At 49.5% G+C, this 72,089-nt stretch overlaps 1 protein-coding gene across 2 annotated transcripts; it reads right to left on the bottom strand.

Moving 5' to 3' along the window:
* Positions 1-26,318: 26,318 nt before the first annotated feature.
* Positions 26,319-70,445, bottom strand: LOC140421223 (cytokine receptor common subunit gamma-like). 2 transcript variants are annotated; one of them, XM_072505774.1, is made up of 8 exons: positions 70,330-70,445; positions 64,689-64,776; positions 61,935-62,116; positions 52,966-53,108; positions 47,952-48,111; positions 44,090-44,186; positions 33,123-33,162; positions 26,319-26,931 (listed from the first exon to the last, which is right to left on the bottom strand). In XM_072505774.1, exons 1-7 carry the CDS (start codon positions 70,430-70,432, stop codon positions 33,153-33,155), a joined length of 783 nt encoding a protein of 260 aa, XP_072361875.1. In that variant the 5' UTR covers positions 70,433-70,445; the 3' UTR covers positions 26,319-26,931; positions 33,123-33,152. The 2 variants fall into 2 exon arrangements, with proteins under 2 accessions (XP_072361875.1, XP_072361876.1); XM_072505775.1 differs by lacking the exon at positions 70,330-70,445 and adding an exon at positions 69,777-69,885.
* Positions 70,446-72,089: the final 1,644 nt, after the last annotated feature.

The raw sequence follows: 72,089 nt of genomic DNA, 5'->3' as shown, positions 1-72,089 counted from the left end.
GAAATGAGGGACGAGGGGGAGATCATGGTGGATGAGCTGAAGGGGAAATGGGAAGAAGAGCTGGGGGAAGAGATTGAGGAGGGATTGTGGGCTGATGCCCTATGTAGGGTAAACTCTTCGTCCTCGTGCACCAGGCTAAGCCTGATACAATTCAAGGTTTTACACAGGGCGCATATGACCGGAGCAAGGCTCAGTAAATTTTTCGGGGTAGAGGATAGGTGTGGGAGATGCTCGAGAAGCCCAGCAAACCACACCCACATGTTTTGGTCATGCCCGGCACTGCAGGGGTTCTGGGTGGGGGTGGCAAAGGTGCTTTCGAAGGTCGTGGGGGTCCGGGTCGAGCCAGGCTGGGGGTTGGCTATATTTGGGGTTGCAGAAGAGCCGGGAGTGCAGGAGGCGAGAGAGGCTGATGTTTTGGCCTTTGCGTCCCTAGTAGCCCGGCGAAGGATATTGCTTATGTGGAAGGAAGCCAAACACCCGGGCATGGAGACCTGGATAAATGACTTGGCAGGGTTTATAAAACTAGAACGGATAAAGTTCGCACTAAGGGGTTCGGCTCAAGGGTTCACCAGGCGGTGGCAACCGTTCATTGACTACCTCGCAGAACGATAAAAGAAATGGGAAGGTAGCAGCAGCAACCCAGGGGGGAGGGGGGGGGGCAGGAGGGCCCGGGCGGGTCCTCAGGGATGTTTGTGTATAGATATTTGTACCAGGTTATGTATATTGGATTGCTTGATTTTATTTTTGGAGAGTTATTATTTTTGATATGGCAGTTGCCATTTAGTTTATATATTTATTTATTTGTTAAAACGGCCACTGTTATTTATACTGTTTTATTGTTGACAAAAGGAAAACTTTTGTATTGTTTTGTTTGGCCAAAAAATTTTGAATAAAATATATTTTTAAAAAAATAAGTGCATCAGGTTTAGGAGCTGATCTTTCCTACCCAATATTTAGGCACCATTTGGCTGTTCTCACATTCACTGAGTTAAAAATTGGATTTTCCTGCTTTTTCAGATGTGGAGATTACTATTCACAATCTGCTCGAGTCACACTCGCTCCTCCTCCCCACCCCTCACACACACAGTCTCCTCTCCTCCCCACCCCTCACACACACAGTCTCCTCTCCTCCCCACCCCTCACACACACAGTCTCCTCTCCTCCCCACCCCTCACACACACAGTCTCCTCTCCTCCCCACCCCTCACACACACAGTCTCCTCTCCTCCTCACCCCTCACACACACAGTCTCCTCTCCTCCCCACCCCTCACACACACAGTCTCCTCTCCTCCCCACCCCGCACACACACAGTCTCCTCTCCTCCTCACCCCTCACACACACAGTCTCCTCTCCTCCCCACCCCTCACACACACAGTCTCCTCTTCTCCCCACCCCTCACACACACACTCGCTCCTCCTCCCCACCCCTCACACACACACACTCCTCTCCACCCCTCACACACACTCTTCCCCATCCCTCACACACACACTCTCCTTTCCTCCCCACTCCTCACACACAATCTCCTCCCCACCCCTCACACACACCGTCTCCGCTCCTCCCACCCCTCAGACACTCTCCTTTCGCCCCCACCCCTCACACACACTCTCCTCTCCTCCCCACCCCTCACTCACACAGTCTCCTTTCCTCCCCACCCCTCACACACACTCACTCTCCTCCCCACTCCTCACACACACTCTCCTCCCCACCCCTCACACATACTCTCCTCCCCACCCCTCACATGCACTCTCCTTTCGCCCCCACCACTCACACACACTCACTCTCCTCTCCACCCCTCACACACACTCTCCTCCCCACCCCTCACACACACTCTCCTCCCCACCCTTCACACACACTCTCCTCCCCACCCCTCACACACACTCTCCTCCCCACCCCTCACACACACAGTCTCCTTTCCTCCCCACCCCTCACACACACTCACTCTCCTCCCCACCCCTCAGACACACTCTCCTTCCCACCCCTCACACACACTTTCCTCCCCATCCCTCACACACACAGTCTCCTTTCCTCCCCACCCCTCACACACACTCACTCTCCTCCCCACCCCTCACACACACTCTCCTCCCCACCCCTCACACACACTCTCCACCCCACCCTTCACACACACTCTCCTCCCCACCCCTCACACACACTCTCCTCCCCACTCCTCACACACACTCTCCTCCCCACCCCTCACACACACTCTCCTCCCCACCCCTCACACACACTCTCGCCTCCTCCCCGCCCCTCACACACTGTGATGAACGGTTACGGTATTACTGTACCCTTATCATCATGTAAGGTGATGTCCCCTTTAAGACCGGGCTTGGAACCCTGGGGGACTCCGCCTCCGGCTCTGCCCACCTGGGAGTCGTATATAAGGGGCCACCTTGTGGGCTGTACCCAGTTAGCACCTGCCTTGGCACCAGGCTAGTTCTTAGCTGATTAAAGCCTTCTTTACCGTTTACTGTCTAAGCGTCGTTATTGAGGGTACAACAATTTAATAAGCTAAACTACATCAGGATGGACGCAGGCCTAAAACCAGAGAAGCTCAATCTGGAAGCACGGACACTGGAGGCAAAAGAAATTTTAAAATACTGGCTCCAATGTTTCGAGGCCTACCTGGACTCCTCAGAGACTCCCATCCTGGGGCCATGCAAGCTGCGCCTACTCCACGCCCGGGTGAGTCACAGAAGTTCCGCCACGCTCGAAAAGGCGACTACCTATGAAGAGGCGGTCGAGTTACTATGCAAGCAGTTCGTCAAACCCATCACCAAGGTACATGCCCGGCACCTGCTCTCTACCTGCCGGAAGCGCTCGGGGGAATCGCGAGACAAATTTGTAGAAAAACTCACCGCGCTTGCCAGGGAATGTGACCATCAGGATGTGACAGGGGAAACCCATATGAACCTGCACATCAGAGACGTGTTTGTGTCCGGCATCCGTTCGACCTAAATCCAGCAGCGGCTACTCGAAAATGGGGCAAACGACCTCCAGGACGCGCTAACGCTCGCCTCCTCTCTGGAGGTGGGCCGACATAATTTGGGCACGTACCCCGCGGAGTCTGCGAGGCCCCCTCGGACTTCCTCAGGCTCGGCCACGTTACGGGCCTGCGCCACGCGGTGACCCGCTCAGACTGGGGGCACGCTGTGCTACTTCTGCGGGCAGGGCCAGCATCCACGCCCACGCTGCCCAGACCGCTCCGCCATCTGCAGCGACTGTGGGAAGAAGGGGCATTTTGCTAGGGTCTGCCTGGCCAGGCCCAGGGGCCAGAAACACAAAGAACAGCAGGCCCGAAAATCAGGCTCACAGGCCTCGCAATGTGGCTGCGCATCGACCCGACACGCCCCCTTCTGACGCGTCATCTGCCACGTGCGAATCATGGGGCGGCCATCTTGTCGGCGGCCACCTTCTCGGCACGTGCGACCGACGGCGGCAGCCATTTTACGAATCCGACTCGGCTGAGGACTCGGACTACCCGCGATTGGGAGCGATCACCCTCGATCAAACACGTCCAAAACATCTGCAGAACTCGATGATGAAGGTACAGGTCAACGGGCGCGACACTTCATGCCTCTTCGACTCCGGGAGCACGGACAGCTTTATTCATCCAGAAATGGTAAGGCGTGCACCCATCCTGCATTTCAAACCATAGCCCTCGCATCCGGGACCCACTCGGTACAAATCAAGGGGTATTGTATCGCGGATCTTTTGATCCAGGGCGCCAAATACACCTGTTTCAAACTTTATATCCTCCCTCACCTCTGCGCCCCCCTGCTGCTCGGACTGGATTTACAGTGCAGCCACCGAAGCCTGACACTGATGTTCGGCGGACCCTTGCCCCCCCCCCCTCACGGTATGCAGTCTTGCGACACTGAAAGTCACCCCCCTCTCTATTCGCGAACCTCACTCACGACTGTAAGCCCGTCGCCACCAGGAGCCGACGGTACAGTGCCCAGGACATGACTTTTATCAAGTCAGAGGTCCAGCGTTTACTGGGAGAGGGGGTCATCGAGGTTAGCAACAGCCCCTGGAGAGCACAAGTGGTGGTAGTCCGGTCCGGGGAAAAGAAACGGATGGTCGTGGATTATAGCCAGACCATAAACCGCTTCACGCAGCTCAATGCGTACCCCCATCCTCCCATAGCAGAAATGGTAAATCGGATCACCCAATACCGAGTATTTTCCACGGTCGACCTCAAATCCGCCTACCACCAGCTCCCCATCCGACCGAAAGACCGCCCCTATACTGCCTTCAAAGCAGCCAGCCGGCTCTTCCACTTCCTCAGGGTCCGTTTCGGCATCACAAATGGGGTCTCGGTCTTCCAAAGGGCAATGGGCCAAATGGTGGACCAGTACGGTTTGCGGGCTACATACCCGTACTTGGACAATGTCACCATCTGCGGCCATGACCAGCAGGATCATGACGCGAACCTCGAAAAGTTCCTCTAGACCACCCGAGCCCTCAACTTGACCTATAACAAGGAAAAATGCGTTTTTCACACAACCCGGCTAGCCATCCTCGGCTATGTCGTGGAAAAGGGGTCCTAGGTCCCGACCGCATGCACCCCCTAAAGGAACTCCCCCTCCCCCGCAGCCTCAAGGCCCTCAAACGGTGCTTGGGGCTCTTCTCCTATTACGCCCAGTGTGTTTCCAAATATGCGGACAAAGCCCGCCCACTCATAAAGACCATGATATTTCCCCCGTTGGCTGAGGCTCGATTGGCCTTCAACCGCATCAAGGCCGATATCACCAAGGCCTCTATGCGCGCGGTGGACGAAACTGCTGGGCGGAATATAAGAGCCCGTGCAGCCCCAGCAGCCCTCATTCTGTACCTGAGCTGCTGCGGGAAAGATCTAGCTTATTAAAGCCTTCAGTTGGACTACACCCTTGCTTTAGTGGTCATTGATCGTGCATCACACACACTCTCTCTTATCCCCACCCCTTGCACACACTCTCAAAAATGGCTAACCAAGCTCAAGGAGCTGAATGGCATACTCTGAACAGCATGCTACATTTTTCAAAGGACCTATGTGGCTTTTCTGGACACAAACATAACTTATAAAGCTTTACCATGGGAATGCCACCTGATCAGATATTTATTTCCAATACATTTCCAGCATTCAATTGTGGCTTTAGTTCATTTCATTTGATACCTACACAGAGGCTGGCATGGTGGCGCAGTGGTTAGCACTATTACCTACGGAGCTGAGGACCCGGGATCGATCCTGGCCCCCGGCAACCGTCTGTGTGAAGTTTGCGCATTCTCCCCGTGTTTGTGTCAGTTTCACCTCCATAACCCAAAGATGTGCAGGTTAGGTGGATCGGCCACATTAAATTGCCCCTTAATTAGTTAAAAATAATTGGGTACTCTAAACTTATTTTTTTAAAATTGATACTGTTATAGGCCAGGGCTTAAAAACTCCAAAGGGTATTACGAAGTTCACCTGACCTCCAACTTCTATGTCGAATTTGGCTAGGATGAGCACAAACGTCTTCCTTGCAGGTGGAATTCACCAGACTTCCTGGTGAATCAAAACACGGTTTATTCTAAGAATGTGGTTAACATATACATATAAACACAACAAGAATTTTTAACAAATACAAACATAAAGACACCACACAGCTACAGTAATCTATGTATATAACACTTAATGAAATCCCCCTTAGCTGTTCCAATTCAATAACAAAATCCAATTAAACCAAAACCCCCTTTCAAGGGCATGGCCCAGCACACTGTATTCTCACTCGAATGGGACTGGTCCTTTCCCTGAGATTCTGATCCAGTTCCAACCTGCAGCTTCAAACCCCTTCTGGGAAGCAACTATATCTTTAAAGTTACCCAGGCAGTTATCCACAACCAATGTGCTTTTTACTGGAACAGCTTTTAAAATGAAAAGAGAGAAAAACAAGGAAAACATTTCTTTCTCCTTCCGCAGTCCAAAGCAGTCAAACTGAAACTGAAACCTACAAAAAAACTCTGTCATCTGACAGCCACAGCCCAATGTGCTAAAAGTCTCATAAGAGACGAAACCTTTCTCAAAGGGACACTCACATGACAATACCTATACATTAAATCTTGCCAGTATTTTCTACTTTGTGCACTATTTATTTTTGTGGCGGCTTTCTGACTATTTATGTCAACAACCTCATTCTTCTTCTCTATGATGTATTTCCATCAACTAGCACACCCCAATCTCCATTTTTGAAACCGTTCCTTATACCTGAAAATTGAACCCAATCTTACAGCAGGAACCCGGTTTTCTGCAGCAATAACTTTCTCAACCAATTGAAACATGATGATTCAATGACTATTGATATGAATTGAGGGGTTGTTACGACATGAAATGTTCCCACCTGAAAGGTTGGCAGGAATAGACTCCACCATACGTATCATACCTGAAATTAAAGAAGCAAAGTGTGGGAAATAGGATGACATGAATAGTTCATTCTGAGAGCTGTGCAGTGACAATGATGGGCCAAATAGCTCCCAACTGTGCTGTGAAATGCTAAGGTTCCCCACGTGGAAATCGCATATCATCAGAGTAGCACTGCTACTGATTAAATCCGTTGCATCCCAACATGTTGAGTAAGATAGGTCATTCTTGCCTGAACCCGCAACTATCTTTCCCTGCCATACTTCCTATTGAATAAGGTAGCACACCCTAATTTCTGCCCAATTATCACTGTTTCATAACATGCTTAGCTAATTTTAAGTTGTGTGGTTATGCTTCAATTAGGATAAATTAAGTGATTGGCGAAACTTCTGGGGTCTAAAGAAACCTCTATAAGACCATAATGTGTCGGAGCATAAGTAGGCCATTCAGCCCATTGCCTCTGCTCCGCCATTCAATGAGATCGTGGCCGATATGATAATTCTCAACTCCACTTTCCTACCTCATCTTCAGAAGCCTTGACTCGCCTGTTGATTGAAAATCTGTCTAACTCAGCCTTGAACATATTTAATAATCTAGCCTCTACTGCTCTCTAATTCCACAGATCCACGACTCCTTGAGAGAAGAAATTCCTTCTCTGTCTGAAATGGGAGATCCCTTATTCTAAGATTATGGGCGGGATTCTCCAATCCCGCGGCAGAGTGTCCACGCCGTCGTAAACGCCGTCACGTTTTACGACGGCGTGAACGGGCCGATGCCAGGACTAATTTTGGCCCCTACGGTCCCGGCGTGAACTGTGTGCCATGGGATCCGCCCATGTGCAGTGGCACCGGCGCCAACGAGCACAGGCGCAGTGGCCTCCTTCAACGCGCCGGAACCGGCGCAACATGGCGCAGGGCTACAGGGGCCGGCGCATAGGAAAGGAGGCCCCCAGCCAGAGAGGCCGTCCCGCTGATCGGTGGGCCTTGATCGTGGGCCAGGCCACATCAGAGGGCACCCCCCCTTTCCCCCACCCACCCCCCCCCCCAGAGGCCGCCGCCCGACCCTTCAACGCTGAGGTCCCGCCGGCTCAGAGAAGGTTAGAACGGCGCCGGCGGGACTCGTTTTTTTTTTTATGGCCGCTCAGCCCATCCGGGCCAGAGAATTGGCCGGCCGGCCGCGCAGAGTGGCCCGCGACCGGCGCCGCGTCAACCACGTCGGCACCAATGGCTCCGATTCTCCACTCTGCGGAGAATCGCGTGCCGACGTCGGGGCGGCGCGGCCCGGTTGCGGGGATTTTCCGACCCGGTCCAGGGCTGGGAAAACCCTGCCCTATGTGCTCAGATTCTAGACTCTCCCACGAGGGGGAACAACCTCTCAGCATCTACCCTGTCAAACCTCCTGGGAATCCTATATGTCTCAATAAGGCCGCCTCTCAGTCTTCTAAACTCCAATGAGCATAGGCCCAACCTAATCAACCTCTCCTCATAAGAAAATCCCTCCACACCCTGGATCAACCAATAAACCTTCTCTGGACTGCCTCCAATGCCAGTATATTTTTCCTTAGAGTTTTTATAGTTTCAGCAAGTCTTCCCTATATTTATTTTCCATTCCCTTTGAAATAAAGGTAAACATTCTATTCACCTTCCCTTTCACCTGCTGAACTTTCCGCTAGTATTTTGTGATTGGTGGGGTACCACAGGGATCAATGCTGGAAACCCAGCTATTGACAATATATATTAATGATTTAGATGAGGGAACTAAATGTAATATCTCTAAATTTGCAGACGACTCAAAGCTGGATGAGAGGGTGAGCTATGAGAAGGATGCAGAGATGCTTCTGTGTGATGTGGACAAGCTGAGTGAGTGAGCAAATGCATGGCAGGTGCAGTATAATGTGGATAAATTTGAGGTTAACCACTTTGGTAGTAAAAACAGGAAGGCAGGTTATTATCTGAGTGACTATAAATTGAAAGAGGGGAAGGTATAATGAGACCTGGGTGTCCTTGTATGGATCTAATCAGTAGCAGTGCTACTCTGATGATATGCGATATGGTGTCCTTATACACCAGTCGCTGGAGGTAAGCATGTTGGTGCAGCAGGCGGTAAAGAAATCAAATGTTATGTTGGTCATCATAGTGAGAGGATTCAAGTACAGGAGCAGGGATAACTTGCTGTAATTATACAAGGCCCTGGTGAGACTATTCCTTATCTGAGGAAGGTTGTTCTTGCTGTAGAGGGAGTGCACCAAAATTCTACCAGACTGATCCCTGGAATGGTGGGACTGACATAGGAGAAGATATTAAGTTGGTTAAGTTTATATTTGCACCTGATACCACACAACCTATCTATATCCCTCTGTAGACTCTTTGTGTCATCTTCGCCACTTACCTTCCCACCTATTTTTGTGTCATCTGCAAACTTGGCAATAGTTCATTCACTTCCCTCATCCAAGTCATTAATATATATGGGGCAGAATTCTCTGTTCCTTCACGCTGACGGGATTCTCTGGCTGTGTGCCAAAATCTCTGTTCTCACTAGCAGCAGTAGCGGGGTGCACTGGGATCGGAGAATCCCAGCCATTGTAACTAACTGTGACCCTAGCACTGATCCCTGTAGCATTCCACTACTTGCAGCTTGACATCATGAAAAGGTCCCTCTTTTCCCAACTCCCTGTCTTCTACTCGTTAGCTAATCCTCTATCCATGCTAATATACCAGCCCCAACACCATGGGTTCTCACCTTATTAAGCAGCCTTTTGTGCGGTACCTTATTGAATGCTTTTTGGAAATCCAAGTGTATTACATCTATTGGTTCTCCTTCATCTATCTTGCTTGTTACCACCTCAAAGAATTCTGATAAGTTTGTCAGGCATGATTTTCCCTTCGTAAAGTCATGCCAACTCTGCTTGATTATATTATGTATTTCTAAATGCTCTGCTATGACCTCCTTTATAATGGGCTCTTAACATCTTTCCAATGACAGGTGTTAAGCTAACTGGCCTATTGTTACCTGTTTTCTTGTCTCCTTCCCTTTCTGAATAAGGCAGTTTGATAATCCTCTGGGGCTTTTCCAGTATTTAAGGATTCTTGGAAGATTACTACCAGTGCATCCGCTATTTCTCTAGCTAATTCTGTTAGAATCCTAGGATGCAACCCATCAGATCCAGTTCACTTATCGACTTTTAGCCCCATTAGTTTCATTACTACTTTTTTGCTTGTGATCGTTATTGGGCGGGATTCTCTGTCCCGCCACACCCGTTTTCATAGATATCATAGATATCATAGAATTTACAGTGCAGAAGGAGGCCATTCGGCCCATCGAGTCTGCACCGGCTCTTGGAAAGAGCACCCCACCCAAGGTCAACACCTCCACCCTATCCCCATAACCCAGCAACCCCACCCAACACTAAGGGCAATTTTGGACACTAAGGGCAATTTATCATGGCCAATCCACCTAACCTGCACATCTTTGGACTGTGGGAGGAAACCGGAGCACCCGGAGGAAACCCACGCACACACGGGGAGGATGTGCAGACTCCGCACAGACAGTGACCCAAGCCGGAATCGAACCTGGGACCCTGGAGCTGTGAAGCAATTGTGCTATCCACAATGCTACCGTGCTGCCCTATCCTTTTCTGGTGCAGCGGAATCCTCCGTCCCGGCAGCCGACCAATGGGGTTTCCCATTGTGGGCACCCCACGAAGTCGGGAAATCCGTGGGTGTGAGTGAGCTGCAGGCGAAGCGGAGGATCCCGCTGATGGAAAATCCAGCTCTTTGAATTTATTTCCTCTTCCCATTTTGCCCCGTGATTATTTAATATTTTTTGAAGGCTATTAGTGGCTGCTGCCATGGACTGATGCTGCGGGAACCGGACAAGTCTGGTGGAGGAATTCTAAAAGGACCTGCAACGGTGGGACACTCACACTCTCGCTGGCAGGGCAGCACGGTAGCATTGTGGATAGCACAATTGCTTCACAGCTCCAGGGTCCCAGGTTCGATTCCGGCTTGGGTCACTGTCTGTGCGGAGTCTGCACATCCTCCCCGTGTGTGCGTGGGTTTCCTCCGGGTGCTCCGGTTTCCTCCCACAGTCCAAAGATGTGCAGGTTAGGTGGATTGGCCATGATAAATTGCCCTTCGTGTCCAAAATTGCCCTTAGTGTTGGGTGAGGTTACTGGGTTATGGGGATAGGGTGGAGGTGTTGACCTTGGGTAGGGTGCTCTTTCCAAGAGCAGGTGCAGACTCGATGGGCCGAATGGCCTCCTTCTGCACTGTAAATTCTATGATAATCTATGATAATCAGGGACAATGCAGGCAATCAAAATGAACGTACTGCCCAGGTTCATCTTCTTGTTCAGATCCCTCCCAATCTACATCCCCAAGGCCTTCTTTTATATGGTGGACAAACTAATAATGCCGTTTGTGTGGGGGAGTAAGCATCCCAGGATCCAGAAAAGGGTCCCACAAAGGAAAAGAAGTACGGGAGGTCTGGCAGAAAGAGTAAGGGGATGGATGAAGGAGCTGGAGGCGGAATGGGTGATGATGGAGGAGAGTTCCTGCATAGGGAGCTCCCTCTGAGTACTAGTCATGATCGCACTCCCATCCCCTCCAACCAAATACTCAAGGAGCCCAGTGTTAGTGGCCACACTCCAAACGTGGTATCAAATGAGACAGCACTTCGACCTAATGTCAGCTAGAGCCCCTATCTGTAACAACTGCAGATTCCCGCCCACAACAATGGATACCACCTTCAAAAGGTGGAGACAGGACGAAGGGACACTGACAGTTGGCGACATGTACTCAGATGGCAGGCTGGCGACCCTGGAGGAGCTCACTGAAAAGTTCCAACTACTGAAAGGGAACGAGATAGGATACATACAAGTCTGGAACTTCCACCTCAGGGAAACGGCGGCCTAGCCCCCAGAAGTTGAGACACTTACTGGTTGAAGAACTGTTGGACGCGGGACACCTAGGAGGGGGAATTCTGGGGACTTGTATCGGCGACTGCAGGAGGGGCTAAGCTTCCCCCTGGATGAGACGAGGGAGAACTGGGCACAGAAGTAGGGGGAAACTCTGGATTGAAGCACTACATAAGGCCAATTCCACCTCCATTTGCGCAGGGCTGAGCCTGATGCAGCTAAAGGTGGTGCATAGAGTTTACCTAATCAGAACCTGAATGAACAGGTTCTTCCTGGAGGAGGTCAAATGCGAATGATACCATGGAGGCCCGGCCAACCACACCCACATGTGGGCTTGTTCTGGACTGGTGGGGTTCTGGACAATCTTTTTTGAGGCAATGTCCAAGGTGGTGGGGGTGAGCATGGAGCCATGCCCAAAAGTGGCAGTCTTCGAGTTTTCAGACCAGCCAGAACTCTTTATGGGGAGGGAGCAGCGCCCTAGCCTTTACCTCACTAATCACTCCGCCGAAGAAACCTGCTGAGTTGGTGATTGGCGTCACCACCCAAAGCTGCAAACTGGCTGGCTGACCTGTGGGAATTTCTCCAACTGGAGAAGATAAAATTCACCATCCGTGGGTTAAAGGAGGGCATCCACAAGACATGGAAGCTGTTCACCAACTTGTTCCAAGACCTGTTCGCAGCTAGCAACCAGTAGAGCAGAGAGGGGAAGGGGAGTAAGGGGGGAAAAGGCACAGTAGAGACATAGAGCATTAAAGGAGGGGGAAGGGGGTGGGGGAACAAAGGCCCGGAGAAGAAGAACAACCATAGGCACAAGCACAGTGGATGGGGCCCATGGGCAAGTGGAGAGCCATGGGGAACAGCAACACATGAAACAACTCACTCTAGGGGGCCTACGGCCAGGGAAAGGGGAGGAATAAGTAGTTGTAAATACGTACCGTGATCCGTGTTTGTTTGTATGTTCTCTCATTGTACTTTAATCTACATTTGTCGTGTAATGTCAGTCTTTCCTTAGCTGCCTTGCCAAACACTATGTGTAACTATGAAACCTGTAAACTAATCGTGCAAACTTAAATATGTAACATAAAAGTTGTGAAAAACAATAAAAACATTTATAAAAAGATTTATAAAAAGCTGCATATTTATTTCACTCCTCTTCCATTTCCTAGTTCCCCATTATTATTCCCCTGTCTCATTCTCTCGGGGGCCTATGTCCATTTTGGCCTCTCCCTTCCTTTTTACTTTTTCTGAATTACAAAGCCAGGGCTCAGAGCGTGGACAGGGACGAACCCCTAATCCAGCTCCTTGCCTGCTCCAAAAACCAATTCAAATTGAATCCAATTCATGGCCCCACAAGAGAGACATCCCAGATCTGAGCCAAAAGGCAGAGCAGATACTACACTTGATATATATACAGAATTTCTTACTGTCTGTTTTTATTTGCTTGCTAGTTTGCCCTCATAGTCCAGCTTCTCACTTTTACTTTTTGGTCATCTTTTGTTGGGTTTTTAAAACCTTCCCTATCTTCTGGCTTACCACCGATCTTTTCCATGTTGTATGTTTTTCCTTTCAGTCTAATGCCGTTCTTGACTTCCTTGGTTAACCAGGGTTGATTTACCTCCTTCCTAGTACTCTTCTTCCTCGCTGAGATATATCTTTGTTGAGAGTCATTAATTATTTTCATAAATATCTGCCATTGCTGATCAAGTGTCTTTTCCGCTCAACTCCTTTTCCAGCACACACAAGCCAACTCTGTCCTCATTCCTTTGTAATTATCTTTAGTTAAATTTGGAACAGTTGTTTCTGACTCAGGTTTTTCACTCTGAAATCGTACCATATTATGGCCATTGTTGTTTCACAGCGGGTATTTTACTCTGAGATAGTTTATCAAACCTACCTTCGTACAGATTAACAGATCCAAAATGGTCGAATCCCCAGTTGGATCCACGACATTTTGTTCCAGGAACTGACCCGAATACACTCTAGGAATTCTTCATCAAGGCTAACTCTGTCAATTTGATTTTTCCAATTCACATGAAGATTAAAGTCACCCATGTTTAAAGTCCTCATTCTCTCCTGATTGAATCGCTGTCCTACAGAATTGCCACTTTCGGGGGCCTATAGACTATTCCCATCAGTGTCTTCTTCCCCTTGTTATTTCCGACCTTCACCCATCTGCATTCTAGATCATACCCATCAACCTCAATTTGGGCCATTAATTCATTTGTTTTCTGCTGAATACTATATGCATTTAAGAAAAGAACAAATAATTTTAGCCTTTTTACCATTCTTTCGCCGTTTGACCATGTTTGCTGTTTTTTTATGATAGTACACGCTGACCCTTCCTGTCGCAGTCTGGATGCCATTACCTAAATCGCTGCCTTGCAATGCTGTCATATCATTTTGCTTTGTAAGCCTATGTATCCCCCCTCCAGAACTACTTCCCTAGTTGTGCAGTTTGCAAGAACACCGTCCCAGCATGATTCAGCTGTTGGCCATCCCAATGGCACAGCCCCCACCTTCCCCAGTACCGATGCCAGCGCCCCACAACCCAAATCCCACTCCTCCCCACAAACGTCTTTGAGTCACGTATTCATCTTTCCAATTTCATTTTCCCTATGCCAATTTACACACTGCCCAGGTAATAATCCAAAGATTTTAACCTTATAGATTTTGTTGTTTAATTTAGTGTCTAGGTCCTCAATGCAGAGCCTCTTTCCTCATTCTACCTATGTTATTGGTACCTACATGGACCACGACAACAGGATCCTCCCCCCTCCCACTACAAGTTCTTCTCCAGCCCAGAGCAGATGTCCCAAACCCTGACAGCGGGCTGGCAACATAGCTGTCTGGACTCTGGCTCTTTGCAGCAGAGATCAAAGTCAATCCCCCTCACAATACTGTCTCCTACTACCACTACATTCTTAGAATCCTGGTCCCTGCTGCCTGGGGATGGGGTTCAAAGGTGCGCTCCTCCAATTCCAGCCCCGCCTACTTAAACGGCTTCCTGGTTCACGGTGCCAGGACCAGTGAACTCATCCACCCTGAACCCCCACCACAGTCAAACAAGCTGAGAGAACCTCAAGCCAGTTGGGCAATTGCGGAGGGTGACACTCCTGCCCTCTGGGTACCATTCCCTGCCTAAGCTGCAACCACTTCCCTGACCACTTTTCAAACCGGAAGACCCCTAAGGGGTGTGACCAACTCCTGATACAAAGCATCCAGGTAACTCTCTCTTTCCCTGATGTGTTGCAGTGTCTGCAGCTCAGCCTCCAGATCAATGCCTCAAAGCCGAAGTTCCTCAAGCCGCATAACACTTACTGTGGACGTCCTTGCCCTGGATCACAATGTTATCCAGGAGTATCTACATGCTGCAACCATGGCGCATCACCTGGTTCTTCTATCCTGCGTGTGTTTTAAGTAATTACTTAATTAAATTATAAAATTAGTTTTATTAGATGTTTCAGCCCAGGTGAAGGAGGGCAGAATGTGGGGAAATGAGAGAGTGAGGAGGGGGTGCGAAGTTAGAACGAGGGAAGGTGGGGGTGAGGGGTCAGGGGACGGTTGGAGATGAGGGAGGTGTGGATGGGGAAGTGAGGGAGAGTGGATAAAGGATGGGGGGGGGGGTGAGGGAGGGGGGATTAATCAGTTAGGGAAGGGGTAAGGGAGCAGGAACGGGGTCAGGGAGGAGGGATTAGAGGGTGAAGTGGAGGGAAATGGGGTGCGAGACAGAGGAGGAGAGAGAGGACGAGGGGGTTATACAGTTGCAATCCTGGCTGCCGCCACCAGGGGTGTGGATTTACAGGTGCACACCTCCAATTCTAGCCCGCCCTTGTAACAGTCGTTGGGGCTCACGCTTTCTCAAATTCAAACTCTGGAACACTGGTTGCCAACCGCTGCTGCCCGCATCAGAACAACAGCTCCCATCAGGCACCGTGGACTGGATCTTCCCTAATTTCATACTGCTGCTCCTCACTGCGTAGCGCCACAAACCACATGGGTAATGTGGTTCCGATCAGTGATTGTGACAGGAAAGAGCTGTCCCTTCCCCTGTCTGTGTGATTGATGCACAAATTCTGGAAGCGATTTCAAAATAGTTCTGTCCCTGATTGGCTGTGAGAAACCTGGCATTTGGTGGCCCTATGCCCACACATGGTGTGTTTCGTTTTAAATCTGCTTCTGATGCAAAAGCTTTTATCATAGAATCACCATAGTGCAGAAGGAGGCCATTCAACCCATCATGGGTGCAGCGACCCTCCGAAAGAGCACCTTACTTAGGCCCACGTCCCCACCCCATCTCTGTTACCCAGTAACGCCACCTAACCTTTTGGACACTCAGGGGCAATTTAGCATGGGCAATCCACCTAACCTGCACATTTTTGGACTGTGGAGGAAGCTGGAGCACCCGGAGGAAACCCACGCAGACACGGGGAGAACGTGCAAACTCCACACAGACAGTGACCCAAGGTCCGGATCGAACCCGGACCCCTGGCGCTGAGGCAGCAGTTCTAACCACTGTGCTACCGATGACATTTACTGCTGGCTGGTGGCTAGGGGGATATTCCAATGCGGCATCTCAGCTGGATATGAGGGTAACGAATAGTGAGTCCATTTTGGTTAGGAGAAGTGGTGTGACTGAAAACGGGGCCTTCTAATCTGCTCTCTGACCTGCTGTCTTGTAATAAGGTCTCCAGAATTCCTCCTCCCATTGCTCCTCCCTCTTTACAGAGATTCCCCTCTCTGCATTCACTGTTCCAAATCATGGTCATGTTACAGACCAGGATGTGCTGCCATCAAAGGCCCCATACATGGGTCAGAATTCTTTTGCCTTCCCTCCAGCTCTCAAAAGGCCAACTCCGAACACGCTCCAGAAAACTCTGCCGGGGAGTTTGCAGAGCAGAGGTTCTTCAAAGTTACCTTACCTGCAAAACGTGGGGGTCAGTCCCTTAAAGTGATAGTAGTGCTGGCCCCTCTTGCAGCTAAATGCTTGCTCTTCAAAGGATGAATTGCCTGGTCCAAAGTTGAAAAATAGACCCCATCTGTAGTAAGGCTGTGTGGCATTAGGATATAACCATCTCCATTGCATCTGGCATTCGCATCCTTCTCTTTTTATAAAAAAATATATTTATTAAAGTATTTTAACACAATTTTTCTCCCTTACAAACAATAACCCCCCCCCCCCCCCCGCCGTAACAAAAAAAAACAAGAAATCGCGCAGAGCAAGATATATACATGGCAAAATGATATATTTACACAGCTTTGTACACTGGCCCTCACCCGTACGTGCCAGTATCCCCAACCCTTCATGTTAACTCTTGCTCATCCACCCTCCCAGGCAGTCCTCCCTCACCACCCCCCCCCCTCCCCAGGACGTCCCCCCCCCCCCCCCCCCCCCCCCCCCCAAGGTTGCTGCTGCTGACCTACCTTCCTCTAACGCTCTGCGAGATAGTCTAGGAACGGTTGCCACCGCCTGTAAAACCCCTGCGCAGACCCTCTCAAGGCGAACTTAATCCTCTCCAACTTTATGAACCCAGCCATATCATTCATCCAGGCCTCCAGGCTGGGGGGCTTTACCTCCTTCCACATTAGCAAGATCCTTCGCCGGGCTACTAGGGACGCAAAGGCCTGAATGCCGGCCTCTTTCGCCTCCTGCACTCACGGTTCGTCCACTACTCCAAATATTGCTAGCCCCCAGCTTGGCTTGACCCGGACTTTCACCACCTGAGATATTGCTCCCGCCACTCCTCTCCAGAACCCCTTCAGTGCCGGGCATGACCAAAACATATGGACATGGTTCGCCGGGCTCCCTGAGCACCTTCCACATCTGCCCTCTACCCCAAAGAACCTACTCAACCTCGCCCCCGTCAAGTGCGCTCTGTGGACCACCTTAAATTGTATCAGGCTGAGCCTGGCACACGAGGAGGAGGAATTAACCCTACCTAGGGCATCAGCCCACAGACCTTCCTCCATCTCCTCCCCCAGCTCCTCCTCCCATTTACCCTTCAACTCTTCTACCAGCGCTTCCCCCTCTTCTTTCAACTCCTGGTGTATTTCCGACACCTTGCCCTCCCCGACCCATACAGCCGAGATCACCCTATCTTGAACTTCTTGCGCCGGGAGCAACGGGAATTCCCTCACCTGTCGCCTCACAAAAGCCCTCACCTGCATATATCTAAAGGCATTTCCCGGGGGTAACTCGAACTTCTCCTCCAGTGCCCCTAGGCTCGCAAACGTCCCGTCGATGAACAGGTCCCCCATTCTTCCAATCCCCGCCCGATGCCAGCTCTGGAATCCCCCGTCCATCTTCCCCAGGACAAACCGGTGGTTACACCTGATCGGGGACCACACCGATGCTCCCATTGCATCCCGGTGCCGTCTCCACTGGCCCCAGATCCTTAGCGTTGCAGCCACCACCGGGCTCATGGTATACTTTGTCGGCGAGAGCGGCAGCGGTGCCGTCACCAACGCCCCCAGGCTCGTTCCTTTACAGGACACCATCTCCATCCTCTTCCATGCCGCACCCTCTCCCTCCATAACCCACTTGCGGATCATCGCCACATTTGCTGCCCAGTAGGAGCTCCCCAGGTTTGGCAGCGCCAACCCTCCTCGGTCCCTACTGCGTTCCAGGAACCCTCTCCTTACTCTCGGGGTCTTATTCGCCCACACAAACCCCATAATACTCCTGCCTACTCTCTTAAAAAAGGCCTTAGTGATCACGATGGGAAGGCACTGAAACACAAACAGAAACCTCGGAAGGACCACCATTTTGACCGACTACACTCTACCCGCCAGCGAGAGCGGTAACATGTCCCATCTTTTGAAATCCTCCTCTATTTGCTCCACCAACCTCATCAGATTCAGTTTATGTAGGGTCCCCCAACTCCTGGCTATCTGGATCCCCAGATACCGAAAGCTCCCCTCCGCCCTCCTCAGCGGTAGGTCCCCATCCCTCTTTCTTGGTCCCGCACCTGTAATACAAAGAGCTCACTCTTCCCTACATTGAGCTTATAGCCCGAAAACTCCCCAAACTCCCTTAGAGTCTGCATGACCTCCATCATCCCCTCCATTGGATCTGCCACGTACAGCAACAGGTCATCCGCATATAGCGACACCCAATGCTCTTCCCCCCCTTGGACCACCCCCTTCCATTTATTAGACTCCCTCAATGACATGGCCAATGGTTCGATCACCAATGCGAACAACAGGGGGGACAGGGGGCACCCCTGCCTTGTCCCTCGGTACAGTCGAAAGTACTCCGACCTCCGCCGGTTCGTCACTACACTTGCCATCAGGGCTCTGTAAAGGAGCTTAACCCAATTGATAAACCCTACCCCGAACCCAAACCTGCGCAGCACCTCCCAGAGGTACTCCCACTCTACTCGGTCAAAGGCCTTCTCCACGTCCATAGCTGCCACTATCTCCGCCTCTCCCTCCTCCGATGGCATCATTATCACGTTTAAGGGCCGCCGCACATTGGTGTTTAGTTGCCTGCCCTTTACAAATCCCGTCTGGTCCTCGTGGATTACCCCCGGGACACAGTCCTCGATCCTCGTGGCCAGCACTTTTGCCAGCAACTTTGCAGCCACATTGAGGAGCGAGAGGGGCCTGTACGATCCACATTGCAGTGGGTCCTTGTCCCGCTTTAGGATCAAATAAATTGTCGCTCCCGACATTGTCGGGGGCAGGGTCCCCTCCTCTCTTGCCTCATTAAAGGTCCTCACCAGTAGCGGGGCCAACAGGTCTGCGTACTTCCTGTAGAACTCCACCGGGAATCCGTCCGGTCCTGGGGCCTTCCCCGCCTGCATGCTCCCCAAACCCTTGCTCAGCTCCTCCAACCCAATTGGTACCCCCAAACCAGCCACCTCTTGCTCCTCCACCCTCGGGAATCTCAGCTGATCTAGGAATCGTCTCATCCCCTCTTCCCCCGCTGGGGCTGGGATCTGTACAGCTCTTCAAAAAAGGCCTTGAATACCTTGTTTATTTTCGTCGCACTCCGAACCGTGGCTCCCCTTCCATCTTTGACTCCCCCTATTTCCCTCGCTGCCACCCTCTTACGGAGCTGGTGTGCCAGCATCCGACTAGCCTTTTCCCCATACTCGTAGGTCGCCCCCTGCGCTTTCCTCCACTGTGCCTCCGCCTTCCCTGGTCAAACTCCGTCTGGAGCCGTCGTCTTTCCCCAAGTAATCTTTCCTCCGGGGCCTCTGCGTATCTCCTGTCCACTCTCAAAATCTCCCCCACTAACCTCTCCCTTTCCATACCCTCTGTCTTCTCCCTATGAGCCCTAATGGAAATTAGCTCTCCCCTGATCACCGCCTTCAACGCCTCCCATACCACCCCCACCCACACCTCCCCATTGTCATTGACCTCCAAGTACCTTTCGATACACCCCCTCACCTTCCCACACACCACCTCGTCCGCCAGCAGTCCCACATCCAGCCGCCACAACGGGCGTTGGTCCCTCTCCTCTCCCAGCTCCAGTTCCACCCAGTGTGGGGCATGGTCCGAAACGGTTATAGCCGAATACTCCGTCCCCTCCACCCTCGGGATGAGCGCCCTACCCAGAACAAAGAAATCTATCCGGGAGTAGGCTTTGTGTACATGGGAGAAGAAAGAAAATTCCCTGGCCTGCGGCCTTGCAAACCGCCATGGGTCCACTCCCCCCATCTGATCCATAAACCCCCTAAGTACCTTGGCCGCCGCCGGCCTCTTTCCAGTCCTTGATTTGGAGCGGTCTAGTGCTGGATCCAACACTGTATTGAAGTCCCCTCCCATTATCAGGCCTCCTATCTCCAGGTCCGGCATGCACCCTAACATGCGCTTCATGAATCCTGCATCATCCCAGTTCGGGGCATATACGTTTACCAACACCACCCACATCCCTTGCAGCCTACCGCTCACCATTACATATCGCCCTCCATTGTCCACTACAATAGTCTTGGCCTCAAATGACACCCGCTTTCCCACCAATATTGCCACCCCTCTATTCTTCGCGTCCAGTCCCGAGTGGAATACCTGTCCTACCCATCCCTTTCTTAGCCTGACCTGGTCCGCCACCTTCAGGTGTGTCTCTTGGAGCATGGCCACGTCCGCCTTCAGTCCCTTTAAGTGCGCGAACAGTCGAGCCCTCTTCACCGGCCCATTCAGGCCCCTCACATTCCACATTATCAGCCGGATTGGAGGGGCTCTCACCCCCCCCCACGCCCCACCGACTAGCCATCTCCTTTTCTGGGCCAGTCCCGTGTCCACGCCTCCCTCACCCTCCAGTCCCCCAGAGGGGGAATCCCCGTCCCGACCACCTCTTCTGTGTCCCATTCCCTTTCGGCTAGTGCAGCAGCAACCCTTCCCCCCCCCCCTTCCCCTCCTCCCCTCCCCCCGCTAGACCCCTGTCTAGCTTTATTGCTCCCCCATGTCACTCCCGTAAGTCAGCTGACGCCTGCTGACCCCGGCTTCCGCCGCTGTCCCATTGACCTCCCCGCGTGGGAGTCTCCCAATCCATATGCATTCCTTCGTTCCCCTTCCCGCCTTTCTTCCCGTGCGTGGGAAAACACCCCGCGCTTTCCAAAGCCCGCTCCGCCCCCTCTGGCGCAGCTCCTGTCGCGGCCTTGTCTCTCTCCCCCAGCCCATGTAACATTTCCTGCGCGTGATTGACCCCCTATATACAACAACCAAACCTCAAACATCCCCCCCACCCTCACAAACCCTCAGTTAGAGTCCAACGTTTCGGCTTGTACAAAGGTCCACGCCTCTTCAGGCGTTTCAAAGTAATAGTATTGGCCCTTGTATGTGACCCACAGTCGCGCTGGCTGCAGCATTCCGAATTTCACTTCTTTCCGGTACAACACCGCTTTGGCCCGGTTGAAACCCGCTCTCCGCTTTGCAACCTCCGTGCTCCAGTCCGGGTATATTCGGATCTCTGCATTGTCCCACTTACTGCTCCGCTCCTTCTTGGCCCATCTCAGGACCCACTCTCTGTCCGTGAACCGGTGGAACCTCACCACCATCGCCCTTGGCGGCTCATTTGCCTGGGGCTTCTTCGCCTGCAGCCGATGTGCCCCGTCCAACTCCAGTGGCCTCGAAGGGGCCTTCGTGCCCATCATCGCCTCGAGCATCGTGCTCGCGTATGCCCCGGCATCAGCCCCCTCCACTCCCTCAGGGAGACCCAGGATTCGCAGATTCTTTCTCCTCGACCTGTTCTCCAGGTCTTCGAGTCTTCCCGCCCACCTCTTGTGTAGCGCCTCATTCTGCTCCACTCTCACCGCCAGGCCCACGAGCTCGTCCTCGTTCTGACTGACTCTTTTCTGTACCTCCTGGATCTTAGCTTCGTGGACCTTCTGGGTGATCCCGAGTCCTTCAATTGCCGAAAGCATAGGCGCCAACATCTCCTTGCGCATCTCCTCGCGCTGCTCCTCGAAGGAGCGCTTGATGAACTCCTGCAGCTCCCCTTTGTCCCTGGCCGCCGCCATTTTGTTTTCTTTCCCTCGCTTCTCCTGTTGCTCCAGTGCCGCTCCTTTGGCCGTTCCACTTCTGGTCCGTTTAAAAAGTCTATGGAAACTCCTGAAAAAGGTCTGAGAGTCAGTTCCAGACGGGAGCTGCCGAATGCGCGACCTACTCCTCCATGGCCGCCACCGGAAGCCTCGTCCCTGCTTCTTCAATGGCCCTGGTAGATCCTTTCCCTCTGCTGCTAGAATTCACCTTTGATAGAGTCAAGTCAGATTGCAGCTTTAAGCTTGCCCTTCCCCCGCCTGCATGCTGGAAGAGGCCCTTGTCTAAACCTGCAGCCAAAGCCAAATCCTTTACTGTTTCTGCCGGGTCTGGCAGCCAAAAGACATAACATTCCTGGGGGACACTGTCAGGGGAATGCTGCAGTCTTCTTGCCACACCGGGAAATGTCAAACAAATGCCGTGGGGGCCCTGTAAAAGAGCCCAAAAGTCAGTTTCAAGCGGGAGCTACCGAATATGCGACCTCGCTCTGCATAGCCGCACCCACATTCGCATCCTTCTCCAGGTGATGTCGGGAGTGGGCTGTGCTAGAAGTAGCTAGTGGAACAGCAAGCCCCCCTCCCTCCCCATCAGGTGGACGATCGGTTTCTATAGTTGTCTCAAGTGGTACTTTGCATATGAATCTTTCCCCCCACCCTACTATCTCAATATATCTTGCAGATATCTTTGATTCAAACATCTGGGCAGTACCTCATAGCTGCTGTGATTTCACCAGACGTTTGGCTAAAATCTTGCTTACATTCCTGTCAATGGGCTAAATTTCCTGTACAGACGATCACGTCTCTAAAACTAGGCAACTCTAACTTCAAGAAGACAGACTCCCTTTTCGTTAACTTGTGACTGTTTCTACTTCACATCTCTCCCAGTGATTGGCTCAGTTAGGAAACTAAATATCCTGTTCACTGACTCTCATCCAGGCTTTTGCGTTGGGAATGGAGCAGGTACTGAAGCAGTCCATGTCCAAATGCTGCAAGGTAATAAGTCATATGGAGCTGCGCTCTGAAAGCTAGTAATTCCAAACAAACCTGTTGGATTTTAACCTGGTCTTGTAAGGCTTATTAGTGTGCCCACCCCAGTCCAACGCCAGCATCTCCACATCAAATGCTGCAAGACCAGGACAATATCCAGGTTTGGGCTGACATGTGACAAGTAACATTTGTCCACTCAAGTGTCAGGCAATGACCATCTCCACCAAAGGGAGAATCTAACCATTTCCCCTTGACATTCAATGGCATTACCATCGCTGAATCCCCCACCATCAATATCATGGGGGTTGCTATTGACCAGAAACCGAATTGGACCAGCCATATTAATACTATGGCTACAAGAGCAGGTCAGAGGCCAAGAAGTCTAAGGTGAGTAACTCATCTTCTGACTCCCAAAGCCCGTCACCATCTACAAGGCACAAGTCCACTTGTCCGGATGAGTGCAGCTCCAACAACACTCAAGCAGCTCGACAACAACCAAGACAAAGCATTCCGCTTGATTGCTCCCCCCTTCCACAAACATTCAATCTCTCCACCACCGCCGAATAGTAGCAGCAGTGTGGACCATCTACAAGGTGCACTGCAGGAACTCACCAAGGTTCCCTAGACATCACTTTTCAAACACATGATCGCAATCAACTAGAAGGCAGCAGAAACATGGGAATACCACCACCTGGAGGTTCCCCTCCAAGTCACTCACCATCCGGACTTGGAAATATATTGACGTTCTTTCACTGTCGCTGGGACAAAATCCTGGAACTCCCTCCTTAACAGCACTGTGGGTGTACCTACGCCACATGGACTGCAGCGGTTCAAGAAGGCAACTTACCACCAACTTCTCAAGGGCGACTAGGGATAGGCAATAAATGCTGATCTGCCCAACGAGACATACATCTCGTAAATTGTTTTTTTTAAAATCAGACCTGATTTATCGTCTTTAGGTTTGGGCCTGATTTCCAAATGAATGGGAAATAATAACTGGTGGTGCGATCCACTCTGCACCTGGATCCTTTTCACCCTCAAAACTATTTGTCCTCCTGAATTTCACCCAACAGAAGTTTATTTACCATGGTTTTGAAACTAGGGTGAATGGTGGTTAGGGGAAGGTTAGAACTTAAGCCTCATTTGAAATCTTGTTTTTCCATCATGACACACTTTGTCAACAAACAGGAAACCTCAAAAATAGTCTGATTACATTTCATTTTTTTGCAGTCGTGCTCAATTCTCACCACAGGTTTCGTGCACGTAATCCTGTTCCCATCAGATTGCGTGGAGAGGATTTATTTGAAGGCAGCAGCTCAGGAAATGTAGTGCATTGAATTAATCCCACCACAATCTTAGATATTTAAATACTGGCTACTGTCACCCGCTCACCAATTCTTGCATTGTTTTCTCCTTTGGAAATTCTTAAAACCGTACCCTCGGAGCAGCAAAACGCCTGCTGTCAGCCTGCCTCAGGGGATGCAGTGGCCTAGCGGCATGATTACTGGACTAGGGAATCCAGAGAGCCAGGGTAATGCTCCGAGGACCCACGTTCGAATCCCGCCACAGCAGATGGTGAAAGTTGAATTCAATCCAACAAGCTTGGAATTAAAAGTCTAATAATACTGATGAAACCATCGTTGATTGTCATTAAAAACTTCATTCTGCTGCCCTTACACGTCACTCCAGACCCAATGATGCCCATATCCTAAAAAAGAACTTTTAAGAAGCTGTTCTAAAGTGTAAAACGAGGTAAAGTGTCATTGCAATGACACCAGTAAATTTCTCTCCTGTTCCTAAAATGATGCCCAGAAAATAAATGTAATTTGTAGTTGCTGCCACTTGCTGGTCAGGCAAAGAAATTGCTTCTGAGAGTAATGAGGTGAAAGTAGGTTTAACATAGCTAATGTCTTAATTGAATCCAAGCATACGGGCTGGATTTTTCGATCCGCCGGCAGTGCAGCCAAGCCTGCGGGTTTCCCGGCGCCGTGGGGGCGGCCACAATGCGAAATCCCATTGGCATGCGGCGGAAACTGAGAATCCCGCTGCCGGTGAGGGGCACGTCACCGAGGAACACCCGGCTGGCGGACCGGAGAATCCAACCCCTGATTTCAGGCAAAAAGGAAGCCACCATCCATACAGTACTGAGCCAATGGCCTTCAATACAATTAATTTATTCCTGCATTTCTAATTTGAGATTGTGCTTACAGGAATCACTTCCTCGGGACTGGTGATGGTGAGATCAGGAAAACAAGCTGTAATGTAACATGCAAACAGTGGGAAGAATCAAGCAGCGGGGCAATATTTTGGACAATAAAAAATGGTTTATTCGTGTAAACATGTGTTGGACTGTATAGATCCTGCTTAAATAACTGATGATGGGAGGCACGGTAGCATAGTGGTTAGCACTATTGCTTCACAGATCTAGGGTCCCAGGTTCGATTCCCGGCTTGGGTCACTGTCTGTGCGGAGTCTGCACATTCTCCCCGCGTGTGCGTGGGTTTCCTCCGGGTGCTCCGGTTTCCTCCCACAGTCCAAAGATGTGCAGGTTAGGTGGATTGGCCATGATAAATTGCCCTGTATGTCCAAAAAGGGTAGGTGGGGTTACTGGGTTACGGGGATAGTGTGTGGGGTGTGGGCTTAAGTAGGGTGGTTTTTCCATGGGCCTGTGCAGACTCGAAGACTTGATGGGCCGAATGGCCTCCTTGTGCACTGTAAATTCTATGATTCTATGAAAAGAACGCGCGACCTTGGGCTCATAAAATGAATAGAGGAACAGGAGTAGGCCATTCAGCCCCTCAAGCCTGTCCCGTCATTTAACGAGACCATGGGCTGATCTGTGGCCTAACTCAATTTACCTGCCTTAAGGGGCTGGTTTAGCACAGTGGGCTGAACAGCTGGATTGTAAAGCAGAACAAGGCCAGCAGCGCAGGTTCAATTCCCATACCAGCCTCCCCAAACAGGCGCCGGAATGTGGCGACTAGGGGCTTTTCACAGTAACTTCATTTGAAGCCTACTTGTGACAATAAGCGATTTTCATTCATTTGGCCCATAATCCCTTAATATCTTTGCTCAACAAAAATCTATCTATCTCAGATTTAAAATTAAACATTTTAAAATAAACATTTAAAATGAAAATGAGAAAGGAATATGTGGTTCAGGATGTCAAATATGACCAAGGGCACTGTCACGACATTAGTCGTCGAATGGCCTTCCCACACACTCATCCAGAGACTCTTTTTGCATTGGGTGCATGCTGGCCTGAACCCCATTCCTGCAGGATTTCACCCACACTGAAAAACGTGGGAGCTCAGAGGGGGAAACTCGAGAGGCAGTGATTAGTTGATATCAAAGCTAGTTTTAAAAAGTGTATAAATTATAGGAAGAAGGGAAAACAGGGTGAAGGAAAGAGCTGCAAAGTTTGTCCAGGAGCTGGGAAAACATGAGCGAGAGCGGGGCATGGTTTGATCAGCTCGTAAAGCATGCAGGGAAGAGCTGGAAATAGACGGTGCTTCTGTAAATGGAAGCAAACTGAGAAAAAAACAACTCGACAGTAATAAGGAAATCAACATTAAATTATTTTATTGGCTGATTGCTACATGAATGCATCTATTTGTCATTTTTCAATTGGTGTTATGAAACACTATTTGGACTAATTAATCCATCATGAAAATTATGGAACTTAAATGGAATTATTCAAAAACATCTGAAATACAATGACTAGTATCAGCAATGGCCACAAAGCTATTGCGTAAGCTGGCGTGTATAGGACAACATCCCTTTATTTAAATCCCTTTATTTAAGTTAGCTATTTGATTTGGGTAACATCATTGAAAATTTAGGTAGACAATAATCTGCTAAATGTTCCGTGTGAGAGCTTGACATCTGCGCTGCCCTGCTGGGCTAGAATGGTAGTGCTCCTGGCAAGCGGCGATTAAAATGTACAGTAAACCTCAGGAATGCGTGATTGTGATGGTAGAAAGGGTGTTTTAAGGATGATACCATTTTCCTGTCGCTGCTGCTTTTCAGTCGCAAACAATTGTCCCTCCGAAGAAACAAGATTCCCTGACAAAATGTTGCCCCTTAACGAAATCATCCATTTTTCGTTGGAAACATGCTGAAGTGATTTGCTGGACAGGAAATCCTCAATTGTGAGATGTTTTCATTTTGTAGTATCCCTGTGAAAAATGATACACAATTTAAAAAAACAAAACAACCCACTGCCTTATTCACAAATCACACCATTATTATTATCTTAGTGATGATTCTGACGTTCCAAGCTGCTAATTTGTTTGTTAACCCCCTCTTGCAGATGATTTACGTTCAAATTAAAGGTCATTTTTCAAAAAATTATTTTTCATCCGCTAACATTTTCATTCTTCGGCAGAGTGGGGTGTGTAATCTATCTCCGGGACTCTTGAACACTGCCCATAACTGCATCGGCAGAACGTTATGGTCTAACTCCCAAATCTATCTGTGCAAATTTCTAATTCCAGCAGGAGTTATTGGGAGCGCAACAGAACAATATGTATAAGCTGGGAGAGGGAGACAGAAAGGAAATAATTCATCTTGTACTTGCTACACTTGTGCTTGGGGTACGGTAACAACGTGGTTTTGCTACTGGAACTGGTAACCCAGAGGCTTGGACTAATTATCCAGAGATATGGGTTCAAATCCCATCACAGAGGTGGGGGAATTTGAATTCAGTTCATTAAATAAATTGGGAATTTAAAAAGTAGCATCAGTAATGGGCATGAAGGTATCATATGGTTTGCTAATGTTCTTTAGGAAAGGAAATCGGCTTAAGGATAAACAAGGTCATCTATGTGCAGAACCATAAGGGATGGGAGAGGTCCTAAATGAATATTTCTTGTCAGTATTTACTGTTGAGAAAGGCACGAATTTTAGGGAAATTGGGGAAATAAAAAGTGATGGCTTGAGGAGTGTACATATTACAGAGAAGGAGGTGTAGGAGGTATTAAAGCGCATCAAGATAGATAAATCCCCGGGACCAGATGAAATGTAGCCCAGGATGTTGTGGGAGGCTAGGGAGGAATTTGCCGGCCCCCTAGCTGAGATATTTGAATCATTGACAGCCACAGGAGGTGCCTGAAGATTGGAGGGTAGCAAATGTTGTGCCCTTGTTTAAGAAGGGCTGTAGGAATAAGCCTGGAAACTACAGACCAATTAGCCTTACTTTTGTAGTGGGTAAATTGTTAGAAGGTATTCGGTGTGTCAGGATCCACAGGCATTTAGACAGGAAAGGGCTAATTAGGGAAAGTCAGCATGGCATGTAACGGGAAAGTTATGTCTCACAAATTTGATTGAGTTTTTTCAAGGGGTAACCAAGGAGGTAGATAAGGGCAGTGCAGTCGACGTTGTCTACATGGACTTTAGCAAGGCCTTTGACAAGGCAACGCATGATAGGTTGTTGCAAAAGGTTAAATCTCACAGAATCCAGGGAACCAATTGGATACAAAATTGGCTTGGCAACCAAAGCCAAAGGGTGGTTGTGGAGGGTTGTATTTCAAACTGGAGGCCTGTGACCAGCGGTGTGCCTCAGGGATCGGTGCTGGGTCCACTGTTATTTGTTATATATATGAATGATTTGGATGAGAATGTCGGAGGCATGGTTATTAAGTTTGCAGATGACACCAAGACAGTGAAGAAGGTTATATAAGATTGCAACAGGATCTTGACCAATTAGGCCAGTGGGCCGATGAATCGCAGATGGAGTTTAATTTGGATAAATGTGAGCTGATGCATTTTGGTAGATCAAATCAGGGCAGGGCCTACTCAGTTAATGGTAGGGAGTTGGGGAGAGTTACAGAACAAAGTGATCTCGGGGTACAGGTTCATAGCTCCTTGAAGGTGGAGTCGCAGGTGGACAGAGTGGTGAAAAAGACATTCAGCATGCTAGGTTGTATTGGTCAGACTATTGAATACAGGAGTTGAGCCGCCTTGTACAAGATATTGGTAAGACCACGCATGGAATACTGTGTTCAGTTCTGGTCACCCTATTATAGAAAGGATATTGTTAAACTAGAAAGAGTGCAGAAGAGATTTACGAGGATGCTACCAGGACTTGATGGTCTGAGTTATAAGGAGAGGCAGGATAGGCTGGGACTTTGTTCCCTGGAGCATAGGAGGCTTAGGGGTGATCTTATAGATGTCTATAACATAATGGGGAGCATATGTAAAGGTAGATAGTCAACATTTTTTCCCAAAGGTAGAGGAATCTAGAACTAGAGGGCATTGGTTTAAGGTGAGAGGGAAGAGATACAAAAGAGACCAGAGGGGAAATTGTTTCACTGAGGGTGGTGAGCATCTGGAACGAGCTGCCAGAAGCAGTTGGAGAGGCGGGTACAGTTTTTTCCTTTAAAAATCAGTTTGACAGTTACATGGGCAGGGTGGGTATAGAGGGATATGGGTGAAATGCGAGCAGTGGGACTAGCTTAGTGATAGAAACTGGACGACATGGACAAGCTGGGCCGAAGGGCCTGTTTCCATGCTGTAAACATCTATGACTCTCCTTACCTGTTCAGTCTCACGACTTCAAATCCAGAGCAATATGGTTAGCTCTTAGTTGCCATTTGAAACGGCCTACTTCAGCCACTTGTTTCTGCTAACAGCTTTGACAAAGTATACAAAACACCACATGGGCTGTGGTGCTTCAAGAAGGCTGCTCACCATCACCCACTTCTCAAGAGTAATTAGGGATTGGCAATAAATGCTGAACTTGTTGGTGTCACCCATGCCACATGAAAGGATATCTATTTTTAAAAGCCAACAGTATATGTGTAGAAATTGGAATGGTTCTGGGTGACAAGAACTCCCAATCTCCCTTCCCGAATATGTGAAATAGGCCAATATGACATTTTGGGAATGGATGCATTCGGGCCTTGTTAATCACAATGGGTGAATGGAAGGCACGGGGTTCAAAAAATATCCTGCTGAATATTTTTGGAAACTAAGATGTCACAGGGAGCACATTTTTTTGCTCCTTCCCAATTTTAGCAAAGAAGTCAATGTAAATGGAATACCCAACTCGACAGACCTTGTGGGCAACAGGGCGGCACAGTGGTTAGCACTGTCACCTTACGGTGCTGAGGACCCGGGTTCGATCACGGAGCCGGGTCACTGTCCGTGTGGAGTTTGCACATTCTCCCTGTGTCTGCGTGGGTCTCACCCCCACAACCCAAAGATGTGCAGGTATGTGAATTGGCCACGCTAAATTGCCCCCTAATTGGAAAAAAGCTCTACTGACCTCTACTTTTCTCCTAGCGTTGCCAAAGTACGATAAGTATAACTTCACAATGAATCAAGAGAATAGGTAAAAGAAAATTTATGGCACTACCTATTATGAGATTTTTTGACATCATGAATAGGGAGAAATTGTTTCCACTAGCAGGAGGGTCGGTAACAGAGGGTAACAGATGTAAGACAAGCGAAGAGGGCAATCAGATAGTGCGCATACGTCCACCAGGGAAAATAGTGAAAAGGAATTTGAGAAGCAGAAACCAGCTTGTTCTCCAGTTGGTAATATGCACCATTGTAGTCCCTGTAGCGAGAAGCTAAAGGAATCAGTGAATGAATCTGCTGTTCTCTATGCCAGGCTGCTAGCACTGACTGCCGCGGCCATTGAAGCCAGGCTGGATTAGCCTCACTGCTGCTGGGTCTTCTACCCACTCGTGGGTACAAGGTGCCTCGCTTCTCCTCTGCTGCGCCCAGAAGCCTGGTTTAAAAACTGCCTCAGGAGCATGGAGTAGCTTTCTGCGCTGCTATCCTCCTGACTTGACTGAGTGCGGAGGGATCGTTTAAATGCAGCTCTCCCTTGTTAACTGCGCATAGCTGAATCCCCATTTGGGCGGTACGATGTACGGGGGCTCCAACTCGGCATGATTCACGTGGGTGTTCATTTATTGCACTGAGTGCGGGAAGATTGTGATCAGATTTTGATCATTCCAGCTTCAGATTCTGTCATTTCAGGATATGTGTCATTGTGCGTCTCCAGGGCTCTCAGTGTTGGGATTGCTTGCGCGGCCTGTAGGAGGACCCTCCTATTGAATGCTCAATCCCTCTCAAAACCAGTTTTCCTCATGATCCTGGAGGCTGACAACCGCATACCTTCTCCAGCGGCATCTTAAGTAGCTGCAGGCCATACCATGTCAACGCCTCAACAGCCATGGGCAGTGCCAATGCCCCCTCATTTTCGCCAACAGCCTCTCATCCGTTTGTTCCCTCCCACCACATCATCATCAATGACACATAGACTCCCAAGTGAAGCATGATGGTATCCAAGAGTGCAGTCGGGTGATCGCTGCTGTGACGCGCGAGCGTACCCCTCCCTATGTCTAGCCCCCAACCTTCAACCCATGACAATTAAGGATTCGACCATTAACCCTGACTTGGTGAGGCGGCTGAGGGTGGTGAAGGGTATGTGATGATGGCCAATTGGCTGGACAAGCATGACTCTCAGCAATGTGAGAGGGCACACGCCCTTGCAGAGGCAGACAAGGACCAGACCAATATGCATCGTGGATACTCAGGTTTGTACATCTTGTCATCTTACTGCTGTCATGCAACACTCAATGCACCTGGGCAGCTAGTGCATGGCCTATGACTTAAAGCCCAGTGGAGAGTCAAATATTGTCCCTCCTGTTCTGCCCTCAGGATATCTGTCCTGCCTTTTCTCTCTCTCTCTCTCTCTCTGAGTGACATGCAGCCAGCCCCTGCCGCTGGCAGTTTTCAGTCTTTAGACCCCTTCATGCCCAGATCAGGAGCGCTGATCCCCCAGGCCTTTGCCAGCAACTGTGGGAGAATGATCCCCCAGCCCTCTGGCGCTTACGTAGAGAATAACAGTGGCTGTGAGAAGGTCCTCATTGAGGAAACCTCTGCATTATAACTTCTGAATTGTGCCACCTGCTTGCATGGTGAAAATTTGCTTCTAGGAACATCATGCAGTTTACACTTAATAGATAGACAGAAACCCCATTTAAAACAAATGAGCTCAGACGGAACAGGTGTGCATTCTAGGCAGCACTTCAGAGCTAATGGACCGTGAAGTGCATCACCAGAAAAGCTCCTTCCAATGAGTCACAGCTGTCAGACCAGGGCCTTGTAAAAGTTAATGGGGGTGTGACATGGAATGTCAACAAGGAACCCCAAAGCCTTTGAAGCAAAAAAGAGAGCAGACTGGCCATTTCAAGCAGACTGGCCTTTGAAATTGACCTCAAATGAAATACCTCAAATCAAACAGAGAGCAGATTAGCCACGTGACACCAGGGTGCATCCATGAACTGAAGCCCTCCAGCCCAACCCGAGGCACCCCAAGCCTTGAAGGAGTTGCCCCCTCCCCCTCCCTCTCCTCCTCCCCCTCCCCCACCCCCTCCCCCTCCCCCTCCCCCTCTCCCCCTCCCACTCCCCACCACCTTGGCAGCAGCTGAATAGCCCTTGTACACCCTTGAGATAAGTGTTGAGCAGAGCTGACCTCCTTGCTCCCCCCTTGGAGTCCATGGCACCTGCTTCCCGTTTTTATGGAACAGTAGTAATTTGCGGGCGGATGATTTCCTGCTCGGGGAGGGAACATTCCAGGAGGCCGGAAGATCTAACATGAAACTCGCTAATCATATGAAAATACATGCAGATGCATGCTAGGGGCTGGTTCAGCACGGTGGGCTAAACAGCTGGCTTGTAATGCAGAACAAGACCAGCAGCGCGCGTTCAATTCCCGTACTGGCCTCCTCGAACAGGCGCCGGAATGTGGCGACTAGGGGCTTTTCACAGTAACTTCATTGAAGCCTACTTGTGACAGTAAGCGATTATTATTAATTAGCTTCTCGTCCTTTCTGGCGAGATCCGGTTCGCAGCAGTGGGAAGGGCCCCAAGAAGATCACAAATTGTTTAGCATCTGGCGCGAAACCCGTTTTTGACCTCTCCCGGAATTTTCCCGACATAGTGTGACTTACGCCAGGCGCCACACAGCCGGAAATTCGCCCCCATTGTTAACAGAGTAGCAAATGGGTGAAAACATCACCTCTGCCAATTTTCAGTGGCGGAGATAATAATAAGCAAAAAGACGTTGGGGGGGCGAGGGGGAAGAGACTCTTTTCTTACACTGAGAGTTCTTATCATCTCAAATTGTCAGATAGGGTGTTGACAACAGATTCAGTGGGAACTTTTAAAAGGGAATTGGACAAACATCGAAAGGGGATAAATTTGCAGGGAAAGACCAGGGAAATGGGACCAATTGCAAAGAGTGGCACAGGCAGCAAACTTCTTATGATTCCATGATATCAGAATAGTCCACCAAAGTTAAGACAGAGACTGTATTGTGTGTGTTTAAAAGGATATATTATAAATATTTTACCTTTGAGGGTCTACGTTGATCACCGGAGGGTCAACATGTTCTGTAAGAAAATTTTGTCCAAAACAAATCTGGTTAAAACAATCATTGGGAAACAAAATGCACTCCTTTTACTTCACGTTGTGTGATGCATTCAATTGCAGTTAATCTTATGAAAGGTGGTTGTAAAGCGGTTATGTATGCACAATTTATTGAAACAGGCCCACAAGGTAAAATGAGGTGGGCAGGTCACTCCTATCAGTGAAGGAAACTGGTGGCTCGAGACATACTGGTGGCTCGAGACATACAATGGAGGCTTCCAGTAATAAAAGGGGTTCAGAGACGAAAGGCAGTTAGATAACAGGCACAGGACACTTTACAACAGGTCTTTACACTTCAGTTCCCTGGTCCACACTGCCCGGGGTCTTGCTCCCAGGGATCCCCGCAAACTGCCCATTGGCTGGGGTTCATGCCCTCCTGCGCGATTGGCCCCAAGCCAGCTGCGTGGTCCGTGGAGCCCACCCCCTTAAAGGGGTCACGCTACCGCATCCTTCCTCTCCTTAATAATGAGCTTTATTCGTGTCACAAGTAGGCTTGCATTAACATTGCAATGAAGTTACTGTGAAGATCCCCTAGTCGCCACACTCCGGTGCCTGTTTGGGTACAATGAGGGAGAATTCAGAATGTCCAATCCACCTAACCTGCACATCTTTGGACTATGGGAGAAAACCGGAGCACCCGGAGGAAACCCACGCAGACACGGGGAGAACGTGCAGACTCCGTACAGACAGTGACCCAAGCCAGGAATCGAATCCAGGTCAATCGACGGGGAAGCCGAGGTCAGCCAGATTTCGCTGACTTCTGGGGCAACATGGGGGGTGTAATTACGCTAGAGGGGGATCTAGCGGAGGGGGGGGGGAGGGAGTTAACTGGGTTGCTGCTGCTAAGGGGAAGGGGGAGCTGTTATGGGATGGGGTGGTCGAGGCGGGAGGGCACCGTCGGTGGGATATACGGGTACGTGGGAACCGGGTAAGGAGCTGGGTTGAAAAAGGGGATGGCTAGTCGACAAAGGGGGGGCTAAAGAGCCCCCCAACCCGGCTGATCACGTGGAACGTGAGAGGGCTGAATGGGCCGATTAAAAGGGCAAGGGTACTCGCACACCTAAAGAAATTAAAGGCAGATGTGGTTATGTTGCAGGAGACGCACCTGAAACGGACAGACCAGGTTAGACTACGTAAAGGATGGGTGGGACAGGTGTTTCATTCAGGTTTAGATGCGAAGCATAGGGGGTGGCTATTTTAGTGGGGAAACGGGTACTGTTTGAGGCAAAGACCATAGTGGCGGACAGTGGGGGTAGATACGTGATGGTGAGTGGCAGATTGCAAGGGGAGGCGGTGGTTCTGGTGAACGTATACGCCCCGAACTGGGATGATGCAAACTTCATGAGGCGTATGTTGGGGCGTATCCCGGACCTGGAGGCGGGAAAGTTGGTAATGGGGGGAGACTTAAATCCGGTGCTTGATCCAGGGCTGGACCGGTCGAGGTTCAGGACGGCCAAGGTGCTTAAGGACTTCATGGAGCAGATGGGAGGAGTAGACCCCTGGAGATTTATTAGGCCTAGGAGTAAGGAGTTCTCATTTTTCTCCCATGTTCACAAGGTATATTCACGGATAGACTTTTTTGTCCTGGGAAGGGCACTGATCTCAAAGGTGACAGGGATGGAGTATACGGCCATAGCCATCTCGGACCACGCTCCACATTGGGTAGATCTGGAGGTAGGAGAGGAAAAAGAACAGCACCCACTCTGGAGAATGGATATGGGCTTATTGGCGGATGAGGGGGTATGTCTAAGGGTGTGGGGGTGTATCGAAAGGTACTTGGAGCTTAATGACAATGGAGAGGTTCAGGTGGGAGTGGTCTGGGAGGCGTTGAAGGCGGTGGTCAGAGGGGAACTGATATCCATAAGGGCACATAAAGGGAAGCAAGAGAGTAAAGAATGGGAGCGATTGTTGAGAGAACTTCTGAGGGTGGACAGGCAATATGCAGAGGCACCGGAGGAGGGACTGTACAGGGAAAGACAAAGGTTACATGTGGAATTTGACCTGCTGACCACAGGTAAGGCAGAGGCACAGTGGAGGAGGGCACAGGGAGTACAGTATGAGTATGGAGAGAAGGCGAGCCGGCTACTGGCCCAACAATTGAGGAAGAGGGGAGCGGCGAGGGAGATAGGAGGGGTGAGAGATGAGGAGGGAGAGATGGAACGGGGAGCGGAGAGAGTGAATGGGGTGTTCAAGGCATTCTATGAGAGGTTGTATAAGGCTCAGCCCCCGGAAGGGAAGGAGGGAATGATGCATTTCCTGGATCAGCTGGAATTCCCGAAGGTAGAGGAGCAGGAGAGGGCGGGACTGTGAGCACAGATTGAGGTGGAGGAGGTGATAAAGGGGATTGGGAGCATGCAGGCAGGGAAGGCCCCGGGACCGGATGGGTTCCCGGTGGAATTTTATGGGAAATATATGGACCGACTGGCCCCGCTTTTGACGAGAACCTTTAATGAGGCCAGGGAAAGGGGGAAGCTGCCCCCGACTATGTCGGAGGCGACGATAGCGTTACTTTTGAAGAAGGAAAAAGACCCGCTGCAGTGTGGGTCCTACAGGCCCATTTCCCTTTTGAACGTAGATGCTAAGCTCCTGGCCAAGGTGATGGCGACGATGATAGAGGATTGTGTCCCGGGGGTGGTCCACGAGGATCAAACTGGGTTCGTTAAGGGGAGACAGCTGAACACGAACATGCGGAGGCTGCTAGGGGTGATGATGATGCCCCCACCAGAGGGGGAGGCGGAGATAGTGGTGGCGATGGACGCCGAGAAAGCATTCGACAGAGTGGAGTGGGACTACCTGTGGGAAGTGTTGAGGAGATTTGGTTTTGGAGAAGGGTTTATTGGATGGGTACAGCTGCTATATAGGGTCCCGGTGGCAAGTGTGATCACGAACAGGCAGAGGTCTGACTACTTCCGTCTTTATAGAGGGACGAGGCAGGGGTGTCCCCTGTCTCCGTTATTGTTTGCATTGGCAATTGAGCCCCTGGCCATAGCACTGAGGGGCTCCAGGAAGTGGAGGGGAGTACTCAGGGGAGGAGAAGAACACCGTGTATCATTGTATGCAGATGATTTATTGCTGTATGTTGCGGACCCAGTGGAGGGGATGCCTGAGATAATGCAGACACTCAGGGAGTTTGGGGAATTCTCGGGTTACAAATTGAATATGGGGAAGAGTGAGTTGTTTGTGGTGCATCCGGGGGAGCAGAGTAGGGGAATAGATGATTTACCGCTGAGGAAGGTAATAAGAGATTTCAGGTACTTAGGGATTCAGATAGCCAGGAGTTGGGGAACCTTACATAGGCTAAATCTAACATGATTGGTGGTGCGGTCAAAATGGTAGTCCTCCCGAGATTCCTTTTTGTGTTTCAGTGCCTCTCGGTGATGGTCACGAAGGCTTTTTTCAAGAAAATTGAGAAAAGTGTCATGAGTTTTGTGTGGGCTGGGAAGACCCCGAGAGTGAGGAGGGGGTTCTTGCAGCGTAGCAGGAAGAGGGGGGGACTGGCACTACCGAGCTTAAGTGAGTACTATTGGGCCGCCAATACTTCAATGGTGTGTAAGTGGATGGGAGAAGGGGAGGGAGCGGCGTGGAAGAGATCGGAGATGGCGTCCAGCAAAGGAACCAGCCTACAAGCACTGGCGACGGCGCCGTTGCCGTTCTCCCTGAAGAAATACACCACAAGTCCAGTGGTGATGGCAACACTGAAAATTTGGGGGCAATGGAGACGGCATAGGGGAATGATGGGAGCCTCGGTGCGGTCCCCGATAAGAAATAATCATAGGTTTGTCCCTGGGAGATTAGATGGGGGATTTAGAGCATGGCAGAGAGCTGGGATTGTGCAACTGAGGGATCTGTTCTTAGACGGGACGTTTGCGAGTCTGGGAGCGCTGACGGAAAAATATGGGTTGCCCCAAGGGAATGCATTTTGGTACATGCAACTGAGGGCTTTTGTGAGGCAACAGGGGAGGGAATTCCCGCAGCTCCCGACGCAGGAGATTCAGGAAAGAGTGATCTCAGGGACATGGGTGGGGGATGGTAGGGTGTCGGATATATACAGGGAAATGAGGGACGAGGGGGAGATCGTGGTGGATGAGCTGAAGGGAAAATGGGAAGAAGAGCTGGGGGAAGAGATTGAAGAGGGGCTGTGGGCAGATGCCCTACGTAGGGTAAACTCTTCGTCCTCATGCGCCAGGCTTAGCCTGATACAATTCAAGGTTTTACACAGGGCGCATATGACCGGAGTAAGGCTCAGTAAATTTTTTGGGGTAGAGGATAGGTGTGGAAGATGCTCGAGGAGCCCAGTAAACCACACCCACATGTTTTGGTCATGCCCGGCACTGCAGGGGTTCTGGGTGGGGGTGGCGAATGTGCTTTCGAAGGTGGTGGGGGTCCGGGTCGAGCCAAGCTGGGGGTTGGCTATATTTGGGGTTGCAGAAGAGCCGGGAGTGCAGGAGGCGAGAGAGGCTGATGTTTTGGCCTTTGCGTCTCTAGTAGCCCGGCGAAGGATATTGCTTATGTGGAAGGAAGCCACGCCTCCGGGTGTGGAGACCTGGATAAACGACATGGCAGGGTTTATAAAACTAGAACGGATAAAGTTTGCACGAAGGGGTTCGGCTCAAGGGTTCACCAGGCGGTGGCGACCGTTCATTAACTACCTCGCAGGACGATAAAGGAAATGGGAAGGTAACAGCAGCAACCTGGGGGGGGGGGGGGGGGGGGGCGTTATTTATATTGTTTTATTGTTGTAAAAAGGGAAAAACCTTTGTACTGTTTTGTTTGGCCGACAAATTTGAATAAAATATATATTTTTTAAAAAGATGGCAGTAAACAAGGCCTCCCGCCTGGACTGGCACCCCGTGCCATGCATAGATCACTCATTCGCGAATCTGGACATGAACCGTGCGTTTCCCCAGTTGGAATTAGACATGGCACAACAGCAGTATGTCATCATCAACACCCACAGAGGATTGGACGAGGACACCCGGCTTCCATTCGGGGTGAAATCAGCATATGCTATTTTTCAACGGGTGATGGGAGACATCATCCAAAGGCATCCCAGGATGGATGTCTACCTGGACGATGTGCTCATTGCAGGAACCACTGGAAGGAGCATCTTGATAACTTGGAAAAAGTCCTCTGATGGTTCTCCGGTGTGGGGGCCGGTCCGAAGAGAGGAAAGTGCATATTCCAGGCGAAAGAGGTCACGTACCTTGGGTGCTGCATCGATAAGGACGGGTTGCACCTGGTGGAGGAAAAGGTCCGGGTTATCGGGGAGCCCCGATACCTGAAAACACCAAAGAGCTGAGGTCGTTTTTGGGTCTCATCAATTATTATGAGAAGATAATCCCGAACCTGGTTACCTTGTTGTCCTCCCTGCACGTGGTCTTGAAGAAAAACAAAAATGGGCATGCAAAGCACCGCAGGAGGAAGCAGTCGCCAGAGTGAAACGTCAGCTAAACTATTGACGCATTGCGATCCATCGAGATCAATCATCCTCATGTGACGCCTCCACATATGGCATCAGAACAGTGTTATCCCACCGGCGTGACAATGGGACGGAACATTAATTTGCTTATGAATCCAGAAGCCTGGCCGATGCAGAGGAGCCGTTCTGGAAATGGAAGGACTGGCCGCCATATAAGCAGTAAAGAATTTTCACAAGTCCGTGCTCGGCTTCTTTAAGGAGGACAAGATGATTCCACCGATATCCTCTGCCCAAATCCAGCGCTGGGCACTGCTGTTGATGGCGTATACAATTGAACATCGTCCAGGGGAACAGATCGTGCAGGCGGATACCCTCAGCCATCTCCCACTGCTTGTAAGCCCCCCCTCCCCCCACCCGTCCGTCGCCCAGTTATGAACGAGGTCGTCTTGACATTGGATTTAATGGACACTCTTCCCATGATGGCTGCACAGATCCGCAGGTGGACCCAAAGGGACCCTGTGCTGGCAAAATTACGCCACGTCATCCTGCACGGTGGGCTACGAGGAAAACTCCCAGAGGAGTTATGGGCCTATCTTGTAAAGCAGCAGGAGGATGGCATCCCCCTGTGGGGAACTCGCGTGGTCATCCCATGGCTGGCTCAGCGCACAATCCAACAAGGTTTACACAGCAGACACCCGGGTGTTTCTAAGATGAAAATGCACACGAGGAGCTGTGTGTGATGGCCAGCATCGAGCAAATGGTGCAGCAATGTACGGCTTGCCAGGAACAGCAGAAGCTCCACCCTTGGGGATGGCCAGGACGCCCCTGGGTGCGCTTGCATACCGATTTTGCTGGGCCCTTTATGGGATGAATGTTTCTGCTTCTTCTCGATGCCCTCTCAAAATGGATGGACATGCACCGAATGTCTTCACCACCTCGTGAATCGCCATGGAAAAATTGTGCCAATGATGGGCAGCACGGTAGCACAAGTGGATAGCACTGTGGCTTCACAGCACCAGGGTCCCGGGTTTGATTCCCCGCTGGGTCACTGTCTGTGTGGAGTCTGCACGTTCTTCCCGTGTCTGCGTGGGTTTCCTCCGGGTGCTCCGGTTTCCTCCCACAGTCCAAAGACGTGCAGGTTAGGTGGATTGGTCAAGCTAAATTGCCCTTAGTGTCCAGGTTAGCAGGGGTTATTGGGTTACGGGGATAGGGCGGAAGTGAGGGCTTAAGTGGGTCGGTGCAGACTCGATGGGCCGAATGGCCTCCTTCTACACTGTATGTTCTATGTTCTATGATTCAGCACCCATGGGATCCAGAGGTGCTTATCGCAGACAACGGAACTCCTTTCACCAGCGCATAGTTCTGTTGTGTTATTAACCCTGGGGTAACACGGACTGCAACTGGATGCAGTTGGACTGGAAAGCAGACACCAAACTTGAACGTTGGTTCAATACGATTTATTGAACTTCTGTAACAATGCACACAGCTGGCTGTGGGTTGACTCTCTACTACTCTAAGTGTGCTAACTCTAACTAACTAGACCAGACTAGCTCTGATCCACGTGTTGAAGGTGCTAACTGATATATACACCCTGACTGTCACTACAGTTGTCACCAGTGGAAAGAGGCGGAGTGCTGATGCCTTGTGTGTTTTATAGTGGGAGGCCCCCCTTTAGTGTTCTGTCTGGTGATTGGTTGTGTTCTGTCCTGTATGTTGATTGGCTAACCTGGGTGTCTGTCACTGCCTGTCTTTACCTCATGATGTGCATGAGTGCATATTATGACGAGTTCCAGATGTTAATGCACATAAATGGGGTGAAACACGCCCAAACCGTCCCATGCCATCCACTCACAAGTGAGCTGAGCTGGCAGTCCAAACATTTAAACAGAACATTTGTTGCCTGGAAGCAAAGTTGGCGAGGTTCTTATTCAACAGCCAAACAACAGTGCACATCACAACCAGGGCCGTGCCGGCAGAATTACTAACGGCCCGATGCTTCTTTACCCTTTTGAGTTGAACATTCCTGTGTCTTGACGGGCAGGTAGAAATGAAACAGATCCTCCAGAAGAGGTACCATGATCACTGAACACGTGACAGAGGTTTTAAACCAGGGGATGCTGTTCATGTTCGGAGTTTCGGGGATGGAGCTCAATGGGTCCTAGGTACCAGAGTGGAGAAAACAAGGCCTGTGTCCGACACATTTAGGACGAGGGAACAAACCGTGCGGAAGCACCTGGACCACCTCAAGGCCAGGGAACCTGCCCTCTCCGATGGGGGTGAAAAGCCCGACATAATCCGGATGGCAGTAAAATGGCTGCCGGATGAGCTGGTCAAACACAGCTGGGCTCGCCACTGACTTTAACGCTGGGGGGCCAAGAATCCCCCTTGCCCCCTACCCAAACCCTCCAACGTCAAATTTAGCCCATAACCTTTTATCCTCTTGCTCATGTTGTATTCAGCAGACTCTCCCAGGAGATTGAGTGCGTTGGGTATTGCATATTGCCCATAACGGCTAAGGTATAAGACTATCCACCAAAGAGTGTACAAGAGTCATGTCACTTCACCTGCTCTCTTCAAAGATGTTGACTGAAATACTCAGCATTTCTAATATTTTCTATTGTTGTTTAAAGTTTTCCAGAATAACAAGGAGTAAATGGACTTCCGGGTGCGGCGATGACCAGCTAAGTCGCACGTTTCAGCACCTCCCATTTTAACGGACTTTTGGGCTCTTATCGGGAGTCCCAACGGCAATTTTCGAAGGCTAAACCCACTGTGAGGCGACATAGAAGGGAGTCCCCCCGGATGTGAATGGACAGAAGAGATAATAGTGGCCAGATTGCGGAGGATCCTCTGGAGCAGCGGCAAAGAAGGGAAGTGAGAAGCAAGATGGCGGTGGAGGGAGGCCAGTTGGTATGGGGCCTGGAACAGCAGGAGTTCCTCCGGCGATGTGTGGAGGAGCTCAAGAAGGAGGTGCTGGCGCCGATGCTGCAGGCGATTGAGGGGTTAAAGGAGGCGCAGAAGACCCAAGAGATGGAGCTCCGTGGAGTGAAGGCAAAAGCTGCCGAAAATGAGGACGAGATACAGGGCTTGGTGGTGAAGACAGAGACGCACGAGGCACTGCATAAGAGGTGTATGGAGAGACTGGAAGCCCTGGAAAATAGGGGAAACAAGAGGGTAAAGAAAGGGAGAGATTGTTGAGGGAGATTTTGAGGGTGGATAGGCAATATGCAGAGGCTCCAGATGAAGGGCTATACAGGGAAAGACGGAGATTGCACACGGACTTTGACTTGTTGACCACGGGTAAGGCGGAGGCACAATGGAGGAAGGCACAGGGAGTGCAGTATGAATATGGAGAGAAAGCGAGCCGGCTGCTGGCCCAACAACTTAGGAAGAGGGGGGCGGCGAGAGAGATCGGAGGGGTTAGAGACGAGGAGGGAAAGATGGAACGGGGAGCGAGAGGGTGAACGGGGTGTTTAAGGTATTTTACGAGAGGCTATATAAGGCTCAACCCCCGGAAGGGAAAGAGGGAATGACGCGTTTCCTAGACCAGCTGGAGTTCCCGAAGGTTGAGGAACAGGAGATGACAGGACTGAGAGCTACATTTAGGTGGAGGAGGTGGTAAAAGGAATTGGGAACATGCAGGCAGGGAAGGCCCCGGGACCGGATGGGTTCCCGGTGGAGTTCTATAGGAAATACGTGGACCTGCTGGCCCCACTTCTGACGAGAACCTTTAATGAGGCTAGGGAAAGGGGGACACTACCCCCGACGATGTTGGAGGCGACGATATCGCTGATCCTGAAAAGAGACAAAGACCCGCTGCAGTGCGGGTCATACAGGCCTATCTCCCTCTTGAACGTAGATGCCAAGCTTTTGGCCAAGGTGATGGCGACGAGGATAGAGGACTGTGTCCCTGGGGTGGTGCATGATGATCAAACGGGGTTTGTTAAAGGGAGGCAATTGAATGCTAATATACGGAGGCTGCTGGGGGTGATGATGATGCCCCCACCGGAGGGGGAGGCGGAGAGAGTGGTGGCGATGGATGCAGAGAAAGCATTTGATAGAGTGGAGTGGGACTACCTGTGGGAAGTACTGAGGAGATTTGGATTTGGAGAGGGGTTCATTAGATGGGTTCAGCTCCTGTACAGGGCCCCGGTGGCAAGTGTGATTACAAATAGGCAACGATCTGACCACTTCCGACTATATAGGGGTACAAGACAGGGATGTCCCCTGTCCCCGTTACTGTTTGCGTTGGCAATTGAGCCACTGGCCAAAGCGCGGAGGGGCTCTAGGAAGTGGAGGGGGGTACTTAGAGGAGGAGAAGAGCATCGGGTGTCATTATACGCAGATGATTTGTTGTTGTATGTCGCGGACCAAGTGGAGGGGATGCCTGAGATAATGCAGAGATAATGAGATAATGAGATAATCAGGGAGTTTGGAGAATTGTCAGGATATAAATTGAACATGGGAAAGAGTGAACTGTTTGTGATGCACCCCGGGGAACAGGGCAGGGGAATAGGCGATTTACCGTTGAGGAGGGTAACAAGGGATTTCCGGTCGATTTAGGGGTATTTTGCTTCCACAACCCAAAAATGTGCAAGCTAGGTGGATTGGCCACGCTAAATTGCCCCTTAATTGGAAAAAATGATTGGGTACTCTAATTTTGTTTTTAAAAATCAGGGCAACCCGCCATTCTAGGGCTTCGCCTCCCTCCACCATCGTCCCCACATAAACTGCCAATGGTGTTCCGGCAAGGCTCCACCACTCCTGGCTGTGTCCCTGGCTCTGCCACTGGCCCCACTAACCACCCACCCCCCCAGCAATGCCGATCCAGCACTACCCCTAGCATAGGTTGGCACTGCCGGGGGCGGGGGGGGAATGCCAGGGTGCTGGGGCACTCCCCAGCCATACCTCTCACCACCCACATGGGGGCTGTACCCGCCTCCAATTCCCCAGCGCGGTCATCACAAGTGGCTTTCGCTTTTGGAAACTAGTGGTGATCCACACCTGCGTTATGTCACGCTGCCGAGGGGGAACATCTGACGACCCCGGATGCAATGGCGTTGAGCCATTTCTGAATATCAAAATGCATTTAAATTCAAAATGCATTGAATGGGGGGGGGGGGGGGTGACGGACACCTCACAATGAGATTCACTGCCGCAAATCCCGTTATGGTCCTCTTGCGAGAGCCAGCGGCCATAACGGGGTTTTCACCTGTGGCGAACGGGCCGAGAAAATTGTTAGCAACCTCAGTATGATCTGATCAATTCAGGCATTATTTATGTTCTAAATCCAGACCAGGCTGATGTGGTGAAGCACGTCTATGATTATTGTACAAGTGAAGGGAATTTGCCGATCATATCCATCAGCTCCGGTTCACTGACTAGAGCTACTTAACATATGGAGAAATAGAACAGTTTATTACATTGCTCATGTAGTCATAGCAACTAAATCTAAACAGCATTCTGCTCACCTTTTACCCTTCAGCTGGAACGCCACAATTATCAATAAACCCAAAAGTGGCACAATAGTAAATAACATCAATGCATGAAAGTTCCTTTGTGCTGTCCCTGAAAAAAAACAACGATCAATTATTTCTTCTCCCCTTTTTCCTCCTTTCCTCCTTATTGTTATGCCTCAATCTCCCAAAAAGCACCAATTTATGTTGGGGTGCAATCCCGCAGGTACAGGTATTCATGTGGAGAACAATTTAATTATCTGCTTAACAGTCAACCCACTGCCCACGTTCATCCATTTTCCATCAGGAGGGTGAATCTCTTCATTGTCGTAACCCAGAGGGATAGCTTTAGCCCCTGGCTGAGATCAACTAACTCAATGCAGACCAGGAATAGAACCAGGGACCGTTCTGGACCCTTTTTGCCTTGGCATCATGGCAGGAGTTCTGCCAGCTAAAGTGATAGAGAAAGCAGCATTCTTTCGTTAAGCACTGAAAATGTTTTAGCAGCTTTATAGAGTCCAGAATCCAGTTCTTCCTTGCATTTGTTTTGACGGACGGGAGGGGAATGGCCTTGTTAACATTTTGTGGGTTTTTTTTGGTGTGCTCAGCAAGGTGAACCCACAAAATAGTTAGCTACGTAAATAGGCTGAACAAATATACAGCTGAAATGAACCACGAGGGGCCGAAGGGCCCCTTTCTGAGCTGTAAAAGGTGATGACTCTATGACTAAACAGGGGTCTATGTCTAAACGCTGTCGCGTTTCTCGACGGCGTCAACACGGCCTCAGGATCAGCAATTCTGGCACAGGGGGCCAGCATGGCACTGGAGCGATCCACGCCGCTCCAGCTGCTGATCCTGGCGTGAACTGGGTGCCGTTGGGTCCGCCAACGCGCGCATGCGCAGTGACTCCCTTCTCTGCGCCTGCCCCAACGCAACATGGTGCAGGGCTACAGGGGCCGGCGCGGAAGAAAGGAGGCCCCCAGCCAGAGAGGCCGGCCCCCTGATTGGTGGGCCCCGATTGCAGGCCAGGCCAAATCGGAGGCCCCCCCGGGGTCTGACCCCCCCCCCCCCCCCGGGTCTGACCCACCACCCCACCCCACAGGCCGCCCCTGGACCCTTCCACGTCGAGGTCCCGCCAGCTGAGACCAGGTGTGAACAGAGCCGGCAGGACTCGGGTTTTTTACGACGGCCCATTCCGGGCTGAGAATCGGCGGGGGCGACCACGCGCCAACCACGCCGGTGAGCGGAGAATCGCGTCCCGGTGTCGGGGCGGCGTGGCGCGATCTGCGCTGGTCGCGGGGCTTCTCCGGCCCGGCTCCAGGCTGAGAGAATCCCACCCAGGATACCTGCAAATGGCTCCAGCCAGATGATGTAAAGGCCATTCCTGTTGCTTCATGTGCGAACCCTATTCACAAATGCCCCTGCAGCAGGTGCCACTATTCTGTATCTTAACTACCTCAGGTAAGGTAGATTCCCGAGGCATTGGTGTGCGAGGGCCTCCGGACATGTTGGAATTTGGAAAATGAGTCCTCTCAGGCCACACTTCGATTATCCTTCTATTACCACATACGATTTGACAATGCTCTGATTGGTCTGATTTGGAAGAACCTTTAGATAGGCTTTCACATCTAATCGTGATGCGACCTCGGGTGGTTCTGGCCCAGTCTCCTTTGGGACAAAAGAGCCCCCACAAACTCTGAATACAGATCAAAGAAGGGTCATCTGTCCCCGGTCTGCAGAGGTGGAGGTGCAGATGCTGACTATGGGCAGAGAGTGTCACTCAGGCAGTTTGGCCAACCTAGCAATCCTCCCCAGGTCAACCTCTGGTAATCCTCCCCAGGTCAACCTCTGGTAAGTAAGCCAGGGGTGGAATCGTGCTCTCCCTGGTGGCAAGCTTAGAGGTTGGAAGGGCATGTACTGAGGTAGGAGGGTGGCCTACTGGAACTCGGTAGCCCTTGAAACTCCTCCAGAATCACCACCTGAATGGGAAGGCCCAGGATTGACTATCCCACCCTACTGCCATTGGGGCCCTCAATAGAGGCACTCAATTGAGGCCCTCAAAGTAGCCAATTAAGGGACTCCAGCAGCAGCCACTGCCTATTCAGTGGCAATGATGTGCACAAGAGCTACTGACCTTTTTGATTGGCCAGCAGCTCTTGTTAGGCGAGAGTTCTGCATCATGAATCCAGGGGAAGACCTGCCACTGACTGCTGGGCCTTCCTGAAAAGAGGCAGCGCAAGTTTCTCATCAGCTCTCCAGCCAGCAGGTGAGACACCCCCCCCCCCCCTCCCCACCTCTACAAACTCCCGGAGCCTCAACAGGATTCTGCCCCAGAAGCTCGCACTGTGTGGGCAACAGTCACTCGATGTAATTTACCTCAGAGAGGACAATTAAGGACAGCGGGAGGACAGTGCGTGGGCTCTCAAAACCAACAATCGGTCAGCAGCTTTCCAGTCTGAAAGCAGCGGCAGGCGGTGATGGGAGGGATATGAAGGCAAGGGTGATTCAAAATGGTGTTTCAAAAATTAAATTTAGAAATGGCCTTTGCAGTCCAGTCTCCGTGTTGGCTGTGGGGGAGGGTGGAGAGAGATTGGCGGGACGGGAGGAGGGGAGGGGAGGGGGAGGGGGGAGTCCCTCTGTAGGCTGGCCTTTCCTACATCATCCAGGCAGGAAAGGAGTGCCGCTAACCATCATGGAGCAGTGTTCGTCCGATCTCCCACCGGAAAGCTGCTTCAAGGCAGTTAACCTATTCTTCCGATGCTTTCAGGAGCCTGAAGGCTAACTGGAAAATACAGGACGGCCTCCTATAATTAGCATTATGAAGCCCATCGTGCGCTATCTGCCACGTGTGGGTGAGTTCAGCTCTTGCCCCATCTTCCCTTTCTGTGTCCAGGGGATGGAACTCTTCTCTATTTTTAGTGGACCCCTCTCACCTCAGGTCCTGGGGCAAGAATGATAGCAAGAAAGATATGCTCAACTTTTATAGGTCACTGAGCAGGTCTCAGCTGGAGTACTGTGATCAAATGCCAATGAGGAGGAGGGAGGGGGGGGGGGGGGGGACTGCGGAGGAGGCTTACTATAATGCTACCATGGATCAGGAAATTACAGATACATAGGTAGACAAATTGGGCTTTTCCTCCTTAGAACAGAACAGGTGAAGGAGATATTTAATTGAGGTGTACCAAATCAAGAAGGGTTTTGATAGAATATAATGGGAGAAAACGGTTCCCCTGGCAGAGGGGGCATGAACCAGTGGATAAAGAATTAAAGTAATTTGCCAAAGAGTCAGAGTTGAGGAGACGCAGTTAGTTGTCACAATCTGCCGAAAAGGCTGGCGAAAGCAAGCTCTGTGGTAACTTTCAAAAGGAAATTGAATAAATTCTTGAAGGGAGAAAATTGAAGGGCTATGGAAAAGGAGCACGTTTATAGGCCCAAATAGAATTTACAGTGCAGAAGGAGGCCATTCAGTCCATCGAGTCTGCACCGGCTCTTTGAAAGAGCACCCTACCCAAGCCCACACCTCCACCCTATCCCCATAACCCAGTAACCCCACCCAACACTAAGGGCAATTTTGGACACGAAGCGCAATTTAGCATGGCCAATCCACCTAACCCGCACATCTTTGGGCTGTGGGAGGAAACCAGAGCACCCGGAGGAAACCCACACGCACACGGGGAGAATGTGCAGAGTCCGCACAGACAGTGACCCAAGCCGGGAATCGAACCTGGGACCCTGGAGCTGTGAAGCAATTGTGCTAACCACTATGCTACAGTGCTGCCCAAATGTGAATAGCTCTATGAAAGAACCATTACAGACTGTATGCTCTTCTTCCATGCTGGAAGATTCCATGAGTATTCAACAAAAACATTTTATTTACCTGTGTAATTTTCCCCCCACTGAACAGGTGAGCTCCATTCACTCCAGAGAACAGTTGTGCCACAATACTCGTTGATCTTACTTCGGACTTGAAATGTATAACGTTTTTTTGGATCCGTACTTGGCAAACCATACTTTCTTTGCGAATTAATTGTATGTACCTTTGTGAACAAACCAAGAAAAAGTAGCAGATAATATTAATGTATGAGAATATTAAAATCTCATGATGGAGGTAAACAATAGCATGGTATTGTAAACAATAGCACGGGCAGAACGGGCCAGATCCCCGGTATTGGCATGATGCCACCTGGGCATCTTGGTACTGTCAGCCTGGCACCCTGGCAGTGCCCCTGCCAGTCTGGCAGTGCAACCTAGGCACCCTGGCACTGCCAGGGCAGTACCAGGGTGACACTGCCAGGGCAGTACCAGGGTGACACTGCCAGGATGCCCAGGTGGCACTGCCAAGGTGCCAGGCTGACAATGTCAAGGTTCCCAGGTGGCATTGGGGTGCTGGGGTACCTGTCCCACCCTGTCCGGAACCCAACCATCCAGGGGTCCCCAATCACCTGGAAGCCCCCCCCCCCCTCTAATTGTTAGCCTGGTTCACCTTTGAGGAAACCAGTACTAAACGGCACCCTCTCGGGGTCTCCAAGGCGAGGCCATTTTATCCTGGGCGTTATGTGGATCCTGCGCACACTTATTCAAGTGAAACTAACTGCTCACTTGAATACGCAAATCTGGGTCCTGACCTCAATGGACGGGATCCAGATCTCATTAGATCTTGCGAGACATGACGAGGATGGTAAATCTCGCGGGAGGCCTCTTGTGTGATTTACTGGCCTCGCGTGTCCCGAGTCAGGCGCGGCGAAGCCGAAAGATCAGGCCCGAAGTCTCCAAGATTGTTTAAAATATGGTGATGAGTAAGTAATTCATCTTGATCCATATTTTATCCCTTTCTTTACAACTAACAAACTGTTACGATGGAAGAATGTAATTAGTAGAATGGATAAGGAGGAATGAGCGGCTGTAGTATATTTGGATTTTCAAAATTCATTTGATAAGATGCAACAAAATTACTGCTCATGGGATTGGGGATATTCTTTTAGCAGTGTTTCAGGATTATAGCACAAGAAATAGAGAGCGTGAATAAATATGCCAGGCGCGATCCAACAGGTTTTGCTGGGGGTTTCACCCCGGCTCTGTCAGCGAGTTCCTCACTGCACTTAGTCACTTGTTTGGGCCTTGAGGAGTTTCTCCTGGTCAAGCCCACATGTTTTTATCACTGTGAGCCGAAACTGCTGGCCAGACCGGCTCCTCAGAGATCGGGCCACCATTTGGAAAGGGTGCCCTGATCTCTGAGCGGGCTTATGGGTCCCCAAATCCCCCACCCATGGGCAATGTCACCCTCACACACATAGGCACTGCCCCTTCCCCCCCCCCCCCAAAATGATTCCTGCTATGGGGTCACCAAGTGCCTCCCATTTTCAGGCCTTCACACCCTTCACCCTCATCCCAACCTTCCGGTGGTCCCTTCAAATGTGCCCTGCAGCCCCCCCCTTCATTCCCCTTCTCCACCCTCCTTTCGTGGGCTTGGCACCCCTCAGGCCCTGACCCTTGGCATCGCTACCCAGGCACCACTACCCTGGCAGTGCTCCTGTCAGCTTTGCAGTGCCACCCAGGCACCTTGATAGAAATGAAGGAAACTCCTTGTGTAGAAAGTTGCAAAGTTGCAAGTACCTGAATACGTTCACACTTGGGAGCTGGAACGTCTCTAATATTCATCCAAACCAGCAAACCTACCTTCAAGAAAGTACCGAAGCGAACAGAAACATGAAGCCCAGTTTAAAATGCTGTCTAAACTGAGTCCAAATCCTCAAAGTGGCTATCAAAACCAGGCTCGATGAGAATCTAGCAAGGGAAAAAGTGAGTGTGGCAATAACCAGGGTCTTCAGATTTGATCCTATGCATGAACCCTCCTCCATTTACCCCCATATAGAATCCTGATCCACGCCCCGTGCCTTATCAATATTTGACGCCCAATTGTAACATAACAGATTAGGCAGTACCAACCCCCCCCAACTGCCTAGCCCTTGGCAGAAATGACCTTTGAACCCATAGAGTATTACCAGTCCAAACAAAAGTAGATATCAATTTATTGACCCTGCAAAAGAAAGCTTTGGGAAGAAAGACTGGGAGACACTGGAACAAAAACAAAAACCTCGGGAGAATATTAATCTTCACCGTCTGTACCCTTCCTGCTAAGGTCAGAGGGAGGGCGTTTCACCTTTTCAAGTCAGCCTTCACCCCATCCACCAGGCTAGCAAAGTTACGTTTGTGGAGCGAGGCCCAATCATGGGCCACCCGGATTCCCAGATAACGGAAGCCAGTCCTGGCTGGGTGAAACAACACAATCCCCCAGATCAGCTCCCCTCCTCCGGTGATTCAACGGAAAATATTCACTTTTGCCCTGAGTCAGCTTGTACCCAGAGAAGGAGCCAAAACTTCTGAGCAGCTGTATTATCCCCTCCACATTGGAGAGTGGGTCCATGGTATACAAGAGCTGGTTTAGCACAGTGGGCTAAATAGCTGGCTTGTAATACAGAACAATGGAGAACAATGCCAGCAGCGCGGGTTCAATTCCTGTACCGGCCTCCCTGAACAGGCGCCGGAATGTGGCGACTAGGGGCTTTTCACAGTAACTTCATTGAAGCCTACTTGTGACAATAAGCGATTATTATCAAATCATCCGCATTTAAGGACGTGCTATGCTCCCTCCCCCCATGCTTTATCCACTCCATTTGGTGGACGACCTCAATGCAATGGCTAATGGTTCAACTGCTAAGGTAAACAAAAGCAGGGGCAATGGACACCCCTTATTCAGTTGAAAATAACCCAAGCTCAGGCACACTCGCGGTGGGTGCCCTAAACAAAAGCTTAATCCATGGTAGACATTTTGGCCCCAAACCAAACCTTCCAAGGATTTCAAAGAGGTATTCCCACTCAACCCTATCAGACACTTTCACGGCATCTACTAAAATCACCTCTGGATCAGGCCCCAAGGAGGGCGACAACACAACATTTAACAATCTCCGAATGTTGGCCCACAACTGCCGATCCTTAACTAAACCAGTCTGCTCCTCCGAAATCAGCCCAGGAAGCCAAGGCTCCAAATGTGTTGCCAACCCCTGAGCCAACAACATAGCGTCAAACAACTAAAGAGGTCGATACGACCCACATTCCGTTGGATCCTTGTCCTTCTTCAGGATCAAGAAAATCAATGCTTGCGCCAACGTGGCCGGCAACACCACCCTTGGGACACGGAATCATTCAACATATCCAACAGACGTTGGATCAACTGTCCCACAAAAATCCGATAGGGATCTTTCCTGGCCCGGTGTTTTACATTTGCATTAACCTAATACAGTTCATCACCGCCTCTGGCCCTTTCAACCCTTCAACTCCTGCCTTCTCTCCTGCTCCTCCCCCGGGAAGGTCAAACCATCCAAAAACTGCATCATTGATGATCTCTTATCTGGGGGCTCTGACTTACACTGCTCTCGGTAGAAGGCCTCAAACACCTCATTAACCTTCTCCGGGGCAAAAACCAACCTGCTCCGAGTCCCTGATCTGCACGGTCTCCCGGGAGGCAGCCTGTCATCTCAGCTGGTGTGCGAACAGACAGCTGGCCTTCTCATCATATTCATAAAAAGGTCCCCCTAGTGCGTCGCAGCTGGTTCACAGTCTTGCCGTTGACAACTTGAATTCCATCTGTAATTTCTTCCTACCTGCCAACAACTCAGGTGTTGGGGCAATCAAGTACTGACGATCCACTCGAGAATGGAGTCCACCAACCTCTGCTTCTCTAACCTTCCAGATTTATCCCCATGTGCCTTGTAAGAGATTATCTCCCCCCTAATGACCGCCTTCAGGGCTTCCCAGAGCGTGGAAGGCGAGGTGGTGTCATTCTTGTTAAGCTCAACATACTCCCCAATGGTGGAGGATATACGCTCACAAAATCTCTTATCCATGAGCAATGCCCTCCACAGGGGTCGCTGAGAGCGGCCCACTCCACCATCAAGTCCACAAAATGCGGTGCATGATCCAAGATAACGATCGCCGTGTAATGGTAAAGGCAAAGTCAGCATAGTCCCAGATGACCATAGGCTGCTTTCCCCTTTGAGGGGGGAGAGCTGACTGGTGGTGGTTTAACCTGAGGATCACCACACCTTAGGCGAGGGGCAAGGTTGAGAAGGCGGGGCCTTCATGAATAACCCTCATGAATAACAATCGTCGAGGACCCCATCCCCTCACCCTGGGTAGAAGAGACCCACCCACCAAAATGAAGTCAATCAGGGAATAGACCCATTGGACATGGGGGAAACAAAGAAAACTCCTTATCCTAAACTCCACGGGTCAATCCCCCTCATCTGTTCCATGAAAACTAATAACTCCTTTGCTACTCCTGATGGACAGTAACTACTGATTTTTTTGCAAGCCAGTTAAAGAAGGCATCAAGCCCCAGGTATATGAACATGTCATCCTACCTTCCTCCAGCTAACAGCCCCAAGCAGTCATCATGCTGAACCTCAGAATTTTATAGTAATCTTTATGCCAAATATTTGCCTTCAGTCTGGTGAAACCTACAAGAGCTGACTGATCCAAGCCAGTGAGCAAAGGATAGATCTTCATCCCAATTCCCAGTGACAAGATAATAATATGCACAATTCAGTTTCTAAAAGTTAGTTCCTATTCACAGTTTATAAGGGAAAAGCTAGGGCAGCACGGTGGCGCAGTGGTTAGCATTTCTGCCTCATGACCCCGAGGTCCCAGATTTTGGGTCACTGTCCGTGTGGAGTTTGTACATTCTCCCCGTGTTTGCGTGGGTTTCATCCCCAGAAACCAAAGATGTGCAGGTTAGGTGGAGTGGCCACTCTAAATTGCCCCCAAATTGGAAAACATTAATTGGGTACTCTAAATTATTTTAAAAACAGAAAAGCTTTGTTGTCACACTGTACCTGCCAGCCTTTATCCTTATTGCTCTGGTACTTGACCTCATACATTCGACATTTCAGTGAATTCTCTGGTGCGTCCCAGCTCAAAATGAGCTCGTTCCTGTCCGTCATATTCAGTGTCAGGTCTTCAGGAGGAAATAGTTTCACTGAAAGGTATAAATTGAGTTGTTGCCCTGTATTTAGAGAAGATCATGTCGAGCATTTCGACCAAACTGACACAATGAAGGGAATTATCTGCATACCACTAGTACAATAAAGCTCGCTGTGGATTCTTTTTGCATGTTAAGTTGCCATTGATGATGCATCAAACAACCAATAGAATGTTTGAAAAATTGTGAAATGAACCATTTGATCTTTGTTAATGACTGTAATAAAGCTGAATGGTAAGCAATATGCCACAAATGTACAATCATGTTTTGAGGAACATCAGCATCATATTTTAATGGTAAATCTATTAAAAATGAAAGCAATTTTTCTTGCATATGTACATAAAAACTAAGCTTTTTACACATGGAAGGTGCCTGGTGCAGAAAAACAGTGTGTCACAAGAATAACGAGATGAACACGATATACAAACCACTTGAACGATTAAACAGAAGAACAGAACAGATCATGTCCATAAGTCCATAAAGTTCACAAATTAAGTCTCAGAGGTGGGCGACGAATTCTGGTTGACCGCCTCAAGGGTGGGTCGGGAGCCGCCGGCTGAGGAGCGGGCTTGACTGCGTCAGAGTGAGGAGGATGCAGAGTGACAGGGATTTCTGCATAGTCCATGGCAGGGTCAGCAGGAGGGCGAGGCGACAGTGGAGGATCACATAGCGAGCGTGGAACGAGACGAAGGGTGCGTCAATTACGGTGCCAAATGGAGCCATCCGGTAGATGAACCATGAACGAGCGGGGAGCCACCTGCCGAAGAACCACAGCGGTTGCAGACCAGCCACCATCCGGAAGATGGATGCGGACATTGTCATCTGGAGCCAGAGCAGGGAGATCAGCTGCATGGGAGTCATGAGCCCCCTTGTGCTGTGCACGCGACAGTTGCATTCATTGAAGGACCGGAACGTGGTAGAGGTCTGGGACGTGAATGGACGGCACCGTCGTCCTCAGGGTGCGACCCATGAGCAGCTGGGCTGGCGACAGGCCAGTGGACTGTGGGGCCGAGCGATAGGCCAGCAGGGCGAGGTAGAAATCGGACCCAGCGTCGGCAGCCTTGCAGAGGAGCCGTTTTACTATGTGGACGCCTTTCTCCGCTTTGCCGTTGGATTGGGGGTACAGGGGGCTGGATGTCACATGCACAAAGTTGTACCTCCTGGCAAAGTTGGACCATTCCTGGCTTGCGAAGCAGGGGCCATTGTCCGACATCACAGTGAGTGGGATGCCGTGTCGAGCAAAAGTGTCCTTACAGGCACTGATGACTGCAGACGATGTGATGTTGTGTAAACGTACCACCTCCGGGTAGTTAGAAAAATAGTCGACAATCAGAACATTGTCCCTGCCCAGCACGTGGAACAGGTCGATGACGACCTTGGACCAAGGGCACGTGACCAACTCATGGGGCTGTAGGGTCTCACGTGGTTGGGCCGGCTGGAAACGCTGGGCCAGTACACTGCCTTTCGGGCCCGTCGGCGGCACTTCTCCACGCCAAGATTGCCCTTCTGTAGCTGTTCCAAGACGAGCTGGCGCATGCTGTGCGTGATGACAATGCTGTCCAGTTTCAGGAGAATACCATCGACTACCGCCAGATCGTCTCTGATGTTGTAGAACTGCGGGCATTGGCCCTTGAGCCACCCATCTGTTTGGTGGTGCATGACATGCTGTAGCAGGGGGTCAGCCGCTGTCTCGTGGCGAATTTGGAAGAGGCGTTCATCCGTGACAGGTAAATTGGAGGCCACGAAGGCCACATGGGCGTCAACTTGGCAGACGAATCCCGCTGGGTCACACGGAGTGTTGACTGCCCTGGAGAGAGCGTCGGCAATGATTAGGTCTTTGCCCGGGGTGTATACCAGCTGGAAGTCGTATCGCCAGAGCTTGAGCAGAATGCGCTGCAGGCGCGGCGTCATGTCGTTCAAGTCTTTTTGTATTATATTGACCAGCGGGTGATGGTTGTTCTCGACGGTGAATTGGGGAAGGCCATACACATAACCATGAAACGTGATGACACCGGTCAATAGGCCCAGGCACTCCTTTTCTATCTCCGCGTAGCGCTGTTCCGTGGGGGTCATGGCGCGTGATGAATATGCAACGGGGGCCCATGATGAGGCCTCATCGCGTTGCAGGAGCACTGCCCCAATGCCAGATTGGCTGGCATCGGTCAAAATTTTTGTCTCTTTCACTGGATCAAAAAACGCCAATTTTTGTCTCTTTCACTGGATCAAAAAACGCCAATACCAGGGCCATAGTGAGTTTGGTTTTGAGTTCTCTCCATTCGCGCTCATGGGCAGGAAGCCATTGGAAGTCTGTCGTCTTCCTGACCAGGTTCCTGAGAGCTGTGGTATGAGAGGCGAGGTTAGGGATGAACTTCCCTAGGAAGTTGACCATGCCCAGAAATCGGAGGACCGCCTTCTTGTCCTCTGGCGTTTTCATGGCTGTGATGGCAGCCACCTTGTCTGCATTCGGCCGCACACCCAACTGGGAGATGTGGTCCCCTAGGAACTTGAGTTCCGTCTGACCAAAGGAGCATTTGGCTCTGTTGAGGCGTAGGCCCTGCTCCCGTATGCGTTTGAACACGGGCTGGAGGCGACTGACATGCTCCTGCGGGGTGGTGGACCAAATGATTATGTTGTCGACATAGACGCAAACACCTTCAATGCCTTCCATCATTTGTTCCATGATCCTGTGGAACACTTCTGAAGCCAATATGATCCCAAACAGCATCCTGTTGTAACGATATCTGCCAAAGGAGGTGTTGAAGGTACACAGTTTTCTGCTGGATTTGTCGAGCTGGATTTGCCAGAATCCTTTTGAGGCGTCAAGTTTGGTGAAGAGCTTGGCGCGCGCCATCTCGCATGTGATCTCTTCGCGCTTGGGGATTGGATAATGCTCCCTCATGATGTTGCGATTCAGATCCTTGGGATCAATACAAATTCTGAGCTCGCCGGAAGGCTTTTTTACACACACCATGGAACTGACCCAGTCGGTTGGTTCCGTAACTCTGGAGATCACTCCTTGGTCTTGGAGGTCCTGCAGCTGCTGCTTGAGGCAGTCCTTGAGGGGTGCTGGGACTCTGCGAGGTGTATGCACCACAGGCGTGGCGTTCTGTTTGAGTAGGATCTTGTAAGTTTATGGGAGCGTGCCCATGCCTTCGAAGACGTCGTGGTGCTGGTCGATGATGCCGTCGAGTTGCGCCCTGAAGTCAGCGTCCTGGAAGGTAGATGTGTCATCAGGAGAGAGAGAGAGAGAGTGGACTCTTTGAACGAGGTTCAGCAGCTTGCATGCCTGTGCGCCAAGCAGGGAGTCCTTCGAGGAGCCCGCGATCTCGAAAGGAAGGATGGCTTTTTGTGACGTGCGTCACTTCACGTTGGCACGAGCAGGTAACAGGAGTGATGTTGCCATTGTAGTCCAATAGCTGGCAGACCGATGGGAGAATGGTTGGTTTGACATGAAGACTTTGGAAAGCAGCCTATGCCATGAGATTGGCGGAGGCACCAGTGTCCAGGCGGAATCGTATTTGAGACCGGTTGACCGTCAGGGTGGCACACCACTCATCGTCTGGATCGATGCTGTATACCGACAGCGGCTGGTGTCTTTGCTTCGTGGACAGCCTGTTTTTCGTTACGACACCGACTCGAAAAGGCGCCTTCGGGTCCTCTGTGTCATTGCTGTGTGGGAGGTCCGCATCGGACTCGGTGACCGTGGGTCCTGCGAGGCTAGCTGAAGCGATATGAGTTGGCAGGCTGAGCTGCTCGACAGCAGGCAGCATAGTGGCCAAGTCTTCCACATCGTAGGCATTGTCGAGATTTTGCAGGGCATTGCCGCTTTAAATGGGCGGGGCCACAGTTGCCGCACGTCGCGACGTCAGCACGTTCGCTGTGCCACTGCGCATGCGTGGTGCGGTTGTGCGTGGTGCGCATTACGTTCCTCAACGTCGCCGTCCCGTTTGGTGCGTACAAGCGCGGGAGTCCGCAAAAAGTGTGCGAAATGGCCGACCTCATCCAGGCTGAGACCCTGGAGGTGCTCAATCACTTGGACCCGTTCCGCCTCGTGGGGACCGTGCCACGCCGTTTCAGCCACTTGTATATGGGAATACCGACTGGTGGCGTTTTCATGTAAGACACAGGTCTCGATGGCGGTCGCTAGGGTAAGTTGCTTTACTTTGAGGAGCTGCTGACGTAGGGGGTCCGATTGAACACCGAAAATGATCTGATCGCCTATCATGGAGTCGGAGGTGGGCCTGTAGCTGCAAGATTGCACAAGGATGCGGAGGTGCGTTAGAAAGGATTGGAAAGGTTCATCCTTACCCTGCAAACGCTGCTGGAACACGTAGCGTTCAAAACTTTCATTCACCTCTATGCTGCAGTGAGTGTCAAACTTTTTTTTTTTTTTTTAAATATGTTTTATTGAAACTTTTTTCCCAAACAACAATTTTTCCCCTCTTACAAAGCAAACGCAACAATAATACAGAAATTTTTAACAATACACAAGTAACAAAACCCCTTTATCTTTGACCTAAACTAAACTAAACCCCCCCCCCCCCTCCCCCCTGGGTTGCTGCTGCTGGTCATCTGCCTTCCCTTTAACGTTCCCCTAGGTATTCGAGAAATGGCTGCCACCGCCTGGTGAACCCTTGAGCCGATCCTCTCAGGGCAAACTTTATCTGCTCCAGTTTAATGAACCCCGCCATATCATTTACCCAGGCCTCCAGTCCGGGGGGTTTCGCCTCCTTCCACATGAGTAGGATCCTGCGCCGGGCTACTAGGGACGCAAAGGCCACAACGTCGGCCTCTTTCGCCTCCTGCACTCCCGGCTCTTCCGCAACTCCAAATAGAGCTAATCCCCAGCCTGGTTTGACCCGGGCCTTCACCACCCGCGAAATCACTCCCGTCGCTCCCTTCCAATACCGGACACGCCCAAAACATATGTGCAGTGAGTGTCAAACTTGAGGACCGTCTTGAACTTCGTCTTATCTTCGTCATCTGCAAAGGTGAGAGAGTGGAAAATGTGGATGGCATGGTCCCCGGCCTTGGAGAGGAGAAGAGCAATCTTCCTGGTGTCCGTGGCGCCCTTCCTGTCCGTGGCTTCGAAGAAGAGCTGGAAGCACTGTTTGAAAATCTTCCAGTTGGCCCCGAGGTTGCCGGCGATGCGGAGCGGTGACGGCGGGCTGATGTTGTCCATGTTGCAGGATGACGGAATGCTGGCGGAAAGCAGATCACTTGCAGGTAGGTCTAAGAAGTGCCAGTATCCCACCACTCCTGGTATCATGATGTATTGGGTGTTCTGGATCACATACAGGTCACCAACACGTGAAATAGTGCAACACTATTTCATTAAACCATTAACTGTTTAAACATACACAGACTGTGGGTTAATACGATACTAGCTTTAAATAAAGACCTTTGCCTTGTCCTGACTAGTCGATGCACTCAGCACATGGTAAATGTCTGTGTTGCAGGCTATGAGCTCTGTCCTCCTAGCTAGCTGTGAATGGGCGGGAACTCTGATGTCCCCTGTCTTTATAGTGCATGTGCTCTCACTGGTGATTGGCTACGGTGTTGTGTATGTTGATTGGTCCCACTGTGTGGCCATCAGTGTGTGTCTGCATCATGATATATTGGAGTATATTATGACAATTTGGGCTTGGAAAAAGCTGCAACAAAATCCCTAAGACAGCTCTGGTTCCCCAATACAGTGAAGAAAGGAATGTTAAGAGTATCCAAAATTAAGGTAAATTGAGCTGGAATTGAAATCCAAGGATAAGAGTGTAGTGAAAAGCACAGGATGGTGGATAATGTCACTTTGGACAAGAGAGGCGAATAATACACCGAGGGATTAGTGACAGAGGAAGGGGTGCGGTAGATAAATACTCTGTATTATAACATTAGAACATTCTGATATACTCAAGCTGCTGAGGTGCTTAGTTTTCCACCAGTTAATGCTGAATAGCAATTACCCCCACTCCTGACTTGTTAGCGAGAGGAATTTTCCATCCCGTACCCAAAGCATAAACGTCTTCACTTTACAATTGTACACATTTTCCCAATTGAGGTTAAATTCTCTTTTGTCATCGTTATGTTGCATGTATGTTTGAACAAACCATTTCCATGACAGAAATAACCTTCATTTAACGTTGGAGGTTCTTTTACCACATGCTCAATTTTCCAGCAATGTAGCATTTTAAAATGACACAGCAGCTTTCGTGCGATGGAGATTGAGTTATTTTAAGTGCAACATTAATTCAAACAAGTGAGGGGAAAAGTACTCACTGCTCTACTTCACCTTTAATCTTTAAGGTAAAGCTCTCACTGCTCCACAGTACCTGCTAATCTCTCAGGTAAAGCATTGATTTGCTTTATTGCACCCGCTAATCCTAAAGGTAAATTGTGCCCTATGCTTTCTGCTAAAATATAAAGATCAAGCTCTCACTGCCACATACATTCATCTTTCCTTTCCCCTTAATGCTCTGATGCCTAATTCTACTCAGCAGGGGCGTAACAATCGATAAAAGCCATTAGTGGCTCAGGGGTTGCAATGCTCGATTACCCCACACCCGTGGGGAAATAATGCAAAGAGCATCATTGTGCTGCCTGCTCACCTCCATGATTGTGACATGCAGCCCTGTGCTGGGTGGATGGATACACGCTCAGCAAGGGGCCCAGGTTCATGCAGGGACAGCCGGCACTTCTTAAAGCCAGCCTGCACCGTTTAAAGGTGAACCGCACTCTGGCTGTCGCAGGTGCCGGAAATGGCTGTGACTGGATGGATAAGAATGAAACCAGGTGAGTGCAGTTGCACTTATCTGGATAATGAGGAAGAGTTGTTGGGGGAGGATAGTGTGGTTAATTATGTCAAAGGCTGCACAGGTTGAGAAGGAATTACCTTTGTCACATTTACAAAGGATGTCATTTTGGTGTTCTCAGGTGTATCCTTCTATCTTGGACTCTAGGCATTGGGACTTGATTCTTAGACAGACTGCAGACGTAAGGCTCAATTCAGCCACCATGTTGCACCCGGTGAGGAGCCAAGGCACAGGGTGAACAGGACAAACCCTTAATCCATCTCATTGCTTGCTCCAAAAACTAATTTAAATTCAAATTGAAGCCAATTCATGGTCTCCACAAGAGATACACACAAGATCCAGGCTGACAAGTAAAGGCATTGCATCTCCTCTTGGCTTGACCTGATGCTTAATCTTAGTCAAAAGGCCAAACTCCCTCTGACTGTGAGCAGCTTCACAGCTGAAGACTATTGCTAATAAGGAATTAACCTTGTTAATTATGTGGGCTCTTCAGAGCTCTCAAGTGGCTTCTAGTGATTACACATGTCATGTCTCAGACGATGATTATTGCATTGCATTTTGATCAAACCTTGAAGCCGGAACACTTTTGCCTGAACTCGATTGGCATCAACACCATTGAGGCAGCCACCAACAATTAAACACTCAGGGACTGGGCTTCAGCATTGGGGATATTTTTGCAACTATAGAGTGAGTCTGTGATCAAGAGATGGTCTCCCTAATGCTTCTGGCCAGGATCTGGGGTCTAGGAGCTCCCGTTGTGGCTGGGGGTGAGTGTGCAGAGTGACCTTTTCTAGCACAATTGGCTCGGTGGATGACACCCTGAGAGAAGGCGGAACACGTAGGGGCAGGGTGAAGCTTGGGGTAATTGAGGGTCCCGGAGTGGAAGACCATAAGACCATAAAACATAGAAGCAGGATTAGGCCATTCAGCCCATCGAGTCTGCTCCGCCATTCAATCATGTCCTAACTGATTGTTGGTGTCCATCCTCCAATTCCGTACAGATACCAAAATGGATGGTGATGTCAATCCTGCAGAGGATGCCCTTGCGGTGCTGACGGCAGCCCAGGCAGGCAGACACCGGGGAACGCAGCAGCTTTGACTCCATGCGCAGGAGGTCGCTGCACTCCCTGAAGATCCGGCTGCCCATCAGGCCGGGGAGGAACCCAGAGGGGGACGGCAGCGACAGCCCAAGGCGTACAGGTGCAGAGGTCTTTCGAGGGTATGACAGACAGCATGTGCTGCAGCCGACTCCGTCTCAACAAAGAGACAGTGCGGCGTCCTCATAGACTTGGCACCCCATGGAGGAGGACACACCTTCCCAATGTCTGGGAAGGTCATCGCAGCCCTGAATCTTTATGTCATTGGTTCGTTCCAGGGTTCTAGTGGGGACTTGTGTAGCCCGCAAGTGTATCCATGAGGTCACGGATGCCCTGTATGCCCGGGCAGCTGACTATATCAACTTTGAGTTGGACCAAGCCCACCAAGACACCCGGGCTTCATGATTCGCCATCACTGGGATATCACAAGTCTAGGGGGTAGTTGATCACATGCATGTCGCCTTGCACGCACCGAGACGTCAGGGAGTGCCCTTCATTAACAGGAAAGGGTTCCACTCCCTGAATGTTCAACTCGTATGCGATCACCACCTCAGGATCGTGCATGTGTGGGCACGCTTCCCAGGGAGAGAGCTGGGACAACTACATCCTGGGACACCCGGAAATTCCCGGCATCTTCGAGGACCACCCCAGGATGCCGGGATGGCTCTTGGGGGATAAGGTGTACCCGCTGAAATCCTGGCTGATGACGCCAGTGTGGAGGCTGGAGACCGAGGCGGAGACCTGGTATAACAAGGTCCATGTTGCCACCTCTGCTGTCCTAACCCCCAATCAAGTAATCCACTCACCAAAAGCCATGACCCTGCTTCCTCCCCCATCCTTCCCACTGTGAATATTATTTCAAGGGTCAGTGCACAGTGGCATCGCTGGTTGAATCCAGTGAATGATTTACTCATTTTTATTACCTTGGTTCTGCAGCTGAAAATTTCGAGTCAGTGGTAACTCATATCCTGACTCGCCGGATCCATTTCTGTAAACAAAAAATTCTCGAAACTGGGTAATCTCACTTTTTGAGAAATTGCAACCAACGTTATAACCGTTCTGCTGGATGTAATTTCCACATTCCTTTGCTGGCTGTGAGGAATACCTGTAAGGATTGAGAAATGATTGTTATTTCATTTATTGTACCTGTTTTATCAGCTGAAATTCAATATCAATTGGAAAGCTGAATATTTCTGAAAATAATTTAAAGAAAAACAGACTTGGATTTAGAGGGTGCCTTTCATGGTCTCAGGGAATTGCTTGAGTGCCAATTAGGTACCCTTTGAAGTGTAGTCACTGTTGTAATGTTGGAAATACAACCAATAATCACGGAGCAAACTCTCATCAACCAGATCATCGTTAGAGATTTGGGTTGAGGGATAATTATTGGCCAGGTCACCAGGGAGAGGCAACCTGCAACCTCTTCAATATAGTATCATGGAATCCTATATGCCCAACTGAGGGAGCAGACATTCCATCCAAAAATGGGTCCTTTGCGATTCTTTGCCTTACATTAAGATTCCAAGCAGTGATACACCTTTGCACATGGAGTGTCACATGAGACAACTTAAATTTGCAAATTAGATGTTTGAAATGACTATCAGGAATTCATATTTTGTCTTTTTTAGTCTTAATGACAGTACGTCGATATTTCCACCTTCTATCAGTTTGCTTGGCTGAGAGGTTCAGCTGATGACCCCCATGTTATCTACCTCAACTACTCCAGGAAGTAGCAACTTCTATATTCTGGTCATTCTCTGGGTAATACATTTCTCTTGAATTTATTATTGTATTTATCAGTAACTATCTCATATTAATGATTTGCCTGTCCCATGAATGGAAGCATCTTTTCTACATCTACTCTATCAAAACCTACACGTTAAGGTCATTATCAGTTCATCTCTCACTATCCAATTGGAAATGATGTGGAGATGCCGGCGTTGGACTGGGGTGAGCACAGTACGAAGTCTTACAACACCAGGTTGGACTTTAACCTGGTGTTGTAAGACTTCGTACAATTGGAAATGGGTCGGTATTAAAATTGCAATGTCATCAAAATACAAACTAAAAGTTATTGACAGAGGGATCCTTGACAATTTTGTGTTATATTCTTCTGTCATGGACAGAATTTTTGTAATTTATTCTTGTCCGTGATCACAGTGTTTACATGTGTGAATTAATGTGTTTTCTTATCCTCTGGGAACCTACGGCCTACTCCTGTTCCTGTTCCTGTGATTATTGTTATGATCGTAGGCTGGTTCTTATCTTTATTTATTAAACAAAATGATAACTTGATAAGTCCCCCTTCCTAGGCAGGCCCTCTGGATCAAGATAACTTGCTCCCACTCTGCTTTGATGAGCTCCAAAATGGCTGGTAAGACCAACATTTGATCTGCATACTATGTGGTGCTTGGCGGGTTGGGTAGATGGGTTGTCTAGAGGTTTATGCTCTTCTTTCGATGCTTCAACTTCACCTCTGCATGTTCCCGATGAGCTATCTCAATGTGCCAGGTGCCATCTCTAAAGGGTGTCTTCTCCATTTTAGTTGGTCACAAGTTAGGGTCTCCTTGAAATGGCAGGCATGTTTGATCTCTTCAGAGATGCTTTGAGGACATTCCGAAAGCACTTCTGCTGTGATCGAGTTCTCAGTAGAGCAGAAATTGCTTTGAGTGTCTGGTGTCAATCATACAAACTACATGCCCCACCCAGTAGAGCTGGTTTTGAGTGATTGGTGCCTTGATGCTGGGCAAGTTGACCAAGGAGAAGATGCTGCTGTTTGACCCTATTTCTTGCCACTGGATCTGGAGGATCTTACAAAGATGGTGTTGGTGGTATTTCCGCAGTGTTTTGAGGTGCCTGCGTGGAAGCTTATCAGAGCGCAGGACTTGCTGCCATGTTCTTAATCTTGGATTTGGGATCCTGGTTCTCAAATACTCTTTTCCTCCGTTCACCTGAAGGCCGAACTGGTACATTGGAGGCAATAATGAATTTCATCATCTATGTTTGCCTTCATTGAGAGGAGGCTCTAGTCGATGAGGGGTGGGGGGAGGGTGTCTTTTTCTATGGGAACTGGTTGGAAGAGGACCTTAGTTTTCTGAGTATTTTAAGACCTGTTTTCTCATTTGGCCTAGGAGAAGGGACTGATAATGCCTGGAGATCAGTTTCCAAGTGGGCGCAAACACCAAAGTCATCTATACCCTTAAGTTCAATGACTGAGGTTGGAGAGGTTTTGATTTTGGATTGAAAGCAGTCCATGTTGAACAATTTCCCATCTTGTTCTCTGGATTATCTCCACGCCTGTGGGTCATTTGTCGGAGGAAAAGTACAACATTGCAACGAGGAAAATGGAGAAGAATGTGGGGGCAGTGACTCCGCCTTGTTTGACCTTGATAAGTAATTACCAGGAACTAACCCCTCCCATCTGCACACCCCATCCTATTTCTCGCCTGTCGAGATCAGTTCACTGGACACTAAGCAGGGATGGTAGACTGAATGAGACCTTTGCTCTCCGCACAGCTCAGGATACCAGTACTTACCGGTCAAGCATTTCGGAAAACTTTCTTAATTAGCTGATCTGCAAAGTGAACTGATATTCATGGGAGCTACTGCTGTGTTGAATCAAGTTCTTTCAGAACAAATTCAAGAAACTCACCACTCCACCTGATCAGCAGACTCACCAGTGATACAATGTGTAGTTTGGTTTCCCTTCACTGTGATTCCATGTACACTTCATAAATTCCTCATTGTAGACAATGCAATCTACATCTAGAGGTAAAGCAAATCACACTGTTACAAAAGTAAAATGCTGGGGATACTAGAAATTTGAACCAAAAACAGAAAATGCTGGAATTACTCAGCAGGTCTGGCAGCATCTGTGGAGACAAGAATAGCGTCAATGGGCGCAATTCTGCCCAAAAAATATCTGAAGTGTAGAGCCTGGTGGGAAATGCGGTCCAGTTCCTGCTGCAGGTCCAGCTCCTCCGAGATCGGGGTGCCATTTTTAAAGGATTCTCTCTGAGTGCTTCTCCGCGCCTCTTTCTAGGAAGCTCTTCAGAACCAAGGCTCTTTAAAAAAAACTGGGGTTAGAAAGAATAGCTGCTTAGAATAGCTGCTTCAGAGTTAATGGACCCCTGTAGAGCATTATAAATGAACAACTGTAAACCATTCTTTGAAATTGCCTGGATCTGTCAATCAAGAGGCAAACAATGTATTTCAAAGATTTAAGTTTCAAAGCATGCACAGAGGCTTTAAAAAGTTAAAGGGCAATGAAATTGACTATGAAAAAAGCACTTCAAAGATTTCCACCACGTTACCTTTATGTCACAGATCTTTGACCTTGATGGGCTGGGATAGAGTTTAAAGGTTTTAAGGCTACAGAAAGAACACTTTCACTATCTTCTCACAGATCTTGGACCTTGACATGTTGGGAGATGGTTTCATGATTTTCAAGGCTACATTTGGGAAGACCTGCAAAATGACCCCCATCCCTAGAAAGAACGCCCATGCCGACCTGAGTCCCTTCAGTGTAGGGAGGGTACTCACCCCTTGCCCCTCCTCGGAGTGCAAGGCGCCAGATCCCCGCTTGTCAGGAATTGCACAATTCGTGCTAGCGGGATTCCCGGCTGCGGGGGGGGGGGGGGGGGGGGGGGGGGGGGGGGGGGGGGGGGCGGGGGGGGGGGTGCTGGAGCAACCCAGGAGGCAGGTGAATCAGGCTTCCTGTTCGCTAATTATATCCAGATGAATGTAAATGGCCGTTTACATGGTGCCACCCGCTCTGGGTGAGAATCTCATCAGGGCCGGTGGGTCGGGCCGGGCCGGGCTAGGGGGCTCTCAACGGGTGCCAACTCTGTGTTTGCTCTCACACGCAAATCAATGGGCCAACCTGATTCAGTGCCTGGGGCCTGCGGTAGGTCCCCCCCCTGCTCCCCCCATAATATCTTTTCATGTTTAAATATGCTGATAACATTGTCAGTGAATCTCGTTTGGAAAAGTATAGAAATGAAATGAAACAGATTCAAAAATAACTTTAAAAAGGGGAATGTATTATATATATGTATTTGAAAAGTAAAATCCAACAATAATAGGGAAAGAGCAGGCGAGTGAAATTAATAAGGCAACCCTTTCAAAGAGCCAGGATGATTGGCTGAATGATCTTCTTCCGTGCTGTATAATTCTATGAGGTAACACCCAAGCTCACATATGTTGACCACACACAACACATAAACACACACACACATATACAGTCTCCCCTGTTCACCATTCAATTACAGTAATTGGTTGAAGCAACTCAACACTGTGCAAAGGGCCTCTGGGTCTGTGGAATCATATTAGCATTTTGTCATGAATCCTGCAGCACCCTAGATGCCAAGGCACAGCCACGTTCACATTAACACTTTTATTTTCTAGTCTGGGTCTTCCTATTAATGAATGTCGACAGCCTCCAGCTAGAAATGTCATGGTCAGTGCTTGGAACTGCAACTATTTAAAACTGCACTATTCAATGGGACAGAAGACAAATTTAGCAAAAGAGTCCTAACTCAGAAGAGCCATGGGTAAAATACAAATAAAGGTGTCATGGACACAACTCCTGTTTCCTCCAAGGACTACTGTAATGGGGTTGGCCAGGAGAGCGGGGACATCATCAGAATTATTGTGCTCCACAATTCTGTTTGAATGTGATAGTATCCACATTGAAACAGAAACAATTCATGCTTGAGACAAAGATTGAAAGATGGACTGCTAGTGTCCAGTGAAAATATTAACATTTTGTATTGTAGGTGTGATGCATGTAAGAAATTGGTATACAGTTTGTATATTATATCTGTTGCAGTAATGTTTTAAAAGCATGAGTTCAGTTATATTTATATTTCAAAAGTTGCAGTAATATTATTAAATAAACTAGGTTAAGGTTTCCAACACTGTGGCTGTAGAAGATGCAATTATGATGTCATAAAAGTGAGATCATCATTCATTGCAACCATGTATATTGTTTACCTGTATAGGGCGAATGGCATTTTAATAATAGAAATAATGTTCCCAGAGGTTTAGATAATTGAGGGGTTATGGTTAGCCTTAGTATGATGGTCATAACCCCGTTAGTGGGATAAATATGTTATGATTAATGGGAGGAGCCAGGTCTGAAGCGGGCAGTTTTTACTTTTAGTTTTGCTGGGAACTTTGAGCTGAGGACTAGCTTTTGCAAAGGCTGTCAGGTTTAGCAGCAGTCTGATACAGACACAAATCTTCATTCTGTTTCCTGACAGAATTTCTCTCTCTCTTCAAAGAGTCTTCCAAGAAATCTCTATCCAGAGGGGAGCAAGTATCCCTGTGTTTGTTCACTTTATTTATAAGTGGCTTTTGACTTGTGGTGGGTTTTGCTTAATTAGAGATAGAGAAAGTATCAGCTGGAAGTAAACATGTTTCTTTTTATTGTTACGAATTGATTAACTGTTAATTGTAAGATATTTTCTGTGATGGTAACGTGTTTAATCCTGTGTTAAGAATAACGTTTGTTTTAATATATTGATGAGTGGAATCACTGCTGGAGGAGAGTATCCTTTCCTCACAGTTTAAATGTTTTTTAAAGTTCTTGGGTTTCTTGTCGCGTATCCTAAGAACTGTTGGGGTGTGGTCGGGGATCTTAACAGATATTCATCAAGGAGACAGATACAAACTCCACAAACCCACCACTGTTAAGAGGCCCCAGCCCATCAAATTTTCATTCTGGAGAGATGGGGGCAGGATGGAGTTGGTCCTAGTGCCCGCATAGGCAGGCCCGAGATGGCAATGTATGTGAGTGGATGGCAAGGCTGGCAGGATAGAAGGCCTGCCTCCATTTACTGTGGCATTAGCCCAGTTGTAGTCATGGCTATTACGACCTCAGCCCTCACCACACATTGCCCCCATGCCTCACCCATGCCGCTTCATATCTCCCATACTCCTGCATGCACCTCTCTTTTCTGGGGGGCATCCTGCAGTTTCTCTTTTCTGGGAGACTTCCTGATAGGTGTTTCTTTTCTGTGGGGTCTGGGGTATTTCATATCTAGGGTGTCTCTGAGGGGGAGGGGGGGGTCCCTATTTGGGGACCTCTGGGGGGGTATCTTTATTTAGGGGTCTCTGGGGGATTTCCCTATTTAGGGGGTCTCTGGTGGTCTCCTTATTTAGGGGGTCTCAGGGAGGATGTGGGGCGGTCTGGTGGGGGTGGGTTGGGCAGGTCTGGTATTGTGGGGGTGGCCCTCTGATGGACTTTGGGGGAAACTCCCATACGGGGTTACCCCCTTGGCCCACCATTTGTTCCAACACGTCAGGGAATACCAGTAATATTCCATGCCCACGCGATTCCTGACCCAGAGGACTGGAGAATCACAAGGGCCCGGAGAATATGGTGTCGGGCCCACTAAGTGGATGTAAATGGGTCATTAAGACCCATTTGCGACCATTTGCATACCCCTGCTGGTGAGCAAGTGAGAACCCCAATTTCGCTGCCCGTGGGGATGGGCAAGAATATCGCAAACGGATCGGCGCCCTGTTTTTACCCCAGATGCCTGATTCTCCGTTGCACCAGAATTTCGATCCAGATCTAAAAAGAGCCAATGCAATCACGGAGAGCTGAACTGACTTTTTCTGTGCTCTGCGATTCAACAAAACTGTTATGAGTAAATTCATTCAGGGGCTGTTTAGCACAGGGCTAAAGAGCTGGCTTTGAAAGCAGACCAAGGTAGGCCAGCAGCACTGTTCAATTCCCGTACCAGCCTCCCCGAACAGGCGCCGGAATGTGGCGACTAGGGGCTTTTCACAGTAACTTCATTTGAAGCCGACTTGTGACAATAAGCGATTTTCATTTCATTCATTTACAATCAGAAGTAAACAATATGACTTTAAGCCACAGTATCTTCTCCCTTTCACATTCCGTGATGATGAGTCCTTTGGGGACCAGCTGAAGTGAACCGAAGGGTTGCAGGAAGCTGATTTTTATGGAAATTTGGATTCACCAAAATAAACTTGATCTAATTCGTGGAGGATTTCTGCAATTTCTCTCTCCCTTTACCCTTTTCTCACTGCCTCTGTGCTGTCACTAAAAAATATTATAATGCTCAATTTGTCTGGGATAGACATTAGTATTTAAAGCATTATAATACATGATGCAAATAGGATTTACGCAGTTAATTTGTGACTAATATTTTAATTTGATGCTATGAAATAATGCCATGTTTGGCTGATTAAATACTAAGAATAATGTCAGAGTTATTAACAACCTTACATGACTGCCATTACCCAGCAATAATATGAGTCCACAGTTAACAAAGAGAATGATAGAACACTGGAAGGTAATATATATAATGGCTCCACTGTGTCAAGGGAGGCAGTTGAAACCCCGCCATCAACCTAATACTCACTCCCAGATACCCAACATTATATACATAAATCATCTAAGTTCTTCAGTTAGATTCCGACCTGCAGCTTACTTCCATTCACCCAATATTTTAGACAGAAGCCATCCGAATCAAGTCTCCAATTCACTCTCGTGTTCCTATTATCTTAGTCATCAACCTTCTGGACCCTGCAATTGGATAACCTATAACTCCAGATCCACAATACTCAATTTGTTATCCTATAAAATTTTAATTAATACTGAATCCATGACGTTGAGGTGCTGTTACTTTTTTTTCAAAGCCCTGAAATGTTTTCATTACTTAAGACAATGAGATCATGCACTGATAAAATGGAATCAATGATCACAATAATGAATGAAAATCAAACAATACCTTGAGATTTTTCGGCCATAAGAGCCTAAAAGTTACCGCCTGTGATTTTACACGACCTTTTACTTTTATGACATTCTTCAGCTCATTATTTTAAAGCGGGCACGTCAAGCATCATCGGCAGCAGTCATTTCTGAGCTGTAGCTTTATTTAAAATATTGATTGCTACAAATTTATTGCTTATCTTTTCAGGTGACAAGCGGAACTGTAAATGATGAAAATCAGAACCGAAGAAAGAAAATGCTGCAAGGTTGTAATTTGGTTATTAACCAAAAGATAAAGATATGTTAATATTTCTGGGATTCACAATCCTTCATCAAAACTTTGCCAGTCAGGTCAGTTATCAAATAGCCGGAGTGTGTATCTGTGTGTGTGTGTATCTGTGTGTGTGAGTGTGTGTTGCTCACGCCAAATTACATTTTTGTCATCAGCCAATGGTGCGGTTGGGGGAGGGGGGGGGTGGGGGGGTGGGGGGGTGGGGGGGGGGGGTGGGGGGGGGGGGGAGATTGGAGATTAACAAAATAAAATAGCAAAAGGAACATTTCAAATTGCTTACCATTTGATTGTGTATGTGCTTCCCCACTGTTGAATACAATTAACCATAAGAGATAAATCTGCTTCAAGAGTGTTGGTATTCTCAGGAAGCATTTCCAAGCCATTTTCACACACGCATTTCTAAATGCAATCTTTATATACAGTCACCTTCCTCTTTCATTATATGTCACACATGATTTTGCTGTTCCAGCAAGGCCGGTCCCTAGTTCCGCTAATTTCTCTCTCTGTTGTCGTGAGTTGGAATTTGTTTTTCTCTCATATCTCCGTCGGTTTTGAGTGTCGCTGTCTCAGCCAGCATTTATTGCCCACTCCAAATTCCCCTTGAGAAGGTTGTGGTGACCTGCCTGACGTGTTGGGTACTCTGCTACACAGATGAACCAACACGGTTGCGAATGGTACACCGCAGTTTTATTTCAAACATCTATTAACACTGGTAAACTGTTTACTGAGGTTCGATCATGACCCTTGATTCTGTGGACCTATTCCTAATTCTATCGTGTAGTGGCACTCAGCACATGGTGGATGTCTGAGTGGCTTGTAATGAGCTCTGTGCCCTGAATATCATGACATCCCCCTTTTTTACAAGAACATGTGCCTACGTGGTCATAAATAGAGATGTGTACTGAGTGTAGCTAAATGTGTGTGTGCAATATTTACAGCATGTACATGGGGCTAAACTATATACAAGGGGCCATGTCGGGTGCGACATAACAACGAGGTTGTACCATAAACAAAGAACGGGGAAATGTTGAACAATAAAACAAATTCCTGTAACGATAAGAACAGAAACATATAAACAAAATATTAACAAAGTGGTAGTATGAGTTCAATGTACAAGCAGTCTCTTAAGTCCAGTCTAGTAGGTGGGCGACGAATTCGGGTTGACCACCTCAAGGGTAGGTCTGGAACCACCGACTGAGGAATGGGCCTGGCCACGGGCGATGACGGAAGGGGCACGGTGGGAGGCAGCTCCACGAAGTCGATATCAGGAACATCAGGAGGGCGCGGTGTCGGTGTAAGGTCCCGTAGCGAGCGTGGAAGTAGGCGAAGAGCCCGGCGATTGCGCCTACGAATGGAGCCATCAGGCATGCGAACCAGGAACGAGCGGGGAGCCACGCGTCGGAGAACGTTGGCAGGTGCTGACCAGCCACCTTCTGGTAGGTGGATGCGGACTTCGTCTCCAGGCGCCAGGGCGGGAAGATCAGTTGCCCGTATGTCATATGACCTCTTCTGGCGACCGCGCTGCTGTTGCATTCTGTGTAGTACCGGAGCATGGTTGGTCGTGGGTGCAAGAATGGAAGGCACAGTGGTCCTGAGGGTGCGACCCATCAACAGCTGGGCTGGCGAGAGGCCAGTGGCTAGTGGGGCCGAGCGATAGGCCAGCAGGGCTAGGCAGAAATCCGATCCGGCGGCAGCAGCCTTGCAGAGGAGCCGCTTGACAATGTGAACGCCCTTCTCCGCCTTTCCATTGGACTGGGGATGCAGAGGGCTGGACGTCACGTGTGTGAAACCATACGAGGCAGCAAAAGATGACTATTCCTGGCTGGTGAAACAGGGCCCATTGTCCGACATGACAGTCATCGGAATGCCGTGGCGATCGAAGGTGTCTTTGCAGGCCCTTATGACAGCGGACGATGTCAAATCGTGCAGGCGTATGACCTCTGGATAGTTGGAAAAGTAATCAATGACGATGACATAGTCCCTGCCGAGGTCCACACCCACCTTCGCCCAGGGGGACGTCACCAGCTCATGGGGCAGAAG

This window comes from Scyliorhinus torazame, chromosome 5 (genome assembly GCF_047496885.1).
Source record: "Scyliorhinus torazame isolate Kashiwa2021f chromosome 5, sScyTor2.1, whole genome shotgun sequence".
NCBI lineage: Eukaryota > Metazoa > Chordata > Chondrichthyes > Carcharhiniformes > Scyliorhinidae > Scyliorhinus > Scyliorhinus torazame.
This window is presented reverse-complemented; position numbering and strand designations above follow the sequence as displayed.

Excerpts from the sequence above, each read along its gene's own strand:
- LOC140421223 (XM_072505774.1), bottom strand. The coding sequence starts at position 70,432 with ATGGCTTGGAAATGCTTCCTGAGAATACCAACACTCTTGAAGCAGATT. Across the intron at positions 62,117-64,688 it reads AACTACACATTGTATCACTG|GTATTCCTCACAGCCAGCAA; the intron begins GTGAGTCTGCTG and ends CAATCCTTACAG. Across the intron at positions 44,187-47,951 it reads GTGGGGGGAAAATTACACAG|GGACAGCACAAAGGAACTTT; the intron begins GTAAATAAAATG and ends GTTTTTTTTCAG.